At 31.2% G+C, this 60,948-nt stretch overlaps 3 protein-coding genes across 4 annotated transcripts; 1 reads left to right on the top strand and 2 right to left on the bottom strand.

Annotated features, from left to right (window-relative positions):
- Nucleotides 1–19,350: 19,350 nt before the first annotated feature.
- On the top strand, nt 19,351–21,775 carry LOC110650549 (14-3-3-like protein GF14 iota). The gene is made up of 7 exons (XM_021805556.2): nt 19,351–19,561; nt 19,648–19,954; nt 20,451–20,538; nt 20,625–20,734; nt 20,848–20,996; nt 21,345–21,391; nt 21,478–21,775. Exons 1-7 carry the CDS (start codon nt 19,489–19,491, stop codon nt 21,487–21,489), a joined length of 786 nt encoding a protein of 261 aa, XP_021661248.1. The 5' UTR covers nt 19,351–19,488; the 3' UTR covers nt 21,490–21,775.
- Nucleotides 21,776–22,842: 1,067 nt separating this feature from the next.
- Nucleotides 22,843–24,965, bottom strand: LOC110650548 (uncharacterized). The gene is made up of 5 exons (XM_021805555.2): nt 24,671–24,965; nt 24,464–24,536; nt 23,588–23,639; nt 23,400–23,469; nt 22,843–22,993 (listed from the first exon to the last, which is right to left on the bottom strand). The coding sequence occupies exons 1-5, from the start codon at nt 24,776–24,778 to the stop codon at nt 22,910–22,912; spliced, it is 387 nt and encodes a 128-aa protein (XP_021661247.2). The 5' UTR covers nt 24,779–24,965; the 3' UTR covers nt 22,843–22,909.
- Nucleotides 24,966–28,165: 3,200 nt separating this feature from the next.
- LOC110650547 (pentatricopeptide repeat-containing protein At1g26460, mitochondrial) lies at nt 28,166–32,614 on the bottom strand. 2 transcript variants are annotated; one of them, XM_021805553.2, is made up of 7 exons: nt 31,887–32,614; nt 31,501–31,723; nt 30,914–31,396; nt 29,720–29,926; nt 29,051–29,188; nt 28,728–28,955; nt 28,166–28,585 (listed from the first exon to the last, which is right to left on the bottom strand). In XM_021805553.2, the coding sequence occupies exons 1-6, from the start codon at nt 32,510–32,512 to the stop codon at nt 28,770–28,772; spliced, it is 1,863 nt and encodes a 620-aa protein (XP_021661245.2). In that variant the 5' UTR covers nt 32,513–32,614; the 3' UTR covers nt 28,166–28,585; nt 28,728–28,769. The 2 variants fall into 2 exon arrangements, with proteins under 2 accessions (XP_021661245.2, XP_021661244.2); XM_021805552.2 differs by having other exon boundaries at nt 28,767–28,955; nt 31,887–32,613.
- Between the last annotated feature and the right edge of the window lie 28,334 nt (nt 32,615–60,948).

The raw sequence follows: 60,948 nt of genomic DNA, 5'->3' as shown, positions 1-60,948 counted from the left end.
CGGTGGATTAAGGCAGATGTTCAGAATTAAAGATCAGCTAAGGGCGACTCAGTTAGGAATCAGGTCAGATATGCACATTAGAGATCGAAAAATAACCAATGCAATAATAAAATGATAACTGTCAAAATAAAATTTCATTTCATTTCCAAAAGGTCAGGTTACATCATTTGGGTGATCTCAAGAGATCGGATTACATCATTAAGAACTTTTAAAGGTCAGATTACATCATTTGGGCGATCTCAATAGATCGGATTACATCATTAAGAACTTTTAAAGGTCAAATTACATCATTTGGACGATCTCTAAAGATCGACAGCACATCCTACCTAGTAAAGACCTATGTCAAAGCCTAGTCTCATGGCTGAATCAAAAGGTGTATTTAATCAGGAAACCAGCCATCGACATCGGATAGATGTACAGCTCAGATGGGGTGACTATGACTCTCATGGTGATAGGAGAGGTCATCGTCAATGTTATCGATCAGAACCGAGCCGCGGTCAGGACCCCCGATGTGGTGAGGAGCCAAGTGAACTTCAAAGGGCAATCACCAATGTTAAGAGGAAAATTAGCAGTCTTCTCGCTTGAAATCGGTTCGACGATTATATCGGTCGACCGACTCGAGATCGACACGATCGATGTTCTCGATCTGGATCGGTAAATTAGTCCGGTTCTCTCACTGTCATCAGATGTGGTTATCGTGATTTTCTGATCACCGGGGTCGTAAATTTTCAGTCGTTGAACAAAGTGAACGATCGGGAAAAGATTAAGAACAGTCGCCATGGCCGGGATTGTTGCCGGAGCGGCTAGAACAGGAAAAGTGAGAAGCGGAAAAAGGAGAAAATGAAATGTGGAAGGATGCCCTGTTGAAGGCATATATATAGAGAGGGTCTGAGCATTTATTACTAACGAAAATCGAAGCAGATGCCTCGGTAACCGAAGGAATAAATGCTTTGACTGAAGCAGCTCAGATAGAGAGGAAGGTTCTGGAATGTGAGAGATCAGGAAAGAAACCCGGTATTAGAGATCGGACAAGGGTCATAACAAAGAGATCAGAAGGAATGGGAGATCGGAAGGCAAGGAAAGGATAAAACAATTTCCAATAACCCTTTTTATAATCAGAGCCGAGGTAGTTAAAGCATTGCAGGCCAAACCAAATCTCCACCACACGCCTCATTTGCAGAATTGCCCACATTGCTGACAGGTGCCAGGACATATCGTGGCAGTCTTGTACATCTCGATCTCTACCGTTGATCTTACTTATTAGGACAAGCCTGGAACCCTTGGATCAAAGAGAAGATGACAGGACCGACGCCTTTTATTCCCGACCCTCAGATCTCCCATGACAAGAAGATTTTGAGCCGTTGGATTAGAAAAGAGAAATGACAAATATTATGAATAGGATCTCAGCCATCCATTTTGATTCTCTTCAATTCTCAGACATCAGATCATATCTTTTTAAATCTAAACCTTCCATCTCCCTCAAGGGAAATCCTGACCCTTCATTGGGAGCACCCGTTCCCTATAAATACCTGCATAAAAACTGTTGAAGGGGACGAAAAAAAAGGGGGTGGTGATTATAGTGGAAAGGCTCTGAAACTTGATTCAGTCTTGCTAATATGCTATTTTAAGCTTTCAAAATAGAGAAACTTCAGAAACCAGTTTTCTAAAGTCTCTCCATTAAAGGAGTGTTGGACGCTGAAACTCTTCATTTTTAGTCAGTTCGTTACTCTGCGATACCATCTCTTGGATTCTGTTTTGTCTTCATCATCTTAATACCAACCCTTTATTTTCCCAGCTCAATCTCATTCCAACCTGGTTACTGTCACTTCGGCTCAACTGCATTTTAACTTGGTATTCATTATTCCGAGGCAAGCATTAGTCCCTAGACTATTAGCTCGCAGCTCTACAATATTTGTGACTTCATAGTTAGTTCGACAGATTCAATCCCCTACAGGTATGCGTTTAGACCGTTGCTTCATCAAGTGCTTGCTTTTTATTTTCCTTGTTCTCTTGCTCATAATTCTCGTCAAATTTATGTTATGTTAAAGAGCCCCACATAGATAGTTATTCTCTTGAGTTTACCTTTATTTCATCAGTTCATGTTATTTATTTGTTCTTAGCCTTATTACCTTCAAATATAGGTGTTCTAGTTACTGATAACGTATAGGTAGTGTAATAAAGGTTGATAGCTGTATCTTAAACATGAGAGTTTTTTTAAAATAATAAAAGTTTGATAATTAATCGGAGGAAGAGTTATGAAGTCAAACCACTAAACAAGATCAGGAGGTAACCTGGTATAGTAAGGATCGAGGTAAGATCGGATCCCAGACCAGTAAACGAAAGAGATCGGACATCGCCTTCCAAAAGATACTGGTAAGGCGATCACAAAGGAGATCGGAAAAGATTCAGTCTGGCATCCCCTCCCTAGTTATAAGGTATCAATGGGCTAAGAGAAGCCTCGTTCGGGTTCTCGGCATCTTTGGATGCCAGAACCCTTAGTCTAAGATTCTTACGATATACGATTGTAATTAAATTTTAAGAGGTCGGGGGGAGAGTTCTTACCTGATCCTCATTCAAACAAAAAAAACAGGAGATCGAAGGAGAGTCCTTATCCAAGATCCTCCATTAAAATTCTAAAATTAAATACTTAAAGAGATCGGAGGAGAGTTCTTATCCGATTCTCAATAAAAAATTTTAATAAATATACGGAGATCGGAGGAAAGTTCTTATCCGAGATCCTCCGTTAAAACTCTAAAATTAAAAACTTAAAGAGATCGGAGGAGAGTTCTTATCCGATTTTCAATCAAAATTTTAATAAATACTTAAAGAGATCTGAGGAGAGTTCTTATCCGATTCTCAGTCAAAATTTTTAATAAATATGCGAAGATCGGAGGAGAGTTCTTATCCGAGATTCTTCATGCTTAAGTCTAAATTAAAATTTAAAGAGATCATAGGAGAGTTCTTATCTGATTCTCAACCAAAATTTTTAATGGATGTGTGGAGATCGGATGAGAGTTCTTATCTGAGATTCCTCACTCAAACTTTAAACAGATTACCCCTAGAGATCGGGAGAAGTTTTTACCCAGATTCTCTCAGATCCAAACTAAAATATCTCAATACGCAAAGTAACCCTCTAAACAAAAACCACTACACAACACTGACTCACTAAGGGTCGTCTCATATACTTATGTATCTGGGTAACCCGAAACAGTGAAAAATCAAATATTCCTTTTTATCTAAGGGATTAACATCATCATTCTAATCCCCTAATTATTGATTTTAATTTGTAAAGAGCATAATATTAAATCTGTTTACCTTTATGGAGGGATGAGGCGGGGTGCCTAACACCTTCCCCGCCTGTATATGGATCCCGAACCTAGAATCTCTGTTTTCGAAGTGGTTTTATTTAAATTTATTTTCATAAATAATTTTCTTTAATTTTCCTCAAAATTAAAGTGGTGACTCCTCACTCTTTCCCACTTCGGTGAGTGTTCGTCCAGGCGACCGCAAAATCCCATGCGATAGTTAAGAAAAATATAAATTTATTTTATATAAAATATTTTTTTAATAAACTTGTAAGAAATTAAATTAAATAAAAATTTTAAGACATTAATAAAAGAGTTTATGTAACACCCCTCACTCGACTACAGTGTAATCGAGCAAGGCGTGCTATATTCGGTGCCGGAACACCCTAACTTATCTTACTTTATTTCTTTAAAAATTTTGAATTTGTTTAATTTAATATCAATTATTTTTTTATGGAGAAACTAACAGAGTTTCCCATATTTTATTATCGTTTAATGTGTTTTACTATTCACCTGTTTGAAATTCAACAATATTTTTAAAATAAAAATCTTATCATTTCATGCATCATCTATAATTTTAATTCCGTATTCAAATCTATACAATTTCATTCATATCAATTTCCATACATTCCCATTCATGCTCAACTCATATATGAAAATTTTTAATTTTCATTAATTTATATGATATACAATTTAATCACATATGAACTAACCGATTTATTAATTTACATTACATACCTATTGATAACATTTTCATAATCTACATTACAATACTTTAACTAAGCATATTTATACAACATACAAATTATGACCTATATGCGTCTATCTACATGCATTGCTGAGGAGGTGACAACCTTGAATAATTCAAACACTTCTGCAGATCAGAACTCCAAAATCTCTGTTTAATATTCGCTGAGCTTTACGTTCATTACCTGCGGGAGGAAACAAATCCATCGCGCTAAGCATTGCTGCAATTATATAACAAGAAAATAATATATATAAATAAAAAAGACTGAAGTATAATTCTAAAATATAATTTAGATCCTCGGGTATCAATTAAATTTGGTATGATATTTCTAATATCAACTATCTTATATTCTATTTTGTCTCTCTTTGGCAGTGCTGAGTTTATACAGTAATAATATTCGATATACAGATTAATTCTAGGAGTATTGTATTTTTGGTTCCTACAATTTTGAAAATTTTATTTGTACTACTTGATTCAGTTATGTTTCCATTGCTAATCTTTTTCCTCATTTCATTCAATACTTTCTAATGTTTTTAATTACTAATGTTCTTAAATAATTTCAATAATTTACACTGCCCAGGTAACTTATAACAGGCTGACTAAACTAGATAACAGGTCGTTGGCACTGGAAATCGCAGTGCCTCAGGCCTTCATACCATGGGACGCAGAATGTCAATCACGTATGTAGTCAGTATAGCTAAAAAGCCATGACAACACATCACTATGGCTAAAAGCCATGATAAAAAGTAATCGGGCATAAAAGCCATGAGTACGGGCATAAAGCCATGAATACAGGCATAAAGCCTTACGCAGTACTGCTCAAACAATACCCTATTGGCAAGCCAATCTATCCAATCTGACACACGTGTCTAGGCAATACATGGGCACGTTAGTGCCATTAAGTGTTCATAAGTTCCATTATTTCATTATAGGTTCTAATTATAATTTCTAGCATTTTAATATTTTTTCATAATAGAAACATAAATCTCTAAGTCTAATATTTACATAATTTATGCATTCATCATAATTTATATATTCATTATGTTATCCATAATGATCACAATTCAAAACAATAGTTCTCATGCACCATTGTACTCAAAATACTTTTTCTTGTCCTTTCTCCCATAATGGGAACTAAAGTCTTATTTATACATTCATTTATTCATTGCCCTATTTGTATAAATTATTATTCATATTCTAAGTAGTCCATGAATATTTCATGGATTTCAAATTTAGCTAAATTTTCCTTAAATCCTAGTGTCACTCAAATTCAAAAATTTAATCAACTAGTTACATTATCTATAACTTAACCATTACAATAGCTTTCTAATTTATTATACCCTTTCCTATATCATTGGGGTCACTCAACTTCACCATTCACCATTTTACCTACCACATCCTATATTAACAACTATAATGGTTTTTATAATTTGTTTTCCTACTTCACATAATTTAGTGGTTACTATTTATTTGACCATTTCCATTTAAATGTTGACTTTTTTATTCATAATAAATTTGTTAAGCCTAAGTTCACCAATATACCAAATTTTACATTTTATTTTTGTTGACATTGATTTCCAATACCATTTCAAAGCTTATTTTATGTTATTTAAAATTTTAAAATTTCATGCCTTAAGTTTACTGTCCCATTGGTCATTGTTACATTAGAATTTTGACAAAACTTTCTTCATGAAAATTGTTTCTTTATGTGTCTTCTTTAATTCCCTTTTTGAATCACTCCATTTGAAATTTTGTAGCTCAAGTTGTGGTCATTTTACCATAACTAGCCGGATTGACCTGTACCCAGAATTTCTTGGCAATTTGGTTTTGCCAGATTTGGTGTCTTAACTTGGACTAGCAATTTGAATTGATTAGGTTCAGAATTTGAGTTTGTATTCTTCATGAAAGTTGTTCTAAATTGTCTAAGCTTTCTATTGATATAAAATTCAGGTCAATTGGATATTTCTACTCTGAGTTATGGCCAAATGAACAAACACTGTTCATTTGGTCACTTTTACCAGATCCAGAATTGGTTACCCAGATTTGGCCAATTTTTAGGTCATCCTAAGTTTATTTTCTGGGCAAGGTTTCTCCATAAAAGTTGTGTCATTATATGTCTAGTTTCATGTCTAATTGGCCTTGTACCAATTAAACCTATACAACTCAAGTTAAAGCTATCCAACCTTGCTGGACTCACACCTAGCTCTACAGGTCACTCAAGGCAGCACTTCTAACCTTAATTCCCATGGCACAATTCACTTCAATTCCTACTCAAACACAACCAAATGGTCACTAATTGACCATTAGAATTTCTTTTCACCAATACATGAGCAAAATCATAAATTTGTTGCCCAAACCCTAACTCCAACAACTTCAATTCTCCATATACATGCAATCAATGATCAAAGCATCAAATTTATGTTCAATGGCAGCCATGTACAACTATAAATCAATCTAATCCATGAAATCATAATGTATCCTAATGTTGCCGAAATTGGTGGAATTTATTCATGCAAAACTTGTTTCAATTCTCTTAATTTCACCCTCATTTCATACTCCACATGATATATATACAAAGTTTTAAGGATGAATTGGCACTAACCTTGTTGTGTGTCAATCCAAGCTTGAAAAACTCCTTTTTTTTGCTGCCCAAGTCTTGCTCTAGTGGTGATGACAAGTTTTTGTAAAGGGAAGATAGGGTTTTGAGGTGATTTGATAGGTGATATGAAGCTTGGGCGAAGTTTTTAATGGTGGAAGAGAGTGTGAAGTGGGTTTCGGCTGGAAGAAGGAAGAGGATGAGCAGAATTCCTTTTGATTTTTTAGCCCATTTAACTCCTTTAATTGGGTTTATAATGAGGTGTCAAAATATGATTGGGTGATAGTGCTTTAGTGACATAAGCATGAGGTCAAAATTGCAATTTTAATTCATTTTCTTTTCATTTCTTTTCTGCTCAATTTCAATTAAATTTTTAGCAATATTTATTCATATTTTGTGTCATAATAATTATTTACTTAACTGGACAATTCGGTCAAAAATTATCTCTGAAAACGAAATGACCAAAATGCCCTCTGTTTGGCTTATTGAGCCAAAATCGTCTGTACCGATCTAAAAATTTTTCTAAGCATTTTCTTGGCATTCTAATGCCATCGAAACCTCAATGACTCTTCTCTGAAGTCCCAAAAATTATTTCATGAATTTTCCCCAGGGTTTAGGGTTTCTAGTTGTGAGAACTGCAACTTCCCACTGGGTTACCCATTGCGAGGGCACCGGCTCATTTAACTTCGTTGTATTTTATTTCTAAAATTTTTCTTAAATTTTTCTTATTATTATTTGAGTTATTTATGACTCCTCACTCTAGTCTAAATATTTTTCCAAATGTTCTAGCTGTCCGAACCGACACCGGTCACCGGAACAGTAGAATGTACGGAATTAGTACAGTGAGAGTGTTACAGTTTATATGTTTGGCTGATAAAAATTAATTTATTTTTTTATTCTTCTACATAAATTCAAATATAATTGTATAAAAGTAATTTTACATAAATAATTACAAGATAGAGATAACATAATATAAATCATGAAAGTATTTTTATAAAATTTCATTTAAAATTATATTATGAAAATTTAATTAAGTAGACTTTAAATACAAGTAGGATTAAGAATTTTAGATTCATATAAACTCTAAAATTACATAGATAATTAAATTTTAAGTTATAAGAATTTTAAATTTATATAAACTTTAAAATTAAATTAAATATTAAAAAATATAATTACAAATACTATAAATAATGAAGGACAATTTGGTTAAAGCCAACATTCCATCCTCTTCACACATTTATATATTATATAGATAATGTATGTAACATCCCTAATTTTCAAATAATTATTTTATATGTAAATATAAATATTTTAGTCTAACCCTTGGTGTTATGGGCTTTGCGTAGGTACTTTCGTTACATAGCAATTCGACCGTCGCCCGAATCTACAATTTCGGGCTGAGCAGATAATTTGCCAAAATTACTTTAAAATTGGGTCAAAGTTATAAGCTACCCTACCATTTTCAGACGCCCCGGACACTTTTCAAGAGTCAGAATTGGCATAGGTAAACCTGAACTCTGAGTTTCTTGAATTTTATAGTGCTAGATTTTCGAATAAAATTCCATAAAATATTTGTGGGTAGGTTAGAAAATTATAATTCCTTTTGATTAGCTTAATAATAATGTTAAGGACTGCGGGACAAAATTCTAGAATTTTTAGAGCTTATTTGGGTAGCTTTTTAAAAAGGGTTAGTTGTAGAGACTAAATGGTAATTTTTTGAATTGTGGTTGTTGACTTTTTGGATGGGCCCAAAGGAGCCATGTGATGTGATTGAGCTGTGGTTGTATGACTCGTAGATATGGAAGTGTATTTTGAACCCTTTTACAGGTTGGGTAGGTCCTAGGTATAGGGGAGACTCTGTCGGATTTTTGACACGACTTAGGGTGTCTTTGGTCCTTTTTAAACTTGTATTGAGTCAAATATATTAAGTAATTGCAATGAAATTATCAAGTGAGCAGTGACAGCCTTCGTCCTCTGCCCAGCCGCCGCAGTGACCTCTGGTCAAGTCTGTGAGTAGAATATTAATTTTAATTATAATTTCAATATTATTATATATTCAAGGGATGCCCATGCATCATCTATAAATATATTTATGTAGTTAAATACTAGGCACATTTTATGTTGCATCTTTGGTTGAGGAAATGTTTATAGATGTTGTTTATGATAATTTGGAGCAGTGTGCGTGTGTTGGCGTTCGTGTGGTGTGGTATTAGTTATGGACAGGATGGGTAGAGTCGGCTGGAGCTTGAATCGTTGAGACCCAATCCTTTATGGATATGTCGGGGTTGGCACAGCTCTAGATGATCTCACTGGCCCCCGTATTTGGTTTATTAAGCGAAAGTCCGGCTTGAGAGATACTCGCTGGTAGAGGTTGGATTAAGAGAGTTGTATAAGGGATCAACTCCTATATATGTACTGTTTGAACATTATTGGGTGTGTGAGTGCTCCAAATTACCTTTTTACTGTTATGATGTGATTTGTATGAAAATTATGATGGTGTTGCATTCCACTCTTCAGGATGCATTAGCTTTAGATAGCTATAGAAATTATAGTTAAAATCGGTATTTTACTTTCTGAGTCGAAGCTCACTCCTGTTCACCTTATTTTTCCCGGATACAGGAGATTTCTTGTTGAGTTCTAACCTGCCTCTCTCCCTCGCAGGCAATCTATTAATATCTATTATGCTCGTATAATTTTACTAAATTCTAGACTTCGCATGTATTAGGAGTATTTCAATCAATTTGGGACTATAATATAATATTATGTTGAATTTGTAAGAACATTAAATGCATGTATGTATGCGTGTGATTGGATTGGATGAGGAAGCTGAGCGCCCATTTGATTTTATGACATGATGAGTATTTAGAGGGTGAGCTGAGCTCTCTAATTTGTTATATATTGTGCTTACAGGTCGGGTGAGTCAAAAACTCCCCGTTGTATGGTCCATGTTATGACTGGACTTTGTCCAGTTGAATTTTTAAAATTGGGCTTAAAATGGGCCTTAGGATTAGGTTAAGGAATAGTTAAGCTTACTACAGGCCTCAGTGGCTTTAGGCTGGCCTAGGTCCTAGTACTAGTCCGGCTCATAGGTTTGGTCATGAAAAATATGGTATCAGAGCTTAGGATTTAGATTTATAGGAAATATATGTCTAAGGCTTAAGAAGAGTCTGGTTAAGGTTCACATGCAGAGTATAGAATCCTATTTCATTTTCTTCTGTAACTTCTTATTTCTAACTTTTGCGTTATACCTCAAGTAATAAAAGAGTGTTTCAGTTAGTGTCTTGGTTTTCGTGAAGTATGTAGAGATGTAAAATAGAGTTAGCAGACATGTTGAGGTCTGCCATGAGGATACATACTCCAAGAAATGCTATGTTTCTGTCAGTATGGGTTTAAGTGGCGTGCCTATTTGGTGCAAGGCACGAGGACATAAAGGTGATTTTTAGCAATATAGTTGCCCTAAGTGAGAGTGAGGGTACCACTACAGATAGTCATTGGTGGATAGCCTAGTCATAGTAAGTTCATGCTATCAGTGGATTTAAGAGAGATAAGAGATCAAGAGATCTAATATGTCGGGATGTACCGTAGTAACTATGCAATATTCTCGATATTTGTGTTGTAAGCTGCAGATTATAGTGTTGACATGGGATTATTGTGTAGAGCTACATGCTTCCTCATGGTGCACCATGATTAGGGTGTTTGTAAATAACCTCTATTTTGGGACAGTTATGTAAAGACAGAGTTTTATTTCTGCAGAGGAGTTAGGAACACTCCCAGTTAGGGTTTAAGACCCTAGAGATTGAACACCAAAGGTTGCAGTTGGGTGATAACTAGAGTCAATGACTCAGTTATCCTATTTTAAGCGCAGAGTTAGAGCATAAGTGGCACAAGACTAGAGGTTTTTAGTATGATTGTAGTGTAATGGTGACACCTATTTGGTGGGATTATTTGGTCTCCAATATGAGATCATTGGCAGTGTTGACATTGTAGTGGATGTATTGCCTAAAGTTTAATGAAGATAGCACCTCCTTCGTGTGACATTAGAGCGTAAGTATGACTATACTACCTAAAGGAGATTGGAGGTTATGAATAATATTCGTAGCCTATGAAATTACATTCTAGGAAGGTTGACAATATAAAAAGAGAGCAAACAACTTTATATAGTTATGGTTATGGGGTTGAGGTAGCACCTCTCTTGTAGTCAGTTATACTATAGAGTATGGTAATTTTCTTGAGGAGAGACAGAAGAGTACCACTAATATAACGATCTATGGAATGATGTCCTAAATGAGACTGTAGTGTGATAGAAAATAGTGGCTCAGGTATCCTCTTAGGGAGAGTATAATTTTCATTGCAAGGATCATAAGAGATCAGATCATGATGGATGCAGAGCTTTGGAGTAGTAAGGGAAAAAAAAAGGATCTTGTAGATTCCCTCCTTGAGGTATTAGAGGGTATTTTAGAGTTAAACAAAGGAAAAGACAATGATTGCAAGTCAGCGAAAACAAGTCATAAAATATCAGTAGATAAAAGGAAATATAGAAATAAAAATTTGGATAGTTGGTTTTAGATGAAACAAGAGAGAAATTCGAATGACAGTGGAAATACCAGCCAAAGTGGTTAGAGCTCCAATTTTGAGTAACATCAAGGTGTTGATAACTTGATAGAGACAGTGAAGGGATATAAGTTCCTGACATGATAGTCAGATCAAGAAAAAGAGTAGCACTAAAGAATAAAATAGTCAAGTTCTACTTTGGGTAAGATAAAAGAGATGAATTAAAGAGCAAACCGAATAGTCAAAAATAGGACAAGGTCAGGAAGATCAAAATGTGATATAAGGTATATAAAGTGCCATGTTAAGCAAGGTAAATAGGATGAACTGAAAGGCAATATTAGAAAACCTAGAACGAGGGTACATGAGTGAGGATAGCTGTCAAGATATAGAATCCAAAAGTATAGGACTTAGAGCAGGTCATGGTTCGGGCAGTGTCAGGTGAAGGAGCGAAAGCATGAAAAATATTAGTTTAGATCATTGAATTCAAAATTTTTCTTCTAGGGTCTCATGCATCATGCAAGATTCATTATTTACCTATTTGATTTCTATGTTCAAAAGCATATTAAAACATTTTTAATATATTTTCGGATCTATATTTGCCATTTAAGATTTTAGAATTAACAGATTAATTCATTAGAACCCTAGATTAAATCAAGAATAAGTGCACTAACCTTTTGATGCACTGTAGTTGTGTTTGGTACCTTTGGGATGCACCTACGTCACCAAATGTTGTCCCTCTAGCTTGTCTACACCAAGATCACCAATGGCAGCCCCTTAAACAGCTTCTCAAGCCTTTAGAATCAATTAAAAATTAAGGTTTTGCCTTTAAAGATATTATAGATGTATACAGGACACTAGAAATGATTTCTAGCCATTTTAATTCAAGAGAATGTTGGCAATTCTCTTTGAATTGATGAGAGATGAAGAAGAAGAGAGGGGAGAGCTTCTTTGGGTGGCGGCACATATGAAAGAATAGCAGCTTGTTCTTTTGTTCTTTCATCCTTTCCCTTATATAGTTAGGTCATCACTTAAAACCCTTGCCACATGTCATCACCTGATTGGCTCTTAGTTTAATTGACCCAATCACATTGTGCCAAGTGTCAAACCTAGATTTAATCTTGACTTTGATCATCTTACATGATTAAAAGACAAATGGAAAGTTTATGTGTAGTGCCATGTGTCACCATTTCATGGTGCCACATGTTACCCTGTGAAATGACCAAATTACCCTTGTGTCTTAATTTTGAGTTCTCAACTCAAAATAATTATTTCTCTTCTTCTAATCAATTTATATCAAATATAAATTAATTAATTAATCTCTATTAATTAATTTCTCATAATTAAATTCATATTTAAACACTTTAAATATAAATTTAACTTATACTATAGATCCAATAACCTAGATTTGGTTTCAAGCCATGCTAGGGACTTTGCAATCTAATTGCAAATCAAACCTATTTAATTAATTAATTAAACTCTTTAACTAATTAATTAAATCACATTTAACTTGGTGATTACTTGTGTATGTGTGTGACTCACTAGGCTCATCACTAATTAGCAATAAGATATGATATCAACTCTTAATATCATCAGAACTCTTTCTTACCATAAATGATTTCTCTAAATCATTTTATGCACCTCATAAACCATGGTTAACACCTAGCATAGCATGCCATGGCTGCCCAATTAGTAATAAAGAATACTTTAAATGAACCTATAATCATATGTTACCATGCACTAGAATCTCTCTGTTACAAAATCCCAATTCGAGCTGGAGTCATTATTTATGTCAAACCCCATTTGCTATGAATATTATGTTCTCTTTTAATTCCAGTTCTTGATTAAAAAGATTTTCTCATCAGAAACTCTTTTCTGATTAAATCTATCTGTCCTGGCTAGGAACTTGAAACATCAAGAACAATTAAATGAACATAGGATTTTATCACTATTTACTTAGGGTAACAGATTCCATATTGATTAACACCTACCTCCTAATATAACTAGTAGGAGCCAACACATGCCCATATACCCATACACAGTACAAGTATGAAAGCATTATCAAACTCAAACCACCTATATACAAGATAATTGTGCTATCTCAGGTCTAAAGATTATATGCACTGATATGATTTATGACAATGTATTGACAAGAGTAAACTCCATAAACTCCATGTGCTTGTCATAAATGTCACTGGTTCGGCCTATTTATCATGCATAAGTGCCTATGATGTTTGTTATATGCCATGAGACTCACCATTCCATCTTATTTTTATCTCATATAAATAACTTGGGAACAAACATGATTACAATCTTTTTGAATAAGTCATGTCCTTATTGTGAAGTATCCTCGATTGTGAACTAATTTATGATACTTTGTGCTAGAAATACTGTCACTCATATTCTTAACAACTTAAGAATAGAATTTCTAATAACATATCAATGGACCTTTTCTATTACACATAAATATATTATGTAAACGAAAAAGTAAAAATGCGTTTTATTAATAAAACATGTACAAGATACATATTAAATGATATGCTCTAGGGCATACTACTAACATCAGGAGCCAAAAGATGGGGTTCAGAGTTACAGGATATAGATCAAACTCTGTCTATTCCTATTTCCAAGATAGAGTAGGTAGCAATGGGATAAGTCCATTTAGACTTCTAACAGTATGAGAAAAGTTAGTTGAGGAATGCAACCAGAGCAAGTAAAAGTTATAGGATGTGCAATGGTGTCTTAAACTATCCTATCAGGCAAATGAGTGAATTAATAAGTAGTAAGTTAAATAAAAGTAATCCTAATGGTTCAAATAGGCATGACAAACAAAAAGGATGGTGGAAAATGGCACATAGGCTCAGGACTTGAGTAGAGGTGGTGAGATAGCAATTATGGGGTCTGCGATCAAGGATTAGGTAAGCATTTTTAGTATGACCAATAGGGTCACTTTATAAGGAAACATGAATGAAAATGAGTGACAGAACGACAGAAGGAGATAGAGTAGAAAGAAATATGTATGAGTGAGAGTCACAAGTCACTAAAAAGTACAAGGATAAGAGTTATGATAGTAAACATGATTGGAATCCATTTTGGAAAAGTTTATTAGTGAGAGCTATTTTCTTAAATACTGTAAAATATAGGGATGTAAAAGAGTTAAGGTAGGCATAAAAAGGTAGAAATGGAGTACAAGTGGAAATAAAAAATCTTAAGATGATATATCAAGCAAATCGATGGTACAATAGAAGGATTGCTGTAGTTGATATCTTATATAAAGATGATGAAATTTCAAGGCAAAGACCAAGAGACATGAATGGTGTGTTGATGTTAGTAGGAGGAGATTTCTCTCTCTTCAAGTTTAAATCGTACCTTTGGCTCTAAAAGTCTACATAAACAAGGGAAATAATGTTGTGATGACCTAGTATTTAAGAACCTGATAGGCACCAGTCTGTACACATTCTTCTTAAAAAGAAAATGACGGTAAGCTTGTACCTGATGTTATGTATAAAAGAACGATCAGAGTAGTGACTGGAATTAAGTCAAGTTAGTCACCAGGGCTCGCAACCCTTCTGAACTATAAGTTAGAGGAAGATCTAGCTGTGAATAAGTTTTAGTGGATGAAATTGTTGCTGATGGGTAACTTTAAGGTCGAAGTCTGGAGAGCCGTGGGCAGTATGTGTGGTTGCATTAAGGAGAATGAACACGTAACCGAAATTATAGCCTAGCATACATTTCCCATAGCCATGTTAGTTCAGCTGCAACTTATAGTTTCAAGGGCTCCTATCTAACTATGATGAGCAATTTCCTACAAAGGGTAGTAGGGAATGATTATGTTCTAATCGTTAACTTAGGAAAGGAGACAAAAAAAAAATTTCTAGGGTCAATTACAAGTGTTACATAATGTGAAAGATGTGTTGATAGGATCCAATCGCAAGGTTATAATCCCAGAAGTAATAGAACTAGTAATCAAGATAGGACTAAGAGATAAAAAGAAAGTCAAAGTAGATGTTGGGATTAATATCTTTAAAGGAAAGGCATAAGGGTGAGAGAGGACAAAGGTTAAAGAATAAGTACAATAAGTTGGAAAGATATCAACACTAGAAGAAACAAAGAAAAAAAAAAAAAAGAAAGAAAGTGGATAAGATCCAAAGGATAGGTGAAAAGCTCAGTAGAGTTGGTTACAATGATGAGAATAAGAAGGAATAAGTATGCTAGGGACACACTAAGGGATGTTTAAAACAAATTATGGTGAAATGGTAAGACAAAGGAATAATGGAGCCTCGATTTAAGTACCAATGTGTTAGGAAGCACGTCAGATAGTAAGAAATTTCAAGCAAAAGGCAAGTAACTTTCTTTTCAGAAAATGATTAAGATATGATAAGTTGTTTTGATTGGATGGCTTAGGAATACATAGACTTTTGTTAGGTTAGAGAAGAGGCCTAACCCACTTTCTACTATTAATAGATAGAATATGAATGCTTAACACTTGGATAGAGCTCTACAAAGCTAGTTACATACAATGGACAGGGCTTGATTTGAGGATCTTAGTAATGACACAAGTAAATTGGGAATTCAAAGTATCATCGGAATGAGAAGATGCATCGGTGTTGACCAATGGGTCCATAGAACAAGTAAAGATGTTGAACAAGATACCTATGATAGGTGTTACAGGAAAGCATCTCATAGGATACTATAGGATAAGGAACAAAAGTCATGTCTGTAAGAAGCAGATATTGTTGAAACAGAGGTATGGGGACTAAAGTCACTAAGAGATACGTTAGGGCACAATGAAGGAGAGGCAAGCACCAAAGCTGATGGAAGTTATGAGATATCAAGTCAAACACGGCGGAGGTATAGTGAGTACTGAAGATGTCAGAAAAAGATTAAGGAGTGGTTTGAGGTATGAGTTTCGCTGTGAAATAACGATGATAGCTAGGATACTACAGCAGGCAAAAGAGCTATGTGGATCCTAGGAGAAAGGATGTAGAGTTTGTAGTGGGTGACTATATATTCCTAAAGGTCTCCCCAATAAAAGGAGTCATAAGGTTTGGGAAGGAAGGCAAGCTGCCACCTAGATACATAGGACCTTTTGAGATCATTGATAGAGTTGGAAAAGTTGCTGACTAGTTGGAGTTACCACCAAGCCTTTCTCACGTCTACCCAGTGTTCCACATTTCCATACTTAGGAAGTACATACCTAATCCTTCCCATGTGTTACAACCCGATACAGTGGAGTTGAAGGAAAACCTAACCTTTGAGAAGTAGCCAATAGCCATAGTGGACTTTTAGATGAGGTAGCTATGGTCAAAACAGATCCCCATGGTTAAGGTTTTGTGGAGGAGCCAATCGGTAGAATAGTGTACCTGGGAGTTAGAGCAGGACATGTGCAATAAGTACTCGTACTTGTCCACTGTGTAATCTTGTAATTCTTTATTCTGTCTTGTGTAATTCGAGGATGAATTTTCTGTAAGGGGGGGAGAATGTAACATCCCTAATTTTCAAATAATTATTTTATATGTAAATATAAATATTTTAGTCTAACCCCTGGTGTTGTGGGCTTTGCGTAGATACTTTCGTTTCGTAGTAATTCAACCGTGGCCTGGATCTACAATTTCGAGCTGAGCAGATAAACTACTGGAATCACTTCTAAATCAGGTCAAAGTTATAGGCTTCCCCACCATTTTCAAACGCCCCAGACACATTCCAAGCGTCAGAATTAGTGTAGGTAAACCCAAACTCTGAGTTTCTTCAATTTTATAGTGCTGGGTTTTGGAATAAAATTCCATAAAATATTCATGAGTAGCTTAAAAAATTATAATTTCTTTAGCATTAGCTTAATAATATTATTAAGGACCGCGGGGCAAAATTCTAGAATTTTTAGAGATCATTTGGATAGCTTTTGAAAAAGGGTTAATTGTAGGGACTAAATGGTAATTTTTTAAATTATAGTTGTTGATTGTTTGGATGGGCCCAGAGGGGCCATGTGATGTGATTGAGCCGTGGTTGTGTGACTCGTGGATATAGAAGTGTATTTTGAACCCTTTTACAGATTGGATAGGTCATAGGTATAGGGGAGACTCTGCTAGATTTTTTGCATGACTTAGGGTGTCTTTGGTCCTTTTTAAACTTGTATTGAGTCAAATTTATTAAGTAATTACAATAAAATTGTCAGGTAAGCCGGGACAGTCTTCCTTCTCCGTCCAGCCACCGCAGTGACCTCGGTTCAAGTCTGTGAGTAGAATATTGATTTTAATTATAATTTCAATATTATTATATATTCAAGGCATGTCCATGCATCATCTATAAATATATTTATGTTATTAAATACTAGGCACATTTTATGTTACATCTTTGGTTGAGGAAATGTTTATGGATGTTGTTTTATGGAAATTTGAAGCAGTGTGCGTGTGTTGGCGTGCATGTGGTGTGGCATTGGTTATGGATAGGATGGGTAGACGTGGCTAGAGCTTGACTCGTTGGGACCCGATCCTTTATGGATATGTCGGGGTAGGCACAGCTCGAGATGATCTTGCTGGCCCTCGCATTTGGTTTATTAAGCGAAAGTCCGGCTTGAGAGATACTCGCTAGCAGAGGTTGGATTAAGAAAGCTGTATAAGGGATCAGCTCCCATATATGTACTGTTTGAACATTATTGGGTGTGTGAGTGCTCTAAATTACCTTTTTGTTGTTATAATGTGATTTGTATGAAAATTATGATGGTGTTGCATTCCACTCTTCAGGATGCATTAGCTTTAGATAGCTATAGAAATTATGGTTAAAATCTGTATTTTACTTTCTGAGTCGAATGCTCACTCATGTTCACCTTATTTTTCTAGGATACAGGAGATTTTTTGTTAAGTTCTAACCTGCCTCTCTCCTTCGTAGGCAATCTATTACTATCTGTTATGCTTATATAATTTTACTAAATTCTAGACTCCGCATGTGTCAGGAATATTTTAATCAATTTGGGACTGTAATATAATATTATGTTGAATTTGTAAGAACATTAAATGTATGTGTGCGTGTGATTGGATTGGATGAAGGAGCTGAGCTTCCATTTGATTTTATGACATGATGAGTATGTGGAGGGTGAGCTAAACTCTCCAATTTGTTATATATTGTGCTTACAGGTCGAGTGAGTCAAAAACTCCCCGTTGTATGGTCCATGTTATAGCCGGACTCTGTCCGGTTAAATTCTTGAAATTGGGCTTAAAATGGGCCTTTGGATTGAGTTAAGAAATAGTTAGGCTTACTACGGGCCTTGGGGGCTTTAGACTAGCTCAGGTCCTAGTGCCGATCTGGCCCATAGCTTGGGTCGTGACAATGTAATTAAAAAAAATTGAATAAAGTTTTTAAAAATAAAAAAGGATGAAATAGAAAATAATGACACCCATAAATTAAACTTTAATTTATAAATATTAAAATAAACAATTACATTTATGGTATAGGGAATTTTTTAAAAAAAAGGATGGAAGACAAATACCTTTACTCATATGTAATTAACATGTCAAATATATACCTATGCACACGTTGGCATGATCTTCTCCAAAGGAATGCTTTCCTGCTCTATTTATCCACATGTTAGAGCACCACAGAAATCGCTTACTATTGTCTCTATACTTATCAAACTATTGGCTCCGATATCAAATCTGAGAAGTCCAAAGTGCCTAAGGAGATTTTTTTTTTTTTTTTTTTGTGGGTCTTTCATGAGTTTGACACTAAATTCAATCTAAAATGTTAAGACAATAGATTTATAAATCGTTCTCGCTTATAAGTCTTTCACTCATCTTATCTTTTTCAGATGTTTCCAACCATTTCTTCAGTTTTTTTTTAATAACATTTTAATTTTATAATTTTATTATTTGTTACAATTTTATTTTATTTTTTTTATGAATTTAGATTGACTGATTGCATTTATAATTAATTAATAGTGAATTTTTAATAAAATAATTATCCTGTTAATAAAAATATGTCTCAAAATTAATTTATTTTTCATTAAAATAAAGAATATAAACTATAATTTTTGTTATATTTTTAAATTATAAAATATTCAATTTCCTTTTAAATTTTAAAAAATAAAATAAAATAATCCCAAAAGGAGCGGATCATGAAAGCCAAAAATAAACAGAAAAAGAACGAAAAGCGCGGTTTTCTTCGACGGAAGTTGAAAGCGAAGCAACGGTCTTCCTCCTCGCACGCCTCTCTCTCTCTCTTTCCCTTACATTTATTTAAGCCTTCTCTCTCTCTTTTCCTCGCTTTTCACACCTCTGATCACTCCCTCACTCTCAAACATGTCCGCCGAGAAGGAACGAGACACTCATGTTTACATGGCCAAGCTCGCCGAACAGGCCGAGCGTTACGAAGGCATGCATGCACCATCTAATATTCTTTAATTTCCCATCTTTATTAATTTCTTTCTCTAAATTTCTGTTTGATTAATGATGATACAGAAATGGTAGAGTGTATGAAAAGTGTTGCAAGGCTTGATTGTGAGCTCACTGTGGAGGAGAGGAACCTCCTCTCTGTGGGTTACAAAAATGTTATTGGTGCTAGGAGAGCTTCTTGGCGAATTATGTCTTCCATTGAACAGAAGGAAGAGTCTAAAGGAAATGAGAATTATGTTAAACTCATTAAGGGTTATCGTCAGAAGGTTGAGGAGGAACTCGCTAACATCTGCAATGACATTCTCTCCATTATAGATAAGCATCTTATCCCCTCTTCCACCTCTGGGGAAGCTACTGTTTTCTACTACAAGATGTGAGTCATCTCAATCTCCTTCTCTACATCTGCTTTATTAATTGTTAAGTATATTAGCTATGTGGATATATCACTCAAAAAGATTTGGGCAATCATTCCAATTAAGCTTGATTTTAGGATGAGTTAGGCTCGATCTATTTTTTTTTTTTATCATAGTATGGAAGACTCCTAATCGTTATTGCTCCTTGCATAAGCACACTCCAGGTGTTTGAGGGATGTGTTAAGAATCCAGATGGATTTGGTAAGTGGGTAATGTGCCGCATGATCAATTCTCCCTCCTTAAGTTAGCTTGAGTTAGCGTTTGAAGGAAGAATTAGACTTGGTTCATTTTTTTATCATTAATTTCTCAGTTATTAAATACATTACAAGATTCTTAAATTAATTGGTTTCAACTAGGAGACGACTACAGTGCAATATTAATTGATACTCCACTTGTAGGGATTTTAAGGCTTTTGTTGTTTACTGCTATATTGTGTCATGGCATTAATGAATTCAGGAAGGGTGACTACTATCGCTATCTAGCTGAATTCAAGACTGATCAGGATAGGAAGGAGGCAGCTGAGCAATCACTTAAGGGTTATGAGGCATGTTTCCTTTTATTTTCCTGATATAGATACACTGTGTGAATTTGATTTAATTGAAGTGCATTCTCGTTGCTATTTCTGTTTAGGCTGCTTCTGCCACTGCAAACACAGACCTGCCTTCAACTCACCCAATTCGTCTTGGTCTTGCGCTTAATTTCTCTGTTTTCTACTATGAGATCATGAATTCTCCTGAGAGGTATGTAGATTAATTATCTCTTCCTTAATCTGTTCAAGATTATTGAATTGGTAGATAATTTGTTGCATTAACAATGATATTGATGAGACGTTTGCTGTCAATGAAACTTGCAGGGCTTGCCATTTGGCAAAACAAGCTTTTGATGAGGCAATTGCAGAATTGGACACCTTGAGTGAGGAATCATACAAGGACAGCACTCTGATTATGCAGTTATTGAGAGATAACCTCACTCTCTGGACTTCTGACTTGCCTGAAGATGGAGGTATGGTTTAAACTCTACAAAGGAACTCCCTATACTAGTCTTGTACAGGGATAGCAACGAGTTGTGTACTTTTGACTACTCGATTCGACCAAACTCTGTCATGAAAAATATGAAATTAAATGAATTCAACTAATATTTGGATATTGATAATTGGGTGTAAGACATGTACAAATAGTTTATGATGAATTTTAATTGAGTTCGAGTCGGAATCAAATATTGAAATTATTAATAGGACTGATTTTTACGGATACTCTACTCATTTTCCTAATCTTATATGGCTATTATTGGGAATTTCCGTAAGTTCAGTTAATTTGTATGTTTTATCTAAGAGAATTTGCATCCATGTAGGTGAGGATAACTTTAAAAATGAAGAATCCAAGCCTGCAGAAGGAGAGGTGAGTTCTTGCATAATTTCTTTGTATATGAACAATATTTCTAATTTTTTTTTATTCATAGTGTTAAAAGTCTTGCCTCTTTGCAGAGCCAGCATTGATAAAATTGAGAATCCTTCCTGCACATGGCAAGGGCAGGCTAGAGTACTTTGCAGAAGTGGCTTCTTTTTATTAGCTTTTTCTTGCGAGGAGATTGAGTTTGATCAAATGAAGTAGACGCTCCATGATGTTATAGTGGTGTTGTGGTCTTCCAAAGCCTGATGATAGATTGATCAATTCTCTTCCTTTTATCATTTCTATTTTCTTATGGAGAGATTATTTAGTGTTCTTAGTACATATACATTATCTCTCGTAATCATGTGTTTCAAGAATATTACTTTCAAAATATATTATAATTTCTCTTTTTTTATTTTGTCTATTTGTTCCTTTTTCCCCAATTTTAAAACAAAATTTTTTATTTTTCTTTTTTCCTTGCTTTACATTTATTAAATATTGTTCCATGTATAAACCTTTTATTAAAATGATATTTGCAATTTTAAATTTGTACAATTTTTTTGAAATGAGAAAACAATTATTCATATATGATATAAACAGATACCAATAGATTAATATTATAATCAAATAATAGAAAATATTTTTATTAAAATCATTTTTTTAAAACAATTTACGTGAAAATTATTTTTTATTTATAAATTATTTTTTGTAAAATAAATAGAGCCTTAATCTTAAATTTTTTTAACCTTCTACCAAACACTTTCTAAGATTACATTTATATTGATGAGATATATTTACAAATATTGACAATGAAATTATTATGCAATACTTCAAAAAAATGAAAAAAAAAAAAAATTTGTAATATAATTGTGATAATTTGTGGCCTTCTGCAAGATTTTTTTCTTCTATTTTGTTCATTTGACTTCAACATCAACTCAAATTTAAGACTTCCACAATTACAAAAACACCTCAATAAAATCAGACTAGTATGAATCAGGGTAGGTCATTGGTGTCAACCACTGGTTGTTATATAGTAGATATCTAACTAAAACAAGCCCTTGTATTAGAAAAGAATCAGAGCTAGAGCTTCCATCCACTCCTGAGAAAAGATAAGAGAAGAAAATTTTCTGGAATTAGTTTACTATATAAGGTACAGTAAAGAAACCTGATTTTCCTCACCATCAGAGGACTTAATGTCCTCACATATAAGTTGATGATCCAAACCATACAAACTGGTAGCACTTTATGAATGATGTTCAGACAACCTACTTAACTGTAAGCAACACAGCTCATCTGTACTTTGTATTTACAAATTTCTCTTCCCAAATAAGCATGTGGAAAGTCACGTGACAGCTATGATTGAGAAAGATCACAACCAGAACAATTAAAAAAAAAAAAAAAAAAAAAGAGAGAAATTCTGAGATTCTAAGCAATATGCATCTTCTCTCAAGCTTTGCCCCCAACATTTTGAGAACACAAGCAAGAATGAGTCAGTCCAGAAATGACACATGACAGAATTGTGAGCTATTACTCTTCCTTAACAAAATAACTTTGAGGCAAGGCAAAATCTTCTTCATGACTCAGGATTTCTGACTCTTCATCATCTGGTTTCTGAAACACGGTAAAAAAAAACCAATATCAACAAATAAACTGCATCTGCTCTTTCTATAAAAGAAATACAGATAATATTTAGAAAGCAAAAGTAGAAATTTTGGCATTGTAATTTTAGTGTTTCAAAAGATACTGTGCAATTCTGAGTTTAGGCATGCAACCATAAAGATGCATGTTCGAAACTTTTGAGAACAACCACTTCATACAAAACTATTGAAAGGTGAGACTTCCCAAAATCTCAGCTCCTGGTCTTTGCTCCATCTGATTAATAATTATTAATTAATTCCAAATACTGTGTGATCAATATTGTCTATTAGTTATTACATCCATCATCTAACCACATAGATATAATACTTTTAATTGACAAGAAAATAAAATGAAAAATATAATCAAAATTGTAAAATACCAGCATTTCTATGTTGTAGAAACGGTCCAGCAACTGCAAAACCTCATCAGGCGAAAAATATCGATCAAAGCTGTGATGAAGTCATGAAGGTATTAACAATATGGAATAGAAACAGCAATTTTAGTGAAATCTTTAATTCAAAAACCAGCAAAAGGAAAAAGGAAACAGGGTTCTGAAGCAAAAACAACCTTCTACGCAGAAATTCCATTAGACCATAAAGAACAAAGTGGCGATGCATGCCTGCATGAAAAGTATTTGTGGTGATTATCAAATTTTTGAATAGACATATTATACAGTCCTAGATATAGATAAGATAAATAAAAAGAATATTAAGATGCAAACGAACTGTGGAAAGAGTCTGCTTCCTACGACAGACATTAAAACATATTTAATACTAGAGAAGTCACCTAATGATTCTAGATCAATCTGGAAAAATAAGCATGAACTCATTTGTTCCTATTCTCAAAAACAATACAGGAAAGCTTTAAATGGAACGCTTAGGATTTAGACAAATAAATGCAGACCTTGAACCTAAAAATTGACTGATAAGTAATGACAAAAACCACATTTTCAGCAACTCAACTGAAATTGCTTGACATACTCTAGAGTCTAGTAGAGACAAAAATGAATAATGAAACTTATAACCCAAAACCATAAATAAATAAACAAATAGATAAATAAATAAAACCCAGTAAACCCAGCTCTACTTAATTAAGCTTCAAAATTTCTCCCTCCTAAAAAAACAATTATCCAGGTATAGAAGTTCTAGGAATCTGGGTTTTCATGACATAATATGAATTGGCATCAATGATCACAGGAGAACAAAAAAAATTACACTTTTAAGCATATCAGTTTTCTGAAAAATAATTCAAATGCACTAATTGCCACCTATGAATTTTCTTTGCAATTACCAACATGATAAAGAGTTTGGTTGTAAATTTTGGGCGTAGAGTTTGGTTGTAAATTTTGGGTGTTGAATATACCAAATTCAATTGATCAAGCAAACTGATACCATCAACAAGAAAACAAAATTGAAGATTAAAGAGGATTCAGAAAGAACCTGCCTTGTAGTTTGACCGGAGGATAAATTTCAAGAGCTTCTAATAGTCTAAGCTCCAATTCATCCTGTGATTGCTCCTAATTAACCAAAACAAACCCAAAATATCCGTTAACTCCAAGAAAGAAAAAATGCCAACATATATATATATATATATATATATATATATATATATATATATATACACACAAAACAGAGAGAGAAAGAGAGAGACCTTAGGGAGAGAGGAAGCAGAAGAAGGAGGAGCTTTACAAGGAGAATGTACGGACATGCCATCCTGTTCTTCTTCTTCTCTCTCTTTGCCATTACCAGCAGCCTCCATTTTCTGGAAGGTTTCGCTGCCCCTCTCTCTCTCTCAGAGACGAAAACTTGATTTTGTTGCGTTAAAATAAGCTTTCAATAACCATGAAAATTGAAGTTGAAAACTGGTAAATGGAAAGCGTTTTCTGTTTTCCTTGGGTGAGGGTTTAGCGTTTTGATCTCAAAGGGACTGGAAACGATGTTGTTGAAATGTTTGGGCCTCTTTTGCCCAAATTAGTCATCGTGGATTCCTTTGGATGTGTTTGGTTTAGTTACTATTTTTATTTTTTAATTTAAAATATATTTGTTAATTTATGAATTAAATTAAAAATAATTAATTATTTATTTAATAAAATTATTAAAAAATAATTTTAAATACTTTAAATATTTAGTTAAAAAGTGTTTAAAAATAATTTAATTAATTAAAATTATAAAATTAAATATATAATTATCCAAATGAAGATAATGTTAATATTTTTAAAAATTATTAAAATAATATAATTTTTTATTTAGTCGATGAATAATTTTAAAGTAAGTAAATAAGTCATAAATAAGGTATTTGCTTATGATTTCCGATTTAGACTTTATTTATTTTATGAAAAATAATTTGTATAGAAAATATTTTTTAAAAAAATATTTTTCATAAAAATATTTTTTATTATTTATTTGTAATATTAAATTAATAATATATATTTATTTTATGTATGTATAAGTGTGTTTATTTTTTAATAAGATTATCAAATTTTAGAAAACGGAAAATAATTTTTTTTTTTTAAAATGAAAGTCATTTTCCTTAAAAATTAATTAGTTTTCCCTCTAAACAGAAAAATATTTTCCGTTGAATAATTTTTTTAGTACCCAAGCACTAAAAAATATAAAAAATTATTTTTTAACTTATATAGTTTTTTTTTTTGAGCCTTAGTATAAATAGTTTTTTGTTTTTAACTTATAAACTAAGTAGATATTTGATTTAATTTATAAATTAGTTAAACCTACTTATAAATATAAAGTTATAAGTAGATTATTATTTGATTTGACTTATAAATTAAAAAAATCTATTTAAAATAAGTAAAAAGATTATGAGTAAGGGTATCACTTATTTACTTATTTTAATACTTTTTGATCCAGTAAAATACTATATTGTCCTAATAATTTTTAAAAATATCAACATTATCCTCATTTTAACAACTACAATACTTAATTACATATTATTTTTTATAATTTTAACCAATTAAATTATTTTTAAGTACTTTTTAATCAAAATTTATAGAGTATTTGATTTAACTTATAAATTGGTTAAACTTACTTTTAACTTAAAAATTATAAGGAGATTAGTATTTTATTTGATTTATAAATTAAAAAATTTCTTAAAATAAGTCAGAAGTCAGAAGTCATAAGATGCCCCTTACTTATGACTTATCGCTTATTTTAAAATTATGTTTTGATAAAGTAAAAGACTCGATTATCCTAATAATTTTTTAAAATACCAATATTATCTTTATTTTAACAATCATAACATTCAATGATATCTCTTTTTGGTCATTTTCATAAATTAAATTAATTTTAAGTGTCTTTTAATCAAACACTTAAACTATTTATAAGTTAATTTTAATTAATTTTATCAGACAATTAATTATATATTAATTTTATCAGACAATTAATTATATATTTTTAAATTATCTCATAAGTTAAAAATATATTTTAAATTAAAAGTTAAATTAAGTAATCAAGTCCAACACCCTCTTAAACTACTTAAAAGTAATTTTAAAGTAATTTTATCAAATAATTAACTATTTAATTTTAATTTAACTTGTAAGTTAAAAAATATATTTTAAATCGAATGTTAAATGTAATTAGTCAAATCAAACACTAATATACTAATGACTTTCTACTTATAAATAGATTTGATTGACTTGTAAATTAAACCAAACACCTCTAAATTATTTACAAGAAAAAAATTCAATTAAATTCTCATAAAATCAAAATGAATTTTTATTTCTTTTAAAATAAAAAAAATAAATTTCTTTTATTTTAAATATAAAAATTAACAAAAAAATCAATTGAATTAATTTTTTTGTAAAATTCTACATTTCAAATAAGTATCTATTGGGCTTTTATATATAGTAGTAATTCTTCACTTTTTTTTTTCCAAGGTTATTTTTCACACGTTAAATTGATGTAATTCTTCAAATTGGTAAACCAAAAAGGTATGAGTCATTCATTTTTTTGATATCATAAACTCATCATAGGTTTATTTATTGCTATATATCATTAGGGTAATAATTAAAAAACCAAACTAAATTGTTCTAATTTGAATTTTAATTTTAAATGATTTGATTAGATTATTTTTTATAAATAATTTTATTTAAGGTTCAATTCAATGATTTTCGTATGATAAAAACCCAAAGCAATTTATATAAAAAAAGCCTTTTATTCAGCCCATGTTATTGAAGAAAAAGGCCAACTCTCTCCAGGCTTGGCCCAACTTCACATCAACATCTAGCCCAATCTATGTAATATAAGTACTTCCTAAAACTCAATTTACCAAAAACCTATTTCTTTTCCCCCTTCCTCGGTTCTGTTTCTTCTTCCCTTTACCTAGGCCGTTGACCCTTTTTCCTAACATAAAATCTCCGATTGACTTTTAGCCCATTTTAAAATTATTTTTACTAACATATCAAATTATAAAAAATATATATTTTTTCCTTATTAAAAATTTTAATTAATTAAAAATAATATTTTATTATTAAAATTTTCTCTATCCCTCAGAGTTTAAGCTTATATATGAGACTCCAATAATATATTTGTCTCTCTATTATAACCTTGCACATGAAAGCACACTAAGGCGTGATCAAACACAAACTCACTACCATATCAAAAAATCACTCAACCTAAAACATTAAATTAGCAAATGAAAATTCCAAAAATAATTTTGTATCCCCACTACAAATGACACTTTAGTAACCTATAATTTGCTTACCTACAGCTATCAATTTATAAAAATATAATTTTTATTTTGATAAATAAAAAATAACTTAGAAACTATTATTGAAAGTCGCATAGAAATTTAATGTTATTGAAGTTTACACGCCTTAATATCACATTCCATTAAATTAATTTTTAACAAGCCTTTAACTAATATGTTTTTCTTAAAAGTAATTCTAAGAAGATTCAGTTCTTTGCATTGCTGGTTTCTATGGAAATGGATACAACCCAACCTATTCCCAAAGCTCTATCCCATAGACAAATTGGCTCTAGGCGTGGCATCTCATCATTTCCCTTGTTAAACCAAGTTCTAATTCTCCTGCAAAACCTGCAAAACTGCAATAAGGCAACCTCCCTCGCATGAAAAGAAAAGTAACAATTCACATTAGAAAAAAATAATAATAAAATATAAGCTCCACAAAAATGAGTTGCAAAACAAAATCCTTACTGCCCAAAATTAGTATCAGCATTTACAGAAAGCAGGCAAATTCCAAACGAGGGGTAAAGAAAGAAACTGACATTTAAGCCATTTCCCAGTTCTGGTCTCACCTAAAGCAGAATTTCCACCCTAAATAAATAATAAAGACTGTCCTACAATTATTAGTAACCATTATTTGGATCATCTCACCACCCCTGCAGCTTTTGTAGAAAATAATTTTAATGTGAAATAAACTTATGACTATAGGAGGCTATGATCCTAAGAGTCATGCTGCCAAAACCCAAAATTGAGTACAACACAGTAATTTACAAACAAGAATGAATTCTTGTTTAAAAATAAGTGTTCATGCGATACAAACTGCACATACGAACTGCGCAAACTTTGTCAAGAAGAATGATAAGCAACCTGCAAAAAGACAGATGAAGATAAATCAGCAAATAAAAATTAATGCAGGATTCCTAAATCAAGGCAACAAATGATGAAGAGGGAGGTATTTCATCTCATAGAACTTGAGCAAACACTATTATAGCCCTACTGAAAAACTTACATGCAGTGTTTCAGCCAGGTTTTCTTTATCAGAATTTACCTATCAAGCATAATCAGTGCCATAATCAAGATTGAACAGCATGTCCCTACGAGTCTCAGTACCCATTCGAATTTTAAACTGTTTAGCCAAGGAGTGCAAACGATCATCATTGTCATAGTCCATCTCACGGACACAACGCCTTCTGACCTTCTTTAGTGTTTCCTTTGAGGGGACAAATCCTACGGACACCTGACCAGCAAATTCATTACTAACGTATTAGTCCAAGAGACTAGTATCACAGAATTGCTCAATAAGTATTCAAAGAGAAGAAAGGTTGAACTTACCATCTCGTCAATTACAGAGAGAGCAGATTTCACATCTCGATTGATGAGATGATTATCAACAAGCAAGGAATATGATGTTGAGTTGGGTTTGATCCCTAAGCTTACCATATGCTCAAACACCCTTGCAGCCTCAAATGTCTGTGATGAGAAAAGTAACAGAACTTTAACCATGAAACAAACTGAGCATATCAAACAAGCAGCTCATAAGAAAGCTTCTAAGCATATTTTGTAAATTATGTTGGTGTGCGCTTTATCACATGGGCTCATGTGTGTACATGTGTCATGTGATACATACGCAGATGCAACCATTAACTAAGAGTGAAACCCTTATATAGTATTTTTTTTTATTGGCATATATGTCAGGGAAAAAAAAAAAAAGGAGCATAATTTTGTCTCTTCACAGTTTCCCTCATATCAGTTTCACACCAAACTAGGTCCAAATTGTTCAATATGACTATCGATGATGTTATATTTCTTCCTAATTTTCCATAACCAACACAATGACAATCTCCCAATTGAGTAAATTCCTCATTGCAAGCAGAGCTAGAAGGATGTTGTGTCCAACATCGTGAAGCTATGTACATATTCCAGCAAACAAATTGGAGTGCATATTTTTATTTTAATTTATTGGGGAGGGGGAGAAAAAGATGAGTGACAAAAAATATCCACCTTCTTGAGCCTTCCAAAAGCATACATAAGAGCATTGTACGAATGAATATCAGGAGTCAATCCAAAGGAAGAGCCAATTGCCTCAAAAGTTTGATAAGCACGGTCAAGGTCCCATACATTTGCACAACCTAAAACTATACAATTAAGAGCAGCAACTGACTTGTATGGACTTTCTGCACGGCTCAAATTCTCCAACTGAAAATAAACCTGACATATTTTAACAATGAATATTAGCAACAAAGTTTGCATAAATAAGTGAACAAAAATAATGGGAAACAAGTCCTAGAACAAAGCAATAGAAATCACAAATGCGATGATCACTTCCAGTGGGTTCCTCAGATGTTTTTGATAAAAACAACAAAACATTGCTCTTGAGAGGCCACGAGAATTCCCAAACCAGTCAAAACCAAGAACAGGCTTTGACAATAGGATCCCAGGTAATTGTACATTACAATATTTGTGCCAAAAACAATTGTGTCAAAAATCTTGAGTTGAATATTAATCTATGTCAATGACAAAGCATGCAATCCAATGCACAACCATATGTCAACTGATAAGCTCAACAAACAACGTTAACAAATAAAATGTGCATGATGAAGCGCAATGACAAATCAAAGTTACAAACAAAAACAAAGATAAAACTGTTTCTCGACAACTATAAAGAAAGTTAAAGATAAACTAAGTTGCTTGTATAAGATACAGTAACCACAGAGAGGCATAAGTATAATACAACTGTTATGTGACCATGCAAGAGCCTTAACATACATAGCAGTGGAAATCAGTCCAATAACAGGCAATATAAATATTTCTTTTAATAGCTCACAGTGAAAAACATAAATACTTTACTTCATAATATTTTGGATAAAAGAACTCATACACGAGTGAAACGGCCTAATAATTTGATAAAATCTTAGTCATGGTGCTTTAAAATTTGAATAAATTGTTTATCATAATGAAAAATATAGCAGTGTAGTAATTTTGTCCCATCCTTTTCAAATCATTAGTAATTTTGTCTCATCCTTTTCAAATCATCAATCTCAACTTGCACTTAGAATAACCAACCTATAAATTCACCTATAAATAAAATCAATTTAAGATATTCAAGACAATAAACAGAATTTGAAAAACTTAAATATAAGTAGAAAGATTGCAAAATAATACAAAATTTAGTTACTTGCTAATATAAATAAATACCAGGTCCAGAGTCTCAAAACCCTTCTTTGAGCATGCCACAACCAAAGGATATAAAGAAGTAAATGGTGAGAACAATTCTCCTGCTGCTTCTTTGTCCGTACTCCCATAAGCAGACTCAAATTCACGAAGAGTACTAAAAGCCTTCTGGAGATTCCCCAGTGATGCATAGGCATATATTTTCCCAATATAAGATTCTGGTTGAGGGGACTTTTTTTGACGTAATGAGTGACGGAGAACTTCCCATGATGCATCCAAGAGAGTAGAACTATATGTCTTGCCAGCAGTTCCAAGTGTGGATATGATCAGCCCTTCATCTACAGAAAGTAGAACAGCAGGCCTTGCATTCTCACCCCTGGCAATCCATTTGGCCATAAATTCTAAGGCATAAAATGCTAATTTGTTATTATCCTCCCGTATTGCAGCTTCTGCAATAAAGTTGCACATGTTCCAAGTTGGACAAAGAGCTTTGTTCTGATCCATTGTCTATGCGCAGCACAAATGTACAAAGTCACAAAAAAAAGTCACATAAAAATATTTGTATATGCACCCCAGAATGATTTAACAATTAGTTAATCAGTCCCAATTACCTTGCACTTGTCAATAATTGACACCAAAGTATCCAGTCTTCCTTTGTTAACACAGCTACTTATACAATTATTAAACACTCTTATTGATATAGTATAACCATATTTCAAACCCTTATCTACATATTTCAAGGCAGCATCAATTTGGTACGCCGAAAACAGCATATCAATAACCAAATCATAAGACTCATCATCAGGCCGCGATTCATTCCCCGTAAGCTCCATCCTGAAATATTGAACAATATGTGATCACAAAGCCAATAACCATAACTTGTGAAGAGAACCATATCAGAATTATCGATTCTAATTCTAAATCAACGAGAATCAGACACCTCAATTGCACATAAATAGTGCATAAAAGCTCAAATTACTAAGCTCAAATTACTAACCTTTGAAGCAACTTCTCAGCAGCCTCAGTCTCTTTGGCCTTATGCATAGCTTTGAGCACCAAATTGAAGGAAGCTGTGTTAGGCAACAAGGCAAACTCCTCCATCTGAGCAACCAAGTCCAGTAAATCCCCAGCAGTAGCTCCCATCATCAAATTTGCCCTCAAATAATGATTATACAAATCCACATCCGGCTTATTAGGCTTGCCATTCGAGTCCAGCGACCTTATCCAGAATTCAAAAAGTTCCTTAATATCGGGCCATCGCTGCGAGGTCATCCAGTCGGCGAACACATTCAACAGAGAATTGACATCGAGATTTTGAGACATGGGATGGACGAGAGAGGCTAGTTGGTTGCGGCCCAATGGGATTAAAGACTGACCAAGAGATGAGTTTGAGATTGGGCTGCGCCAGTTCTCATTGTAGAGTGGACTGCCAGTGGCTGGGTTTGGAGGTAGAGGAGTAGTGGTGGTGGTGGTGGTCGTCGTCGTCGTGGGATCGGAGTAGGTTGGCTCAGTGGCGAGTTGGGGTTCTTGGGAGAGGAAGGTGAAGGTGGAGATACATTTGATGGAGCTAAAGGTTTTGATTAGGGTTTTGTTTCGAGTAAGAATCGCCACTTGAAACGCCATTGATGAGATGTGCGAGGTTGCCAATGACACAGCGTTGGGAGTTCTGATTAGGGTTTATAAACTTCGTGATAGTGTCGTGACTGCTGGGGAAAGTGGTAATTTTTGCAAAGAGGGTGTTCTGGATATTATTCGAAGACACGTGGGCATTAACATAATTAACGAAACTAATGGGTTGGGTTATGAATTCTTGGGCTAGGCCATTCTTGCAAATTCTGAATGTATTGTTGAGCCTTGTAAATTCAGAGGCCTAGCTATGGGCATTTGCCCAGGGACTTTATTTTAATTTCTTGTTATTTTATATAGGATTATATGTAATTAATTTTTAAATTAATTATAATTATATTTTTATTATTTAAATTAATTTTAATGTTTATATAAATTTAAAATTCTTAGTTTAGAATTTATATAAATTTGAAATCATTTATTTATCTTACTTATATTTAACTCCAATTAAATATAAAATTTTATAAAAAATAATTAATTAAATAAAAAAATTAATAAGTGAAAATAAAAAATAAAATTAGTATATACACACACGGATGAGGGTCAAGTTTTAAATGAACAAAAATACCCTCATATATTTAATATAATTATTCAATTTAATGAATAAAAAAATATTAATTAATTAATTAATATAAAATCTTAATTGAATAAAATTTAAAAATACTAATATAATAGAAAGTCTATATACTAATATTACAAATATGTTATTTGTATTTATAAAATATAATTACATTATTAGGAATACTAATCTAATAAGAAGTCTATAAATTAATATTACAAATTTATTATTTATATTTTATAAAATATAATTAAATTATTAATGAAAAATTAAATAAAGATTAAAAATTCAATCAAAGTCAAATTAATTAACATATCTTCCATTAAAAAATCTTATCAAAATGGGTAAGACAAAAAATTATTATTGAATTTAACATTTTACATTATATTATATAAAATATATTATTTTAATTATAATGGCATATAAATTTTGATGTTCCTAAAAAAAAATCTTATTTTTCCTATTTATTTTTATTTTTGATGTTATTTTAATTACAAAAACTTATTATACATTAATTCCATATTATTATCCCTAAATTATCAACTTTGAATTGTAAGGTGAATAAATTTTAAAATTTTAAAATTTTCATTATTTGATTTGAAAAAAAAAAGTTAAGTTTTTTTAATGAATTTAATATAATTTATTTTTGTAATATAGATCAAATATTGTTAAATTCAATAATAATAGTTTTATAATTATCATAAAATTAAATAAATTGAATATATTTATATCTTAGATAAAATTTTACAAAATTTAAAAATAATTACAAATTAAATATAATAAAAATCACTTTGTATGAATATATTTATCAATATACCCACCAATTTAATGGTTTAAAAAAAATTACATGTTATTCATGTAAAATATTTATCTCAAACTATTTTATATTTTTAATGAAATTTTAATATAATTCTTTAATTTTTTATAAATTTTTTATAATTAAATAAATTGAACATATTTATATTTTAGATAAAAATTATAAATTTCAAAAAATAATTATAAATTAAAAATAATAAAGACTTACTATATTTAAATATTCACGGAACAATGTCAAAACTTAAGTTTTCTAACTTTTTTTTTTTTAATTTCTCACCTATTGAATGGTTTAAAAAAAAATTACATTTTATACAAAATGTTTATTTAGAGTTTCTTTTAATTATTTAATTTATATTATTATTAGTATATGTAGAAAATGATATTGAGAATAAAATCTTGAGCAAAGATTTGCTTAATTGATTTTAAATATGTTTTTTATTGGATTTCTTATTATATAATATTGAATAATTGTAAAATTTAAGATTATTCCAAAATTATGATAATTTTTTTTATAACAATTCTTAATTAAGTTTTAAAATAAAGAACATGGCTTTTATTTCTTAAGGTTAATTTCTTTTTTATAAATCATAAATTTTTATGATATAATTGTTAGTATTATAATTAATAATAAATTAAATGTAAATTATTTGAAAAATAAGTATGTTGCATGGGGAACGATTTTTTTCACTAAAAAATTTTAAATAATTAACTAATTATGAGTATTTTACTATTATTTTATTTTTTTGTAAAATTATTTTTTTTAAATTATAACTCAATATATTAAAATAAAGTCTAATTTATCTACAAAATAATTTAAAATTTATTATGATTATATTTTATTTCTTTATATAAACAAATTTAATTACGAGTTAAAAATTATTTAATACATATGCAACGCATATGTTTGAAAGACTCTATATATATATATATATATATAAAAGTAATAAAATAAAAAATAAATTTTTGTAAATATTTTATTTTCAATTGCGATTAGGTGGGACTAATATAGAGTCCATAATGTTGTTTTAACATAAATGATAATTTAATTTGAAGTTTCACAAAACTATAATTAATATTTTTATTTTTAATTTATTAAAATTACTCGCTTAATTTTAAATATATTTATAACATAATATTACTGTTAAAAAGTAAATTTTTTATTAATAAAAATGAAAAAAAGAGTTAAAAAAATTAAGTATAATTTATTTTTTAAATTTTAAAATAATTTTTTTATAACATGAATTGCATGTTATTTATATTCATTATACATACTCATGATTTAAGTTATTTTATATATAATCTTTTATATAATATTATATTTTCATAATTTAATTATTTTTAATATTTAATTAAATTTAATTTTTTTCATAATATTAAATTACCATAATGATATTTTAATTTTAATTAATGTTAGTTCAAAAAATTATAAGAAAATAAAATTAATAAGAAATATTAAATTAATCAATTAAAATAATATAAATAAAATGCTATAAACATAGTAAGAGAATATAAAATCTTATCAAAATCAATATCTACAATTGTAATTAAATATCTATCAAATGAATGAATTTATATAAATAAGTTTAAAAAATTACACACCAAAATGAGAAAAGTTATGATAGTTGATTTAGAGATCTAACACAATAAGAATTTAATAATTAATAATTTTTATTTTTTATTTTACTTAAAATATATTTTTTAAATAATAAAAAATGTAATTGTAAATAATTTTAAAATTTAATGTTATTTTTAACAACCTCATTATTCCCCTTCTCACTTTTAAATATATTACAAGTATTATAGATAATAATTAATTTTCTTTAATATTATTAATTAATTTATTTAATAATTTAATAGATTTCTTTTAATAAATATAGGTGAATAAAATAAATATATCATGTATCTATAATAAGCTAGTTAGATATTTATAATATAAAATTTATGATTTTAATGATTCATAATTATTACTTTTTATAAATTTATATTATAAAAATTAATAAAATAATTAAAAAAATCATTTAAATATTGATGATAAAATAATTCAATATAATAAAATTTTTATAAAAAAGTTATGGAAAGTGAAAATAAGTTAGCATGTAATTTATATTTAACAAATCTCATTCAATTATTTTAACATATCTCTTATCATTTTTTATGTAAAGTAATTTTTTTTTATTTTTTCAATTGTATATTTTGATTAATAAAAATAATATTATATAGGTCATAAATTTTATTTTAACTTTTATAATTTTTATTAAATAATTACTCAATCCAACTAAAAAGTAGAACCTGTAATTGGTGATTTAAAAATAATTTATATTTAAAAATTTCTAATTTTATTTTATTAAAATTTATATATTATTAATCGAGCTAATAGAAAATTTAAAAATATTTTAATAACTTAAATAAAAAAAATTTATATTATTACTTTGACAAATATCAAAAATATATTATAAATCTTTTCTGTAATATTACAATATAAATCTTTAATAGCAATAATTATTCTAACACCAATTTACAGTAATATTTTTTAAAAATTATTGAAATTCATAAAACAAAATTTAATTAAAATATTTGATTTTAAATAAAAAAAATCATAGCCATAAGAAATTATTTTTACTTTGAAATTCCTCAATAGAAAACTAATGATTTCATAGCAATAGCATTAAATTAAGCAGATCTAATTACAATATATATATATATATATATATATATATATATATATATATATATATATATATATATATATATATATATATTATAAAAAATTAAAATTATTTCAATAATTTTAATTTTGGTGATTTTAATAAATTTATCAAATTGATTAAAATAAAATTTTTAATTTTAACAATTTAATTAATTTTATCAATAAACTTAATTAATTTATTCTATAATTTGGACATTAAAATAATTTTGATGTGAAATATAAAATTTATTAGAAATTTAAAAATAACCTTTTATTTAAATTAAAAAAAATATATTTATTATCAAAATAAATTTATAAATGCAAATATAAATATCAAGTATGGTTCTCTATTAGTAAATAAAAGTTATTAATTAACCCGCTTGCTTAGTCATTGACAATCATTAAACAATTACAAATTAAAAAAAAAATAATCTTAATGATATAATTAAAATTTTTTATTATTATCCAATTACACTAAAAAATATTTTAAAATTAAATTATTAAAGTTTTTAAATAAAAAAATAAAATTCATTTCTATAATTAATTTTTTTTATTTAGCTTCAATTAAAATTACAATTTGTCATTTTATAATATTAAAAATGACTCTGATACTGCTTAAATAAACTCATTTCATATCATATCTATATTTGATACGTAAAATTTCTAATATTTTATTATATTAAATATGAAAAAAATTATAAGTTTCATAGTATATATGTATATATATTTATATAAATATAACTTTTATTAATTTAAAGGTATTTTTATTTGTTTATACAATATGTTAATTTTAAAGAAAATATAAAATAAATTCACAAAATATTTTAAGATTGATTAAATAATTAGCATGTGAATTTTAATATTACATTACATATCAAAAAATTATATACGAATTTCAATAACGAGTACAACAAGCAACGTGGATTAAGAAAAAATCTAATATTATTCAATTTTATATTATAAGATAAATATTATTCAATCGCAAATATAACTATCCAATGACATAATTTCCCATTTAATTTGATATATAATTGATGGATTATGTGTGTTTTAGATGATGTGATTGAAAAAAAATCATGCATAGAAAGGGAATTTCAAACTTATAATAATAATAATAATAATAATAATAATAATAATAATAATAATAATAATAAAACTTATAATAATAATAATAATAATAATAATAATAATAATAATAAAGCCATCGGGGTGAATAATTAATTTGCTATTAGACAAAATATCATCACATGTTCTGAAAGTTGCATAGAGATCAAATCATTGCAACTTTCTTTGATTCCTTTATTTATTTATGGCATAATTGTTTGGGCATAGGTGGGGTAATGCTGATAGAGTTATCAAAATAGAATATACCAATAGTTTTAATTTAGTTATATTAAAATAAAATTATAAATTTTAAGTTTAAATTTTGAATTAAAATTTAATTATAAAAAATTAAAAAAATTATTATGATACTAATGGCTAAATTATAAAGTATTATTTATGAAAGAGATATTATGGTACCAAAACTGCAATGGAAGGATAGAAACAGCAAGTTCTTCCATCTTAATCTTAAAAATCTTAAGTAGAAGACTCTTAAGTAGAAGATAAATAAATAAGGTGAAGTTGCTCAGGGATGATTTGATCAATAAAACAGCAAATTGCATGAGATTGCTTGGAGATGGCAATGAGTAAGACATTTGTGAAAATTATCTTATCAATAGTTTAATAAAATTAAGCCATTTGATTTATTAATATATTTAAAAATTTATCATATATCATATTTTAAAATTCATGCGATTTAATGATTTGATAAATAATATCCACTTTATATAAATATTAATTACCTTAAAATTCAATATATCCTCTTTAATTTTAAAATTTAAATCCTTATTTTCCTTTTTCTTTTTTATTCATTTTACTTCTTTTAAAGTTGCAATATTTTTATTTTTGTTTTTTCAAATTTTTTGATTTATATATATAAACTAATTTAAAATATAATAAAAATTATTTATCAAAACTTAAAATTTAAAAAATTGAACGATATTTATATATGTTATTATTAAATAATTTATTAATTAATACTAAAAAATAAATTCATTCTTATTTCTCTTGAATATTGAGTATATAATTTATTAAAATCTCTCACTTTTTTACTTGTTATATTGATAATTTAATTATTATTTTTAATTTGTATAATTATTTTTTAATTATTTATTATGCTTTATTTTTCAAATTCATTACGTTTATGTTTATAATAATAAACTGTTTTTCAAATATTTTTTATTATGTGCATAATATTATACTATAATTTAAAAAATAACATTCTTATATAGGAAAAATCAAATGATTAGAATAAGGAGATATAGCATTAATCGTATAATTTTTTAATGATTTATATAAAAACAATAAATGTCATTTTAAAAAATGTAAAATATTATATAGAAAAATTAAACAATGAAGATTTGTAATTATTGAGAAATATAAAAAATATAATTTTAGAAGAACAAACTTAACACCTAAAAAAAAGAAAAGAATAAAATGCAAATTATAAATTAAAAAAGTATTTATATTATTATTATTATTATTATTTCTTGTATATTTCTATAATATTTATTTTTTTTATATTTATTATTATTATTATAATTATTATGAATAAATTATTTTTAATAATATATGGTTTTTTTTCAATGCTTGTATTCCCACAATGTGGTTTTGGTTCCAACTTATCCAAAAATTTCCATTGACATATTTCTCACTGATTAGGGATGACAACGGGTATGATATTTGCGAAAATCACCCTACTCAAATCATAACTCAATTAACATTATTAAAATATGAATTTGTCTCAAGTTCGATTAAAATTTATTTTCAATTATCTGAACTTATTCCAAATTCGATTATTATTACTAGAAAAAAATTTAAATACGTTTAATTTTATATATTTTAATTAATATTTTACAAAAAAAATTATTTTAATTAATAATTTATATTTTAAAAATTTAATAATTTCATTCAATATTTAAATTTTATTTTATATAAAATAAAATATATAAAAATTTATAAATACTATTATAAAAAATATATATTTTATATTTAATTAATTATTTATATAAATAGTTCGAGTAACGGATATTCAATATGTAAAATTTGAATTCGACCTAAACTCATTATGAATATTATTTTTTAAATTTAAATTCATGTCAAATTCAATTATATAATACCTAAATCCATATTAGAATTTAATCAAATTAAATATCTATAAAAATTCGACTCGTTATCATTCCTACCACTAAAATGGAGATTCTGGCCGGTGAAGTTCAGGATTCAAAAATTAAAGAAGCTTTGCTTGACGAAAGACCTTGCAATGCCCTAGGAATTAATGAATTACAAGCAGGTTTTTACGAAACCCATTGGGAAACTGTAGGCCGTTCTATCTGTTATACAGTAAAGACAGTGTTTTCTGCCAGGCTGCAGAGTACGAGTTGAACAGAACCCTATTGATTTTAATTTCAAATTTTGATAATCCTGAAACCATTTTCAATTACGCCGATTAGTCTTTGGCAATGTGTCGTATAAAATTTACCTCAACGATTGATCGCCTAAAACAATCTAGTTTTAGTTCGGGAAGACACATTACAAATCGTCTATGTGGCAATTAAGCTTGATTTGAAAAATGCCTATATCAGATTATATAGAATTTCTTCTATGTTACTCTGGTAGAGGTGGGCTTGCGACATGTTCTCATTTTATTAACTTGGCTTAATTATTAAAAAAAAAATATGAAGTTTATTAATTTTTATAATTTATATAATTATCGATTAAATTTTTATATTTAATTAATATTTTAAATTAATTTAATTATCAATAAAGTATTAGTATATTTTAATAAGTAAGAAATTAAAAGTTAAATTCTGTTATATTTTTTATTTTTATTAATATTTCAACTCTATTTTATAAAATATTAATTAGTGTATCATTTTAATCATAATATTCACTGAGCCGCTTTAAATTTTCAGTGATTTTATTAATCACACTATAACTTGTTAATTTTTAATGAAATAAATATATTAGTAGCACATTCTATATAAGGTGGATCAAATCATTAGAATAAAGAATAGTCATTTTTCTTAATCAATTATTTATTAATATCAGTTGCCAACATATTAATAATTTATTAACTATCGAATTAATTTAAGATACTAATTAAATATAAAAATTTAATTAACAATTATATAAACTTTAAAATAAGTTTATGTTTTTTTTTTAGGATTAACCTCTTAACTTTGACTTTTGTTTTAATGTGTGAATATAACTTGGCATTAAAAAATGGAGGACGCTACTTTTCCATCTCTTGCCGACATCCGCAGAGGCAAAGGTGATCCTGAAAAAATCTATGGTGGACACTGCTACATGATGTGAAAATCATGGCTTAAAAAGCTAAAAAGGTTATCTCTGGGAAAGAAAATTCCCATTAATTCAATGCAAGCAAATGGCAATAAGAATGTTTCATATAAATTCTAGACAATGAAACATGTCCCAAATGCCAATTTTTTCATGTGTTCAATGGGGCCTGAAAAAAAAATAAAATTAAAGTAATTGGGAGATGATTAAAGTGCTTGCCTGGATCCAATAGCTTTTAAACAAGTTAAAATTCACCATATACATCTGTCTCACTTAAATGGAATGCCAAGCTTCTATCTTTGCTTTTCTTTTGGTTTTTGGTTTTTGATTTTGTGACTTTTTTTTTTAGTAGTTTCTATCTACTTTGCTTTTAAAAAAGATTATAAAATTTATATATTTTATCTCATAAATTTTTATATTTTATGCTTAAAAAATTTAAATATATATTTTAGTTCAGTTTATTTTATAAAAAATAATTTATATAAAAAATATTTTTTAATTATTTGATTATAATATTAAATTAATGGTATGTGTTTATGTCATGTATATATAAGTATTTTCATATTTTAATAAAATTAAATAAAAAATAACTTATTTTTTTAAAATTATTTTTTAAAAATAATTAATTTTTCTTTAATTAAAAAAATATTTTTCATTAATTATTTTTTTAAGTGTTCTAAACATTTAAAAAAATATGAAAAATGTCACGACCCAACCTATGGGCCAGACCGGCACTAGGACCTGGGCCAGCCTAAAGCCCCCGAGGCCCGTAGTAAGCCTAACTGTTCATTAACCCAACTCTAAGGCCCATTTGGGCCCAATTTCAAGAAAACAAACGGATAGAGTCCGCCCATAAAATGGACTTACCAACGGGGAGTTTTCGACTCACCCGACCTGTAAACACAATATATAGTCAATTGGGGAGCTCAGCTCACCCTTCACATACTCATCAACATAATAATAAATGGGAGCTCAGCTCCCTCATCCAATCCATCAAACATGCATAGCATATTAAGTTTACAGGTCCCAAAATAATAATTTAGTTTACAGACCCAAATCAAATAAACATTTCTAACACATGCGGAAATTCTAAGATTTAACAAGTTTATACAAACAGTAATAATTGACCTCCGAGGGAGAAAGCAGGTTAACCTCAAAAAAATATTCTCCTGTGGCCTGTAAAAATTTTTGAACAGGAGTGAGCGTTCGACTCAGAGAGTAAAATATCAATTTTAACCATAATCCCTATAACTATCTAAAACTAATGCACCCTGTAGAGTGAAATGCAACATCAACAACATTTTCACATCATAACATCAAAAGGTAATTTGGAGCACTCACACACCCTGTAGTATCAATCATAACATATGGGAGTGATCCCTATCTGACTCTCTTAAATCCAACTGGTGCGTGAATTACTCAAGCTCGGACTTCCACTTAATAACCAAATCGAGGGTCCCGAATTACTCAAGCCGTGACTACCCCTCGAAGGATCAGTCAATGCCAATTACTAAAGCCGTGAATACCAAGTCCTATCAATAGTCCACACCACATCACACGCACGCCAACGCACGCACACTGCTCCAAATTACCACAACAACATCCATGGCACATCAACAGTTATGAATGCAACATAAATCGTGCCTAGAGTTTAACTACATAAATATATGCATATAAGTGATGCATGGGCATGCTTGAACATATAATAATATCGAAATTACAATTAAAATTAATATTCTACTCACAGACTTGACGACAATCACTGTGGCGGCTGGGCGGAGGAAGAAGGCTGTCCCGGCTCACCTGACAATTTTTATTACAATCATTTAATAAATTTGACTCAATACAAACAAAGAAAAAGACCAATACGTCCTAAGTCGTGCCGAAAATCCGGCAGAGTCTCCCCTATACCTAGGACCTACCCAACCTGCAAAAGGGCTCAAAATACACTTCTATACTCACAATCCATATATCCACAACTCAATCACATCACACAGCCCCTCCTGGGCCCATCAAATCAATCATCCATCACAATATGTAAAATTTCAATTTAGTCCCTATAATTGACCATTTTTGCAAAAACTGCCCAAATCAGCTCTAAAAATTCTAAAACTTTGCCCCGCGGTCCTTAGCAATATTACTAAGCTATTGCAAAAAGAATCATAATTTTCTAAGCTACCACGAATATTTTACGGATTTTTAATCCTATTTAAGCACTAGAAAATTACGTAAAAACAAGGTTCGGGTTTACCTTTGCCGATTCCGACTTCGGGAACGCGCTCGGGACGTCTGACAATGGGGGGCTAGCCAAAACCTCGGTCCAATTCGGAGACTTTTCCGGTAACGGGTCTGTCTGGCCGGAATTTCGCAGACCCGGTCAACTGTCGAATTTCCGCGAATCGAGGATACCTACACGAAGCCCATAACACGGGGGTTAGTACATAAATTTTTCAGAATTTTCTAAGCTCATTTAATGCTCGGAAAAACACTGCGAAGTTCCGTGGGACCCACCGAAAAACGGTGTCGGAAAAATTCGAAATTTATGTCGTTGCGAAGCTCTCGACGAGTGGAGCGTGCTGGTAGCCTCGGTTTTCTCGTGGGATTCACGGTTTTCGAGAAATCTAGCCCAAAAGTCGAAATGGGCTAAAAACTTCCCGAGCAAAAATTGGACAAACCGCTCGATGGATTTCGGCGTTCTTGGTGTCTATGGAAAGCTCTCGCCGAGTAGATGATTTTAGACACAAGACCCGGTCCAATTGGTTGCCGGATTTGGCCGGGGAAGCCGAAACGCCGCGCGCGCGAGGGAGGGAGATCGCGCGCGTTTTCCGGCCGTTCTGGGCGGCGGCCGGCTGGCTGGGACAGCTGGGAGGCGGCGCCGGCGAGGGGGGGACGCAGGGGAGGCGGCTGGCCGGCGGCAGGGGAGGGGAGGAGAGAGAAAAGAGAGAGAAAAGGGAGAGGGAACGACGCGCGCGGGGAAGAAAAAGGGAAGAAGGAAAAGGCCGGTCCGATTCGATCGGTCCGATCCGGTCCGGTTCGATTCGGTCGGTTCGATTCAGAATACAAAATTTTGAATTTTTACTCTGCCTCGGGACCGAAAACGAGGTCCAAAAATTTCGAAAAAATTCCAGAAAACTCAGAAAAATACATAGACTCTAAATATATTTTTAGTTTGCCACGTGGTCTTTAAATTAATTTTTAAAAATCATTAAAGTTTATATTTTCGGAAAATCGAACCCGATTTTTAAAATCCGAAAAATCTCAAAAAAATTCCTAAAATTTAAATAAAATTAAAATACCAAAAATGCTCATAAAATTTAAAATTTTGGGGTGTTACAAAAAATATTTTTTGTCAAAACAAATGGAGCCTTGTATCTCATAAATTTGTAACCTTGTTGAGTAGTTTCAGGGAATGGAGTTTTGATAGGCTGATTTCTCTCTTTCCTTTTTTAATTTATAAAATTACCTTTTAAATCCTTATCTTTCAATTGTCCTTCAATTAGGTCCAATATTATTTTAAATTACTTTTCTTTTCTTAATCTCCAATTTAATTATTTAAAAACATTATTATTATTGAAAGAATAATAACATAAATAAAACATTAATAAAATATTTATCCAATTGGACCAATTGAAAAAAATTAATAAAATATTTAAAATCTTAGAAACTTCCTATAATACATAATAAAATAGTAATTTTAACTTTTACAGAATTTTTAAATTAATTTAAAATTTATGAAATATTACATGATATTGAGATCACTACAACAAATCTAAACTTTAACAATATATCTTATATGCTATTAAAATATACTATTAATAAGAATTCTCAACAAGTAGTTAATAATGTGCAAAGTCTCATAGCCTAAAGTTTTTAATGATATTATTATACTAATTTATAGCTATATTATATGTGATATTATATATATTATCAATTATTTCATATACACTAATTTAAATTAAGGATATTAATGGTCGATAAATAATTTTTGGTAATAATTAATATATTTAGAAATTTTTTTAATTAAAAAAAAAAGAAAACATGTAGATATATAGGGGTAAGTCATAAGTGATCCAATTATTCTCTTTTTGGAAGATTGGGAATTTCAAAACCCTAATCAAAGACTTTAAAGAAAGTGATCTAAAAGCAACCACAAAATTTCAAACAACACTTCCATGTACTCTTTCCTTTAGGTCCACCTAACTTTTATGTGGTTTTAATTTGCATGAACCTTAAAATCAAGACATGTATAAGATTATTTTATTTAGTTTTTTTAATTTATTAGGGTATTCCTTTATATGGGTTGAATGTTTATAGAAAATTAATCATTTTAAAATTCATGAATATCCCTCTCAATGATTCCTTTTTCAAGTATAGAATCTCAGCCTTTTACTTAAAAATGCAGTGGGCCTCACTACTATACTAGTTATAGTAAAGAATAGAATATTCACAAATATTATTTTATTTGAATTCGAGTTTTATTAATATTTTAAAAATTTAAATCTATCTCAAATTCAATTATTATAACTTAAAAAATATTAAATCTATTTAATTTTATATATTTTAATTAATAATTTATATAATTTTTTTTATTAATAATTTATATTTTAAATTTTTAATAATTTCATACATATTTAAATTCTAGTTTATTTGAAATAAAAAATATAAAATTTATAAATATTATTATAAAAAATATAAATTATATATTTTATATTTAATTAAATATTTTTATAAACAAATTCAAGTAATAAATATCCAACACATAAAATATAAATTCGTTATGAGTATTATTCTTCAAACTCGAATATTTTATTAGGATTCAATCGAATCAAATATCCATAAAAATTCAGATATCATTCCTAATTGTACTAATATTTATGGGTAATCATTTTATTTATTTAAAATAAAAGCCCTCCCCATTTTATATCCTTTTAATATCTTAATAAGAATTATATTATTATTATTATTATTATTATTATTATATCTTAAGATAATACATACACAAAATTTAATGATAGAACTAAACATTTTAATAAGATCATAATAATTTTACCAAGATCCTTCTTAGATATCTTTTTTACATTTTATTCAATATCATGATTGTGATGCTCATATTTAATATGATGATAAATATATATATTTTTAATTTAAATAAAATTTAAATTTAATTTTTTTATAAAAAAAAATATCTATGATGGTGACCTATGCATATGATATATAACCACTCATCTCCTATACACATATTATTGAGATGACATTAAATTTTAATAATTGTACGTGTCGTCTTCCTTTTCTCTTCTTTTGGAAGCAAAACTAATGATATTAAACGTGTGGTTAACAAGTGGCATCACATACAATTTTCAATATATAATTATTAAATTAATAATAATTATTATTAATGAGGATAGAAAATATTTTTTAAAATATGAAATTAAAAGAATATTAAAAAATTAAAAATATTAAAATTAAAATGAAATAATTAATAGAACCAAACTTAAATATGACAATATTTTATTTTTAATTTTCAGCTTCCATTAAAAGAATTTTTTTTTAAATTACTCCAATTATCAATAAGTGAACAAACCCTAATTTTGGAAAAAAAAAACCCTAATTTTTATCCATAATTTTCAGACTCAAAATTAGTTGAGTGTAAATTTATTGCACCATAACTCTCTCATTTCTCAACCAAAAATGGCAAATCATGAGATAAGAATCACGTTCCAAACATTTCTGTATAGGGAGCAATTAAGCTTTATTTATCCAAAATCACGTTGCAAATCATGGATCCATGAATCCATAAACAAAAACACTTAATTTGCTTAATTTAACAAATGAAATCCATAATTACTAAAAAAAAAAATCTCTTTATTATTTCCTTCCTGTATAATTGATTCGGAGAATGTATTGGTTGGCCTCGTGGGTGTTTATATATATATATATATAAAAGTTACAGTGATTGAGTTTATTAGGATGACTATTATCTACAAGAGTTATACTAGCTATGGGAGGAACTAATTATACAGATATAGTTTATCCCTATCATGACCCCTCAATTCTAACTAGTGCATGGTTGAATTGTTGGCTTTGCACAAAGCGCAGTAAATCTTGTCTAAACGAGAGGCTTTGTGAGAACGTTAGCTAGTTGATCTTGAGAGCTAATATGCTAAACTTGCAACTCGTTTTGGTGACCTTGTTGCGTACATAATGATAATCGACTTCTACAAGGTTAATGTGAGAGTGAAATATCGGATTTGCTGTGAGGTAACGTAACTCTCTCATTTTAGGTATTCCGTGCATTCTATTGTTTCGACGATTAATGTCCGTTTAGACAGCTAGGATGTCTGGAACTATACTCAAATTAGAGTCAGGAAACATAAATTGACTGAATACAGACTAAGTAAAATTAAAGAAAAGTAAAAGAAGCGAAGTACGACTCGGTTAAACGAGCTGGAGTCACAACGATGGGTGACCGTACGGGAAAGCGACTGTGAAGACAGTTGTCGACCTCAGACCCGTCAGAAACTATATGAAATAATTTTTGGGACTTAATTGAAGGTTTATTAAGGTATAAATGACATTAAAAATGTCACAAAAAATTCAAAAAAATTTATTAATCAGTACAGACAAAAATAACCTGACAAGCTTAACGAAGGGCATTTTGATCATTTTATCTTTAGGATTGAATTTTTGACCTAAATGTTAATTAAAATGAGAAAGATTAAAACACATAAAATGAATTAAAATCATGAAAAATGTAATGGGAAAAGGGAAAAGAAAAGAAAAGAAAAAGGAAAAGAAAGAAATAAAAAAAAATTAAATAAATTATGATATTGTGATGACATCATTAAAATTTAAATCCAATTAAATTGAAACACCTACATAAATATAAGACAAAGTTATTTAATCCCTTCTTAGCATCAAAACCATCATCTTCCTCTTTCATTTTAAGTTGGCCGAACCCCATAGCCATCCCTCCACCATTTTTTTTTCAAGCTTCAAAGCTTGATTTCCTCTCTTCTTCACACCAAAACCCATACTTGCCTTCACTAAAACTTGATCCCACACCTTGAGAAAGATAGTGGCAACCAAGAAGTGAAGGAAAATTAAAGTTTAGGCAAGGGCAAGTTGGACACAAGCGAGGTTAGTGCCTAATTCTTCTCTTTTTTTTTTTTTTTATTTATATTAAAAGTTGAATTGGAGTTGAGATGAGTAGGAATTACAAGAAATTAAAAGAAATTGATAAGTTTATGAAAGAGTTGAAATTTCGGCAGCTTAGGGAACCTTAGGAGTTTGAAAATTTTGACTTACCTAAATTTGATTAGTGATGTTGATGAATGAGATTAAATGTATTGGCAGTTAATTTTCATAAGTGTGCTTGAGATTTAAATCTTGAAATTAGGGTTTGATCATAAATTAGGGCTTTTGTGAAATTATTTGAAATTGGCAAATTGAGATTGATTGATGATATTTAGAAGTGCTATGTATGCCAATTGAAGTAAGGGAGTTAGAGGAAATTGAAAATTTGGGAGTGCTCTCTTGTGCAGGTTGTGAGACTCAATGAGTCCAGTTTGGTTTTTGACTTATAACTGAAATTGTATGACTTCAATTGGTATGAGGCCAATTAGAGGTGAAACTAGACCCAAAACACTCCATTTTTTATGAAGAAACCATGCCCAAATTCTATCCAAAACTTGACCAAATTACTGTTCCAATCCAGATGACCATATAGTGAACCCAGAAAAATGACCAAATAAACAGTATCCATTCATTTGGCTATAACTCCCTCTAGGCAGGTCCAAATGACCTGAATTTTATACTATTGGAAAGCTTAGACATAGGACTACAACTTTCATGAAGAACATAGAGCCCAGAAATGCCTCTAACCAAACCAAATTACTAGCCCAAATTGGGACACAAAACTGTCCAGAACTATATTGTCCAAAAATTACTGGACATAGGCTTACCCAACCAGTTTTGGCAAAAAGGCCAAAACTTGGTCTACAAAAATCCAAATATAATGAAACTAGCTGTAAAATTTCCAAAGGACATAGATATACAGTATTGATGTTTTGACCAGAACCCAGAACCCAAGAGAACTATGCTAAATTGCTAGAAAAATTCAGCACATCAAAACCTGGAATTTGACTAAAACACCACTTGACCTCAGAATAATGTTTATAGTATATCTCCCATTAGGAAATCCCAAATGGGATGAGCCAAACTGTTCTAGAAACCTAAGAGATAGGGCTTCAACTTTGATTAGAAACTTGCCTCATATTTTGAGTGTAAGAACTCTAAAATGGGAGTCAAATCCACTAACTCGAACCTGGAATCCTGTAAACACAGGGTACCTGAGTCCAGGCTAGTTAATTGGCTATAACTAATTCTACAAAACTTGAAAAATTGTAATTCAAAATTCTGAGTGATCATAAGACATAGGGTAATAACTTCTATGAAGAATATTAGGCCTAAAAGTAGATGTAACATTTCCAAATAATTAGGAAAAATTGACTCCAGGATCTACCTAGTTCTGAAACTAGAGTGAGTTAATAAACCAGTTTTGGTTATTTGACCATAATTTGAGTTCTAAAACTCAAAATGACATGAATAAAAAAGGAAAACAAAGATAAGACATAGAGGAACAATTTCCGTGAAGGAAGTGTGGCCAAACAGTGTCTACATCTTGGCCAATTTGATAGGTAAAGTTAAGGTACCAGCTTTGAACTTAAAGAAAGGTTCATGAAATCATTTAATACATAAAATGTAAGTTACCTAAATGGTTTGCTAAACACATAAATCATATGAAAATAAACTTGGGACCCATGTTCCTATTATAATGATATGAAAATGGTATAAAGCATAGATAATGTATGAAATGAGATAATAACATGATATGAACCCTTAATAGTACATAGTATAAAATAATAAAAAAATAAATGCTTAATAATACTAATTTGCCCAAAGTATACCTAGACTTATGTATATAGCTTGGATCGATTGTTATACCAATTAGGGACTACAGATTGCGGTACTGCCCACAAGAATAATCATTGATAGACAATTTATGTCTAAAATAGTTATTCTACTAGCTTTATGCCTGCCCATTTGCCATTGTGCCTAATTTTATTTCTGGTTTCATGCCTGCCCGCTGGCCTTGTGCCTGATATGACAGATGTATACATGTTAAACATACGAATGTTTAACTAGTATACTTTCATGTATCCAGTCTGTATAGTTTGTCATAGGTTATTTGGACACAGATATGAGTAATACACTTTAAATTTAAATAAGTACATGAATAGATCACTATTATGGATTTAATAAGACTGAATATGAAATATATGAATAAAAAGATCCTGATAAATTATTTGCTCCCAAAGTTTCGCAAATATGTAATTAATTCAAAAATTTAGGAAATTTTATATAGAATAATTATTTCAATTATTAGTTATTTTTATTTCAATTATTGCACCACTAAGCAGAAATGCTTAGCGCGATTGATTGTTTCCTCACGTTGATACGGGAGATCTGCACCAGCAGCAGCAGCAGTAGCAGTAGAACCTAGACAGAATTTTGATTAGATCTGCTACAGTGTAGATTGTCACCTCATCAGTTATTTTAGTAGGGCTCATGTATATATTAGATGTTGCATTTTGATCATTGTACATAAGTAAATGTTGTAAATTATTTTAAGATATGTAATTAAATTTTTGGATTGTATATAATTTATACATTACTGTATGTAAATTTTATATGAATGGAATAAAGAATATTTATTTGAAAATTTTATGAGCCTTGATGACATGATATGATATGGAAAAGAATGAGATGGATAATATGACATATGATGTGAAATTTCTAACAGGTAAATAGTGGAATACACCGTACGCTAATAAAACAGAAGAGACTTCGTCTGGGTCTCCATAAAAGTGAAATGTGACCAAAAAAAAAAAATTTCTACACATAAGATAATATAATTGAATTAATATTATACACGACAAGACAGGATAGGGTGCTCCGGCACCGAATGTAGCACGCATTGCTCGTCTACACTGTAGACATGTGAGGGGTGTTACAGGTAAGTTGCACCAAAATTGTCACACAAAAAGACAAGTATAAAAGGCGATAAAATTGAAATTTCTATGGCTCTATATTTCGCGTTCATAGAAGACTTTGCCACTGTTTATTGTTTATTAGAAGACTAGAAGACATGGTTAGGACCAAGATAAATGGGATAGCCAGTAGTGGATTTGCTGTCATCCAAGCTAGAGGCCCAATTTGCATCAGTGTAGATGTTGAGATTTTGAGTCAGTGACTTTATTATGTGCAAACCATGCCCCTATGTACTTCGAAGATAACAAAAAAAATTCTCTTCACCACTGTCCAATGAGTTTTAGAGGACAAGGCATGAATTGGGAGACTTTGTTGACAGCATATACAATGTCGGGGAGAGTTAATATGAGATATTGCAGGCCACCCACTATGGTGCGGTATAGAGATGCATCTTTAATTGGTTCACCTTGTTCAACATGTAGCTTTTCACTAGGGGTTGTGGGGAGTTGAGATTCCATTGTAGTTTGCCATTTGCGCTTGTGTTAACAAGTCTCCTATATACTTTGATTATGTCAACAGAATGATAGCCTTGGTAGAGGTTGTCTCAATGCTAAGAAAATATTCAAGGGACCCATGATCTTTAAGCATGAATTGCTTTTGCAAGTAAGAGATGAGTTGGCTCAAGTGCACATAAGAACTCCCTATAAGAATTATATCATCAATTTATACGAGACAAAAGGCCTAACAGTTATCACCTTTGATGTAGAACAAGGATCTCTAGAGGGTGAGTGAAAGCCATGATGAATGAGAGCACTTGCCAATTTCTTATACCACTATCTTGGGGCCTGACGAAGGCCATATAACGAGCGATTGAACTTACAAACATAGGTTGGGCAATCAGGATCAACAAAACCCAGGGATTGTGTCATATAAACTGTATTCTCAAGGTCCCCATGTAGAAATACGTTAGAGACATCTAACTATTTAGTAGTCCAACCATTGGAAACTGTAAGGGATAAAATGATTCGGATGGTGGTAGGCTTCACAATAGGAGAGAAGGTCTCCAGAAAATTAATACCTGGGCATTAGGGAAAACCCTTTGCAACTAAGCGTGCCTTATATCGATCAACATATACATCCGTCTTTTGTTTAACTCTAAATATCCATTTGTATCCAATGACATTTTTAGCTTCATGTTGTGGCACTAAAGTCCATGTATTTGTTTGGAGAAGTGCATTTAGCTTCTGTTGCATTGTAGTGTGCCAGTCTAGATTGTAACATCCTCACTTTAGCTAGTCAGTACAGTCTACTGTTCCGGTGACCAATGTCGGTCCGGGCAGCTAGAATGTTTGAAATTATGATGTGAATCTTCAAGTAATTAGTAACTTGAAAACCCACATTCAAGGATTAAAGGAACAATATGGAAAGCACCAAATCAAGATGTATGAATTTGATTCTTTGAACCAACACAATCAGATTGCTGTGTAATTCAAAGAAAATATCAGAAATGGGATTCTTGACCTAATTCATATGGAGAATGAATAAACCAAGAATATTATGTACATTAAACCTTGCAAGATAGAAATCTCAGCAAGTTAATGAGCTTCACAAGAATAAAGGCAATAGCCAATTTACTCACTAAAGGAGCAGAAACAATCTTTCATTAATATTCAAAGTGTGTCCTCCACTCTCTTATTACACTTGTATTTATAGCCTATTGGCTTCAAAGCTAAAGACAAAAATATCCCTACTTTAGTAACAGCTGTAAGGAGCTTTAAGTCCAAACAAAAATTAATCTATCAAAAGACTAAAAACTCCTTATAAAAAGTAAATTTAATACAGTAGCAAGTAAGGGCATTTAAGTCCAAAAGAGAGGTGGTTATAACAGCAAGGAATATTCCATGAAAAAGGTGCCAGCAGATGCATGTACATAGGTTGGATTTGGTGCATGCATGTCCACAGGTTATTCCATGTAACCTAATGCTCCACATGACACCTGGTCACTTCCAAGCTTAATTTTCACCAAATTTAATCTTTTATAATTTTCTTCATGCCATTCCAGCTTATAATCCTTGCTCCTTATGATTTCACAAATTAAATTCTGAAGTGATTTAGCTCTAGCTCTAGTAATTGGACCTTGGATGAAATCCTTTGGCGTGGATGTAGCTTGATTCTCATCATTCCCCTCCGCTTCAAAAGGATTCGTCCTCGAATCTGTTCCTGCATCAACACAAGGAGATAAATCAGCAACATTGAAGGTGGCACTGACAGTATACTCACCGGGCAAGTTTATTTTGTAGGCGCTATCATTAATTTTGGTCAGCACTTGGAAAGGTCCATCACATATTGGTTGTAATTTTGATTTCCTTCGAGAGGGAAACCTTTCTTTGCGCAAGTGAACCCATACCCAATCTCCAGGTTGAAATGTGACTTTCTTCCTTCCTTTGTTGGCTTGACTAGCATATTTTTCATTTTTCTTTTCAATTTGAAGCTTGGCTTGTTCATGGATTTTCTTCACCAATTCTGCTTTTCTGTTTCCATCTAAACTAGCAAGCTCGTTCACAGGCAAAGGTAAAAGATCCAAAGGAGTTGAAGGATTGAAACCATACACAATTTCAAATGGAGAATAGCCAGTAGAAGAATGCACATTTCTATTGTATGCAAATTCAACAAGTGGAATGCAATCTTCCCATGACTTCAAATTTTGCTTAACCACAACACGCAAAAGAGTAGTTAGTGTCTTATTTACTACTTCAGATTGACCATCGGTTTTTGGGTGACAAGTGGTGGAAAATAACAACTTGGTGCCCAATTTTCCCCACAAAACCTTCCAAAAGTGACTAAGGAATTTAACATCCCTATCACTAACTAAACTCTTAGGTATGCCATGCAACCTAACAATATCTCTAAAGAATAAATTTGCAACATTTGTAGCATCATCAGTTTTATGGCATGGAATAAAATGTGCCATTTTTGAAAACCTGTCAACAACAACAAAAATTGAATCATGGCCTTGTTTAGACCTAGGTAATCCCAACACAAAATCCATAGACAAATGAACCCAAGGATCACCAGGGGTAGGCAAAGGTGTATACAAACCTTGTGGCAAAACTCTAGATTTAGCCTTAGCACACACAACGCACCTAACACATACTCTTTCAACATCTCTTTTCATATTCGGCCAATAAAAATGTTCCTTCAACACATCTAAAGTTTGGCAACACCAAAATGACCCATTAATCCACCAGCATGAGACTCATTCACAAGTAATTCACGCATGGAACTCTTAGGCACACACAATCTATTTTCTCTAAACAAATATCCATCATGCCTATAAAACTTCTTAAAAGCATTCTTTTCACAAGCTGCATACACTCTGGCAAAGTCATTATCTTCAGCATATAATTCTTTCACATATTCGAATCCCAATAACTTTGCATCAAGAAGGGTAAGAAGGTTATACCTTCGAGATAAGGCATAAGCAACCACATTTTCTTTCCCATGTTTGTATTGAATCACATATGGGAAGGTCTCAAGGAACTCAACCCATTTTGCATGATGCCTACTCAACTTATTTTGCCCCTTGATATGCTTCAATGACTCATGATCTGTGTGGATGACAAATTGCTTTGGCCAAAGGTAATGTTGCCAGGTTTCCAATGCACGTACCAATGCATACAACTCTTTGTCATATGTAGAATAGTTCAAACCTGCTCCATTAAGCTTCTCACTAAAGTATGCTATTGGTCTCTTATCCTGCATTAAAACGGCTCTAATACCTATTCCTGATGCATCACACTCAATCTCAAAAGTCTTAGAAAAATCAGGTAAAGCCAACACAGGAGCGGAACATAACATCTCTTTAATTTTGTGAAAAGCATCATCTTGTTTCTGTTCCCAAACAAAATTAACATTCTTTTTGACAAGATCATTCATTGGTGCTACAATGGTACTGAAATTCTTAATAAATCTTCTATAGAAACTAGCTAGTCCATGAAAACTATGTACTTCAGATGCAGTCTTTGGAATGGGCCAGTCTTTAATAGCTCTAATTTTTTCATCATCAACTTCAAATCCATTAGCACTAATGACAAATCCTAAAAAGACAACCTTTTCCATGCAAAATGAACATTTCTTCAAGTTAGCATATAATTTTTCCTTTCTTAACACATTGAATACAGCTCTTAAATGATGCATATTTTCATTCATATATCTACTGTAAACCAATATATCATCAAAATAAACAACAACAAATTTTCCAATAAAAGCACGCAACACATGATTCATCAATCTCATAAAAGTGCTAGGAGCATTAGTTAGCCCAAAAGGCATCACTAACCACTCATATAGTCCATGCTTTGTTTTAAATACAGTCTTCCATTCATCACCTACTTTCATGCGAATTTGATGATATCCGCTTTTCAAGTTAAATTTGGTAAAAACACAAGCACCACAAAGTTCATCCAACATGTCATCCAATATAGGTATAGGGTGACGATACTTTACAGTGATTTTGTTGACCGCCCTACAATCCACACACATGCGCCATGTGCCATCTTTCTTTGGTACCAAAAGAACGGGTACAGCACAAGGGCTCATACTTTCTCTCACGTAACCCTTAGTTAGCAATTCCTCAACTTGCCTTTGTAATTCTTTGGTTTCTTCAGGATTAGTTCTATAGGCTGGACGGTTGGGAATAACTACTCCAGGTACAAAATCAATCTGGTGCTTAATCCCTCGAATAGGTGGTAGTCCAGCTGGCATCTCCTCAGGTAGCACATCCTCATATTCCTGTAAAAGGGAGACAACAACACTAGGCAAATTGGGGTCAATGTCAGACGTGGATAAACAAGAGTCCTTAAACACAATTAATAACATTTGCTTGTTAGCAAACATGGCATTCCTCACATTTCTTCCTTTAGCATACAAGCTTAATTTTCTCTCCCCTCTGTCCGCACAGCTCTCCTTTTGCGCTGAAGTTTCACCTTTTTCAAGCACTCTTGGAATGTTTTCTTTACACTCTTTTCTTTCCTCACAACCACCCTTGTCTTGCTCACTCACAACATTTTTAGTCAATTTCTTTTCACTCCTTCTTTTTTTCTCTGCTCTCTTTTTGGCCACTCTAGATTTTACCTCACCCATTGCTTGCTTAAGCCTTGTTTGGTCTTCATAAATCTGTTTTGGTGTCATAGGTGCCAAAATGATTTTCCTTCCATTCATTTCAAAAGAATACCTATTTTTATACCCATCGTGGATCACCTTTCTATCAAATTGCCATGGTCAGCCAAGTAATAAATGGCCAGCTTGTATTGGAACCACGTCACACATAACCTCATCTTGATACTTTCCTATTGCAAAGGAAATCAGCACTCGTTTTGTTACTTTCACCTCACCGCATTCATTCAACCATTGCAATTTATAGGGTCTAGGGTGTTTCAAAGTCCTCAACCCTAATCTCTGCACCAAAATAGTACTAGCAATATTGGCACAACTTTCCCCATCAATGATGACACTACAAGCTTTGTCTTGGATAAGACACCTTGTATGGAAAATTGTTTCTCTTTGCAATTCATCACCAATGTCCTCCTTTATTTGAGTATTTAATGCTCTCATAATCACTAGAGCACTTCCTTCAGCAGCATATTCCACCTCTGCATCCTCCTCCCCTGAAGATGTGGAATCACTAACAATTTCCTCCTCCGTTTCTATCTCACCATTTTCTCTCATGACCATGACTCTCTTGTTAGGGCATTGAAAAGCTATGTGTCCACTGCCCAAACACCTAAAACACTTCACATCTCTATTTCGGGTAGTAGTTGTAACCTCCTTTCCTTTACTTTCTACAAATTTCTTCTCCACCTTCTTTTCCTTTTCCTCATTTTTATTATATTTGCTAACAGCCTTTTCCCTATCCTCCTTCTTCTAGTTAGACTTCCAAGATGAAGAAGTACCTGCATTTCCTCCAAATTTTGACTTGCTTTTAAGTTGCCTTTCTACCTTCATAGCCATGTGGACTATATCCTCCAACTCAACATAGTGATGTAACTCAACAATATGAGCAATCTCCTTGTTTAGCCCATTCAAGAATCTAGCCATGGTGGCTTCTCTATCCTCCTCCACATTTTCTCTAATCATAGCAATTTCCATTTCTTTGTGATAATCTTCAATACTTTTAGAACCTTGAGTCAATCTTTGTAACCTCTGATGTAGCTCTCTAGAGTAATGACTAGGAACAAATCTCTTCCTCATTATAGTTTTCATCTCACCCCAGGTTGCAATTGATTGCTCATAATTTCTCCTTCTACTAATTAACACTTGATCCCACCATACCAAAGCATAATCAGTAAATTCTACTGCTGCTAACTTTACTTTCTTTTCCTCTGAATAGTGATGACAATCAAACACAGCTTCTACCTTCCTTTCCCATTCAAGATACATATCCGGATCATTTTTCCCTTGGAAAGAAGGGATGCTCATTTTAATACTTTTGATATTGTCATCTACCCTATTCCTCTCTCTTTCCTCTCTTCTTATCCTCCTATCCCCATTCCTCCTATCTTCAGCTCTTCTCTCATACCTACCCCTCCTAGGTCTTTCAACCTCAAAATCATAGTTATCAACCTCATCTTCATCAGATTTAACTACGGGAGGTACAAGATCCCTCCTATTTGGCCTTCTCTCATTTTGCCTATCTCTTTGCTCCAATCTTTCCAACCTATCTATGATTCCATTGCACACAACATTCATTCTTTCAAATTGTTATCTGACAGCCTGCATGTAGAATGGATTTTCACCTTCCCCCTCACTACCATCACCCCTTCTAGACATGTTTTCAGACCTGCAAGAAAATGGTTAGTGTAAAGAAAACACCTCACTCACTCCCTTACGTGTTTACACTCAACAGGGGACACTCCACTCGTGTTTAACTCAACAAGGCTTTTCCCCTCTTATGAACTCACCACTCTGTGCCTTTTACCTCTCTTGGCTATGTCCACAAGTTCTTATCAAACTCAAGTAACTCAAACCAAGACTGTACTTAGAAATAATTTAACACACAATAAAATTCTTGAACGAGACGGATCAAAACGAGTAATCAAGAAAGCAATAATGTGACTCAAGAAGTCAAGAAAAGAAAAGCTCAAGCATGGAAATGTAATGCAATAAGGAATCAAGAAAGAACACACCAAAATAAAAGAGTAATAAGCTGGAAAAGTGACAACCTAAAGAAGTGATATCAAGCTTAAATATCCAAGTTTGCTACCAACTTATCACAATTACCAGCAGTTCACACAATACCAAGAATTGCATAAATTTAGGATCACCAAGCAAACGAGTGTATTTTGATCTGAAATTGAGTAGGCAAATGCAACCCAATACTAACTAATTGCTGCTAGAATTTCAGGCTTTTCTTGACAGGTTTACTATGTAAACCAAATTAATCGTGTCTGCAGCAAAATTTTGTTCCTAATTTGAGAATAGTTCAAATGTGGCAAAAACAACCTGTAAATTTTCAGGAATTTCTGGGCTGATTTGCTATGTGAACTTAATTTGATCGAGTCTGCCGTAAAATTTTGGTTCCCCACACAAACGGATGAATTTTAAGCTGAAATTTAATTTGGGAACTACTGATATGGGGTATAAACACCCGGTAAATTTTCAGAAATTTCTGGGTATATTTGCTATGTGAACTTATTTTGATCGATTCTGCCGCAAAATTTTGGTTCCCCACACAAATGGTTGAATTTTAAGCTGAAATTTAATTTGGGAACTACTGAAGTGGGGTATAAACACCCTGTAAATTTTCACAAATTTCTGAGTCTATTTGCTATGTGAACTTAATTTGATCGGATCTACCACAAAATTTTGGTTCAGTAGGCAAACAATATCAAACAACCCCCAAAATTTACACCCAACGTCTTAAACACACCCAAATAATGCTGGTAAAGTTTCAGGCCTAATAGGTAAGTCGAACTCAATGACCCAAATAATCTCTCATGCTTGATATTAAAATGAAGGAAGCAAGATGGATAGCTAGAATAATGGCTTTGGCTTGATTAACCCAAAACCCTAAGACAAACTCAACAAAACAAATTTTTAAACAAACAAGTCATACTAAACCCCAAGAGCCAATTTCGGTCAAGCATACAATGAACAAAAATGTGAATAACAGAAACACAATAAGAAGCAAAACAAGGTTTAGCAAGAAAGAACCAGATGCAAGATGAAGAAGAAGAAACAAATATGGAACTAGTGCCAAACAACAAATATGAAAAAGGTAACAAACAAAAAAGAATAAGAAGCAAATAGAGAATCTACCTTGTTTGGACGTCCCTTTGCTCTGATACCAAAACTGATGTGAACCTTCAAGTAATTGGTAACTTGAAAACCCACATTCAAGGATTAAAGGAACAATATGGAAAGCACCAAATCAAGATGTATGAATTTGATTCTTTGAACCAACACAATCAGATTGCTGTGTAATTCAAAGAAAATATCAGAAATGGGATTCTTGACCTAATTCATATGGAGAATGAATAAACCAAGAATATTATGCACATTAAACCTTGCAAGATAGAAATCTCAGCAAGTTAATGAGCTTCACAAGAACAAAGGCAATAGCCAATTTACTCACTAAAGGAGCAGAAACAATCTTTCATTAATATTCAAAGTGTGTCCTACACTCTCTCATTACACTTGTATTTATAGCCTCTTGGCTTCAAAGCTAAAGACAAAAATATCCCTACTTTAGTAACAGCTGTAAGGAGCTTTAAGTCCAAATAAAAATTAATCTATCAAAAGACTAAAAACTCCTTACAAAAAGTAAATTTAATACAGCAGCAAGTAAGGGCATTTAAGTCCAAAAGAGAGGTGGTTATAACAGCAAGGAATATTCCATGAAAAAGGTGCCAGCAGATGCATGTACATAGGTTGGATCTGGTGCATGCATGTCCACAGGTTATTCCATGTAACCTAATGCTCCACATGACACCTGGTCACTTCCAAGCTTAATTTTCACCAAATTTAATCTTTTATAATTTTCTTCATGCCATTTCAGCTTATAATCCTTGCTCCTTATGATTTCACAAATTAAATTCTGAAGTGATTTAGCTCTAGCTCTAGTAATTGGACCTTGGATGAAATCCTTTGGCGTGGATGTAGCTTGATTCTCATCAAATTATAATTAGACTAAAGTGGGGAGTTATAAAGAAACTAAATAATGTTCATAAAAATCAAGGAAAATTTATAGGAATGAAATACACTAAGGTTAAACGAGCCGAAACCCCAGGGATGAGTAACCCGAAAGGGAAGTGACGGTGAAGGCCGTTAGCAACCCTAAACCAGGGGAAAACTTCATAAAATAATTTTTGGGACCTTAGGGAAGGATTATTGGGATTCCCATGACAATAGAATGTTAAGAAAACACAAGGAAAATTTAATTAATCGGTACACACAATTTTGGCTCGTTAAGCCAAATGGAGGGCATTTTGGTCATTTCATTTTCAGAGATGATTTTTGACCAACTTGTCCATTTATGTAAGTGAATTATATGACATAAAATATGAATAAATATTGATGAAAAATTATTTAAAAATGAATAGGAAAGGAAAGGAAAGAAAAAGAAAGTAAATTGGATTTATTACCTAATGCTTATGTAAGCATGAGGTAATTAATTCCCTTGGCCAATCAAATTTATGAAACACAATTAAAATACATAAAAGAGGGCAGAAATCTGAAACAAACCAGCAGCCCTCGCCCTTCTTCAAAACGTCACCCATGCTCTCCCTCACTCCTCCATTAACAAGCTTCCAAACTTTCATTTTCCCTAGTTTTCTTTCAACAAAAACCCTAAGTGTCAACACAAAATATTGATATTTCATCTTGGTGAATCTTTTGGGAGCAAAAAGGAAGTGTTAAAGAAGA

Source organism: Hevea brasiliensis, chromosome 9, assembly GCF_030052815.1.
Source record: "Hevea brasiliensis isolate MT/VB/25A 57/8 chromosome 9, ASM3005281v1, whole genome shotgun sequence".
NCBI lineage: Eukaryota > Viridiplantae > Streptophyta > Magnoliopsida > Malpighiales > Euphorbiaceae > Hevea > Hevea brasiliensis.
The sequence above is the reverse complement of the archived record's forward strand: the minus strand, read 5'-3'. Positions and strand labels throughout refer to the sequence as shown.

Coding starts and splice junctions, on each gene's coding strand:
- LOC110650547 (XM_021805553.2), bottom strand. CDS start 32,512: ATGGCGTTTCAAGTGGCGATTCTTACTCGAAACAAAACCCTAATCAAA. Junction 29,927..30,913: donor GTTTTGAGACTCTGGACCTG/GTATTTATTTAT, acceptor AAAATATGTCAG/GTTTATTTTCAGTTGGAGAA. Junction 28,956..29,050: donor TCTCTGTAATTGACGAGATG/GTAAGTTCAACC, acceptor TTTGCTGGTCAG/GTGTCCGTAGGATTTGTCCC.
- LOC110650548 (XM_021805555.2), bottom strand. CDS start 24,778: ATGGAGGCTGCTGGTAATGGCAAAGAGAGAGAAGAAGAAGAACAGGAT. Junction 23,640..24,463: donor TCCTCCGGTCAAACTACAAG/GCAGGTTCTTTC, acceptor CTTTTCATGCAG/GCATGCATCGCCACTTTGTT. Junction 23,470..23,587: donor ATGGAATTTCTGCGTAGAAG/GTTGTTTTTGCT, acceptor ACTTCATCACAG/CTTTGATCGATATTTTTCGC.
- LOC110650549 (XM_021805556.2), top strand. CDS start 19,489: ATGTCCGCCGAGAAGGAACGAGACACTCATGTTTACATGGCCAAGCTC. Junction 19,955..20,450: donor ACTGTTTTCTACTACAAGAT/GTGAGTCATCTC, acceptor TAATGAATTCAG/GAAGGGTGACTACTATCGCT. Junction 20,735..20,847: donor ATCATGAATTCTCCTGAGAG/GTATGTAGATTA, acceptor TGAAACTTGCAG/GGCTTGCCATTTGGCAAAAC.